Source organism: Babylonia areolata, chromosome 22 (genome assembly GCF_041734735.1).
Source record: "Babylonia areolata isolate BAREFJ2019XMU chromosome 22, ASM4173473v1, whole genome shotgun sequence".
NCBI classification, from domain to species: domain Eukaryota; kingdom Metazoa; phylum Mollusca; class Gastropoda; order Neogastropoda; family Buccinidae; genus Babylonia; species Babylonia areolata.
Window position 1 is genome coordinate 7,044,987 of NC_134897.1, and position 72,089 is coordinate 7,117,075.

Sequence of the window (72,089 nt, forward strand, 5' to 3'; positions counted from 1 at the left end):
ATTTAATTCATCTGTATGTAAACACATTTCAGACAGTGGGTTATACGAAATGTTTAATGGAATATTATCAGAACGTCGGCAAAAGAAATGTTTAAGTAAACAAGATACAACAAAGAAAACCAAAATAAAATGTTTAAATGCAGTGAAAAGGAAGGCGATGTCTCAAGTTTGCACAAAAGTTAGAACCTGTACTAAAAAAAGAATAAAGAAAATCTCACTCCAAGTGAACCGTCAAACCAAAACATCCAAAGGAATCTTCATCCTTGTTGTTTAAAACAATTTTTCCCAGAAGTTTTGGCAGGAAGTGTGAGTATGACGAAGTTGTAACATCTTTGTGACTTCTGATGGTGAAGGCATGTCTCCTTTTGGGGAAGGCAGATACCTAGTCCTCCGCTTCTCGGAACTATCATCACTTTATGTCCAGTGTTATAATGGCCCTGTTTAGTGGACTGGGCCAAAGCAACAAGGATAGCATTTTCAGTTGTTCATTTTTCGCTTGGGATCACGTAGGTCTTCATTGATGTATTGGACTTTTTGACAAGTTGTTATTGGCATCAGAAAGTCTGTACATTACAACTGTTATTTTTTTATCAGTAAATGTCTGAATGTAAAGTTTGTTCGCTGATGCATGTAACTCGCATGCATTATGTGCCTGGTATCACATGAAATTTGGTCATGTTTGATCACATCAGGCTGAAACATGCTGTGAACTGTTCATGCAGGACAATCTGTGTTTTGAGGTGTGTTGATGTCAGACAGTGTACAGCACAGGTAGGGGTGTAGTGCAGTATGGATCAGACCATGTGGTATAAGGTACCTCGGATTACAAAGCAATCTGTCCAGAATTTCTTGAATGTAATACTTTGTAGCCTGAAAGTTGATTGTAATTTTAATGCACATTGGCTGCCAGAAAGAGCCCAAGATGCAACTTACAACCCAACAGTTTATTTTTGTCTGAAATCATTTGGTTTATTTCGCTCTTGTTTCTGCCCCAACAGTGTCCCAGGCCAGTTTCTGATCCCATGCGCAGAAAGACGAGTGGTGCATGCAGAAAGATATAAATTGTGGAAGAAGTAAATTGAAATTTGTATGAAGTTTATGAAGATGAATGTCAGATTATGTTTCACCTCTGCCTCTGTTAAAGATGGCTATTAATTATGAAGATGAATGTCAGATTATGTTTCAGAGAATTTCTCTTCTGCCTCTGGTAAAGATAGCTGCTGAGTGAAGATTTTTTTTTAATTCTCATGCAGTTCTCTGTACACTGGGCAGAAGGTGTTGATGTGAAGGGATATCAGTGATGCTGAGAATGTCTCAGATTGCAGTTCTCTGTACACTGGGCAGAAGGTGTTGATGTGAAGGGATATCAGTGATGCTGAGAATGTCTGAGATTGCAGTTCTCTGTACACTGGGCAGAAGGTGTTGATGTGAAGGGATAACAGTGATGCTGAGAATGTCTCAGATTGCAGTTCTCTGTACACTGGGCAGAAGGTGTTGATGTGAAGGGATATCAGTGATGCTGAGAATGTCTGAGATTGCAGTTCTCTGTACACTGGGCAGAAGGTGTTGATGTGAAGGGATATCAGTGATGCTGAGAATGTCTCAGATTGCAGTTCTCTGTACACTGGGCAGAAGGTGTTGATGTGAAGGGATATCAGTGATGCTGAGAATGTCTCAGATTGCAGTTCTCTGTACACTGGGCAGAAGGTGTTGATGTGAAGGGATATCAGTGATGCTGAGAATGTCTCGCATTCTGCTGTTTCCTCTTCATGGCTTTCATGGTGACTGGGCTTCAGACACTAAGTCACACACTCTGTTGTCCAGTGATTTGACCTTTGTGGTCACCAGGCTGGGAACAACTGCTAAATGTGTACTAATTTGTCCTTTTTTAATTTTTTTGGAGATAGCTTTCCAACAGATAAGTTATTTCTTTTCTGTAATGGATGAGCAGTTTTGTCTGAAGTGAGGTGGAGGTTTCTTTTGGTATTGTTCTTTCTTTATAAAAATTCAAATTAATAACATGACCGAAAGCACTCATTGAATTATTTTAATTTTGTTTAAATCACAAGAGTCCATTTCAAAAACTTAAATTGCAAAAATCTGGTAAAAAAACAAAAAACACACACACACACACACACATATACATACACACATGAAAGCATCCAAATGTGCATGCACACAAAGAGTTGTGTGTGGATTGTGATGGTTGGATACGGGAACACAAGCTACAGTTTGATACAGTATACAATGATAAGCAGGTGCAGAAACTTCAGTCATGGAAAGAATTGTGCAGTCATCAATCTGTGCATATTGAATCAGTCAGTCAGGTTCTCTTTCACGCCCCCCCCCCTCACACACACACACACACACACACACACACACAGAGTGACATACACAGTGACAATGCACATACACACCCACACTTAATGAGAAACTGAAGATTGACTTTCTTGCACATTGAATGATAATGTTTTTGATTCTCAAATTAATTCTCGAGTCCGCATTGCGCCTGGGTTTGGATGTGTGTTCCATTTACACACACTTTAACGTTGGGAAATCTTCTCATTGCAAAAAAACTTTTGGTTTTTTTTCAATCAACTTCAGCTTGTTCCGGTAAATGAATCCCATCCCCCAGACAACAGTAAAATGTAATTGTTCAGCTTGCTGTGGCTTGATCAACAGCAATCAAATATGCCATAATTTTCTGAAAAGTGCCTGTGGCATAGAAACAAAGAATCTGGCAGACTTGAAGAACAGGGCTGAGTGATCCTCTCCTTATTGGGAAATCAGTGTCATCTCCTATGTTCTCTGGTTAACTAAAAAAAAATCACATGTCTTGGAAATCTAAAACTGCTGTTCACTTGCGAATAGGTGTCCACTTCAGAGGGTGATTATGGTCTCTGGAAACTCGTTCTCTTCAAATCACTCGCCTGGTCAGTGGCAAACACACGTACATGTTTGCCATCTTTGTTCCACTGAATGGTTGGCAACTTGAGATTTACACCATTTCTGTAGCCAGCTTTAATCGGAACAACCAGATGTAAGGTTTCATGCAGTACCAACTTTTTGAGTTTTGGTTGCCAACTAGTTGGTTAGGATCATAGTGAGGTTTCATGTAAAAGGCCCCTGGTTTTGAATGGAGAAAAGGCATCTGAGTGTTGATGATCACATTGCACACACTGCTGCTGTGGATCCAGTGGACATTCTCTGTTCTATACCACACCTGTTCACAGTGGTTCAAGTTTTTATTCACCAGTATCATCTTCTTGTCCTGCATGGTAAAAATAAATAAACAAACAAAATCTTGCGTTTCAGGAATGCTTCTGATGTTCACTGAAGTGATGTCTTGAGCTGTCTTGATGTGATGATACAACAAAGTGACACTGTAATGTATTGATTTTTGTCAGTTGTCTCTGCGTGAAATTTGGGCTCCTCTCCCCAGGGAGAACACATCGCCACATTGACATGTGTTGCCATGAAAACTGGTTTTGACCAGTACATGACATGCTGAACAGCACCGATATTGTCAGTAACATGTGATACTTTTAGTAAATGACACAGATGCCTTACGAGTCAAGTAGTACTTTTGACAGTAAATGGACAAAACTTACTGCATGTGGACATCATTTGGTGTTTATGTATTACTACTACAGTGTTTACCTTTTCAGCCAGTTTAAGAGCCTCTGTTGCTGGTCTCCCCAGGACTCATGTTCCTGCAGGTCGGAAAAGAAACAGTCTTGGGTGATGTATGTTTGGGAACTTGTTCTGTTTTGAGGGGTGCAGGTTTCGTGTTGCAAAACCTACTGAATACCGACATGGATTGCAGGATCTGTAACATGTATTTAACCTTAGGATGTGTAGACTTGTGAAGCAGGTTAAGGCTTCAGCAAATCTGTTTTACCTGGCTTTAGCCAGGTAGGCAGCCTGTTCTGCAAAATTGCTCATTGGCATTGATCTTGGCCTTGGAGCTTTTTGCTGGCTTTCTGGATCATTGGGGAGTTCGCAAGAAATCATTCTTGGACAGTGTTAACATAACTCCCCATGTGCACTGCTTGTTAGATTGATGAGCTGTGTTGTCACGAGTCATCATCCTTCATGGAACTGATGTCTCCGTGTTGCATGGGCTTCAAGTACTGTCTTCTTCATGCCTTGTTTAGTGGGTAAGGGGAAGGTTGGATGGGCTTCAAGTACTGTCTTCTTGCCTTGTTTAGTGGGTAAGGGGAAGGTTGGATGGGCTTCAAGTACTGTCTTCTTCTTGCCTTGTTTAGTGGGTAAGGGGAAGGTTGGATGGGCTTCAAGTACTGTCTTCTTCATGCCTTGTTTAGTGGGTAAGGGGAAGGTTGGATGGGCTTCAAGTACTGTCTTCTTCATGCCTTGTTTAGTGGGTAAGGGGAAGGTTGGATGGGCTTCAAGTAATGTCTTCATCATGCCTTGTTTAGTGGGTAAGGGGAAGGTTGGATGGGCTTCAAGTACTGTCTTCATCATGCCTTGTTTTGTGGGTAAGGGGAAGGTTGGATGGGCTTCAAGTACTGTCTTCATGCCTTGTTTAGTGGGTAAGGGAAAGGTTGGATGGGCTTCAAGTAATGTCTTCATCATGCCTTGTTTAGTGGGTAAGGGGAAGGTTGGATGGGCTTCAAGTACTGTCTTCATGCCTTGTTTAGTGGGTAAGGGGAAGGTTGGATGGGCTTCAAGTAATGTCTTCATCATGCCTTGTTTAGTGGGTAAGGGGAAGGTTGGATGGGCTTCAAGTACTGTCTTCATCATGCCTTGTTTTGTGGGTAAGGGGAAGGTTGGATGGGCTTCAAGTACTGTCTTCATGCCTTGTTTTGTGGGTAAGGGAAAGGTTGGATGGGCTTCAAGTACTGTCTTCATGCCTTGTTTTGTGGGTAAGGGGAAGGTTGGATGGGCTTCAAGTACTGTCTTCATGCCTTGTTTTGTGGGTAAGGGGAAGGTTGGATGGGCTTCAAGTACTGTCTTCATCATGCCTTGTTCAGTGGGTAAGGGGAAGGTTGGATGGGCTTCAAGTGCTGTCTTCATGCCTTGTTTAGTGGGTAAGGGGAAGGTTGGATGGGCTTCAAGTACTGTCTTCATCATGCCTTGTTTAGTGGGTAAGGGGAAGGTTGGATGGGCTTCAAGTACTGTCTTCTTCATGCCTTGTTTAGTGGGTAAGGGGAAGGTTGGATGGGCTTCAAGTGCTGTCTTCTTGCCTTGTTTAGTGGGTAAGGGGAAGGTACTTTTCTGCCATGAATACCCAGTACCTTTTTTTTTCCTGGATGTGATGTGCAGTGACCACCCTCGTTCCTGTCACCATATAAGCTCTCACACTGGCCCTTTCTGCAGGTGAAACTTTTTTCCCTTAGAGGAACTTATGGATTTTTTTCTTGTAGAGCTGTCATTTTGCCACACAGACATTGTCTCTTTGCTTTTTTGTTCCGCAGTGCTTTGCGGGATGGTTGTAATAGGAGTAAGTGGTGGAAAGTCAGCCATGCAATAGGTATAATCTAAGCTGGTTTCTTCATTTATTAATGCCCTGCCTGCATGTACGTGGGCAGAACCTGTTGTTGGCTGGTCGGTTCCTTTGCTGCAGATTGTTTCCCCATCAGATTTGTTTTTCAGTATTGTCGGCAGCGTCACAATGAACCGCTGGCAAGTGACAAAAACTTGCGACGACAAATTTTAAACTTGAAAATCAAAAGAAACTGAAAACCCCACAAACACAAGACTGGATATGGGCATTCTTGAATATTACCAGGCTTTCTATGTGCATGTGTGTGTGTGTGTGTGTGAATTAAAGGATGTTGTCATCTTTGTAAATTATTGTATAAAATATTACAATAATGGGTGGATGCACAGGTCTATCAGCACGCATTTTCAGAAATAAATACTTAAGTGAAGCTTACTTTCATTCAACTATGATTAGAATGCATGAAATATCACATTACGTTCAGTGGTCAGAAAGTGCCACAGTTGTTCAGATCAGTGATTGAACATGGGAAAGCACTAGTAGTCACCTCATCTCTCCCCCCACACCCCCACCCCCCAAACCCTCTCTCCAACAACCCCCTCCAAAAATGTATGAATAAATAAAATAGAATACATGAAAAGTTTTATTTCAAACAGTTTTTAGTGGAACATGCCCATTTTAGTTAATTGAAATTGGCACAGCCTTGTAATTCACTGAAATCTTACTGCTGATGTCCAGCTGCTTTTGAAACGGGAAAGAAGAAACTATATACCTTACAGATTGGATACAAGCAGCAGATCCTGTGTTTTGTGTCATGTCTTTTGCAAGGGGAGGAGGTTGCATGATGATGATACACAGAATGTGATGGCTCCAGTGTGTTGGCATGCACAGTTCACATTTCCTGGACATCAGATCTCAGCAGTCTGCAGTCCTTTGGTGATCACTTGATTATCTGGAATGTTTTATCCGTGGGTAACCTTGGTATGGTTTTTGAAGGTTAGATATTTTAACTTGATTCTGGTTTAGAGTGACCCGTTTTGACAGCAGCAATAGATTTTCTTGTGTTTAAAGTTTACCAAAGCTCACTTGATTCTGATGTTGTGACTCATTTTGACAGCAGTGACAGATTTTCCTGTGTTTATAGAGTTACCGAAGCTTTCACAGCATTGCACTGGTGTGTCAGCCCAGATGTTAAACATGCTGCAGCCCTGAGATGGCCCTTGTAGTGCGCTGGGCTGAAAAACCCATCACTGCTCCAGCAGATGTCACTTGTGTGATTGGCCGTGCTGCAAGCAACATGGTTTAATTTCATCTGAGCCATGCACAGTGCATTAGAATGTGAGGATAATAAAACAATAAAAGCTGTAGATACAAGACCTTACGTGAATTAATAATACCTGAAAGCTGGGTTGGGTTGCATAAGCTAAGTTTGGAGTGCTTGGTTTGTTTAGCATTAAATTTTTCTATGTCTTTGCTGATTCAGTAGATATTAAGAAAATTTGTCAAGCCAAGCAAACTTCATGCTGTTGTGATCACTAGTTTCAAGCCATACCATAAACAGGACTTGAACTAAACATAGACAAAGTCAAGTGATGCTACAGTTTTGGCTACACTATGCATTCGCTGTGTCATTGTGGGCTGAGAGACTGGTGTGAGTGACGAGTCTTTGAATATACATTCCAGGAACATGTTGAAGAGTGTAGGAGATAGAAGACAGCCTTGATGGACCCCAGCTGACACATGAAACCATTTGCCGACAGTTCCTTGAACGAGCACTGCATTGTTGGCTTTTGCGTACAGCTGTTTAATGGTGTTGATCAGGTTTTAGACCATGCTGTACTTCATAGTTACCCACAGTGCATCAAGTCACACTTGGTCAAATACCTTCTTGAAGTCGATAAAGACTTAAGTGTTTTGTTGGTGTTGGCTATATTTCTTACACAGAACACAAAGGTTGAAAAACTGTTCTGTGGTTGTGCAGAACCCAGTTTGTTCTTCTGCAGTGACTGCAGAGTCTGTTCAGGATTACTTTGAGCATTGCTTTGCTTGCATGGCTGATCAGACTGATAGTTCTGTAATTCTGGCATTGTTGTAAGTTGCCTTCCTTGGGTAGGGTGATAGGTGGAGACTTTGTCCATGTTGTTGGCCAGTCTCCAGACCCTGTTCCATTTCTGGCAAGGACATGTCACTGTCTTTCAGTAGTTGTTGATGCATGCTTCAGTGATCTTATGACTTCCTCCACTTCTTCACACAGTATTGGAATGTCACCATTGTTTGTTGACTCCTGGCTTGAGAGTACATTGGGATGTCCATTTGCCTGATGGTTGTAAAGCCTTCTGCAATGTTTGATCTATCCCAGTGTCTGATGGCAGTCTGGGCGACAACCAAACTGGCATGATCATTGGTGTTTTGTTCTTCATGTGCATGTCTTGGGCAAGTCGAATCTGGCAGAGCCCATCCCTCTCCATATTGGATTTCTTGTTGGTTTTACTTCCCACATGTGGCAGGTAATACTTGGTTACATGGTTACCAGTACCAGAGTAGGACCTGTGATCTGACAAGATACTGCTTTATTTATTAGCAAGTCAAGAAGTAAACACTAACACCACACACATTCACAAACAGCCATTCATACACACAGCCTAAACACAGGTAAGGGAATGCTTGGAAACACATGTCTTGAGACTGATTTTAAATTCACCCAATAGTTTTAGTTAATAGATTTTTTTTTTCTTTGGTCCTACAAATTAAAGAAGCTGATCAAACAAAATTGTGTACTGCTGTCAAATATTCAGTTTTCTTTTTCTTTTTGGCATTTCCTGCTGTGTGTACAGTTTTGCTTGGAGTCAGGAGAGGACCAGAATACCTTATAATTTTTTAATTGTCTGTGGGCGACTTTTGTACATGTGTGTCAATTCCGTGTGTGCATGTTTAAACGAGAAAACTGTTTACATGCAAGATTTCATGTCTTAGAAAAGATACTGAAATTTTATATGATGACCAGGAATGAGTGACGAGTTTGGAGGTGTTTTGCCTGTGATAGTGTGGATGGAACTGGTCGGACAGTGTCATTATGTTTCACATTTAATGCTGTTTTCAACAACAGCAGCTGTCATCGCCAGCTTTTTGGTTTTGGTTTGTTTTTGGGTTGTTTTTTTTTTTTGGATGGCACTTTTGTGACATACCTGTTTAAGAAATGCTATACATGGGTTTATAGTTGACTTTCAAATATGCCTGTGTGGTCAGCTGGCTAGAAGTGAAATGATTTGATTTGCTCACTTTCAAATTGAAAAAAAAAAGGGGCGGGCGGGGGGTGGGGGGGGGCAGGGTGCTGCACTAGAATTCCCATCTTGTGATTGGCAAACGAGACTTCAAAAGGCTGACAAACCCCAGACTCTATAAGCAACATAGATGTCTTCGCAGCAAGTGTGTCGAGTGGATTAAGTGCTTTGGGAGTTACACTTTAAAAAAAAAACTTTTTTTTTAAAGAAAAAGTGGTGAGAGTGAGTGTGCTTTCATGGTCTGCCCATTGATGCCTGTTCTGTGCACTGTTAGATCGCACTTGCAGTGAAGATGAAATACTGATTCCTGCCTTTGTCAGGCTCAGTTTTACAACTTGCCACTTACATCAGAGAAACTGCAATGTTTTGATGATTTGCATATTAAAAGTTAGTATAACTTGCCACTTACATCAGAGAAACTGCAATGTTTGGCTGGTTTGCATATTAAAAGTTCAATTTCAAATTCATTCTGCTTTTCTTTCTGTGTATTTGTGTACATACGAGTGTGTGATGAGCGTTGGAGGAAATGGGGAAAACATGCATGCTCACAATAGATAAAAGATAATTATTCACTTGGAAAACAAGTTGTAAATTAATGACACAGTTAATTTGGAAGAATAATTATTGCCACATATGGGATAACTTTGTTTTAATATTTATTCACATAAAACTGTACCATGGTCGGGATGCTAGTCATCTGGATAAGATGATAAACCAAGGTCCCACGTGTAGTATGTACCAGTAATTAGTGCATGTAAAAAGAACCCACAGCAACAAAAAGGTTCCATGGCAAAATTCCAAAGAAAAATCCACTTTGACAGGGAAACAAATTTATACACTTGTAAGGGGGTGGGGGTGGGGGAGTGCAGGGGCACTGCTCTGTAATGAAACGTTCTCACTGGGAAGAGGCTGGGCAGCCTGAATTTCACAGTGACAAATAGTATAATGCAAATTTCACAAAGAAAAATCTATTGTGACAAAGTAATATAATACAAATTTCACATACAGAAATCTGTTGACAAAGAGTAATATAATACAATACCAAGTGTTTTTAACACACCATGCGTTTTCACCTGCACGCATGGGAAACGTTCAGTTATTTCATACCAATCTTCTTCTCCCTCAGTTTTAAAAAGCCAGGTTTGTGGTGTTGTTGTTAATGTTGTTTTAACACCACCCTCTACTGGTTACCAGTTTGGTGGTCAGTTGGTGTCACCAATCTGATTTGACTGCAAAATGTGATTCAAGTGTGTCTGTGGAGCTCGCGATTCAAATTATGCTTTAAAACGAATTCAAACACTGAACAAGCCAAGTTCCACACATGTATTTCATACATATTTATTCATACATACTTTACAGGAACCCACACACACGCAAACACAGGAACACATACTCTCGCTCACACTTGCACTGGGTCCATCCAAGATCAGTGCCTGACCATCTGTATCTGTTTAACAAAGGAAGGACTTGAGGGAAGAAAGAGAGAGAGAAAAAAAAAAGAAGCATCTTAATTGTAATGAAACACAGATCATTAACCACCATAAAAAAAAAGGGGGGGGTGGGGAAGGAAAGTGCATGTGGTTATCATGAACATTGATACCGTAGGACAATGCTGGCACAGGTGACCCAAAGAAATACTTTCACACTGATACACGTGTACATTTACACACAATACAAATGAACTAAAGACGCAACCTTCTTCCCCAGCTTCCCTCCCTCCTCTCTGGCAAGACCAAGCATTGTGTGGCACCGGCAACTCTGCATCACGGACACTCCACCACGCAACACCCACCACACCTACACCTTACATTGCATGCCACGAGTATATTTTGGAAATATAGTAAAATAGCAATGAACAATTCACATACATACAATAAATAAAATGTTTATAAGTTGGAGAACAACAACGTACTCACATATCATTTCAACTGTTACCATCAGTCCTCGACCATTTGGAATTACCAAGTGATCAAGAGAAGCGAGTCTTTGTGAGATTACGAGAGGATCCACCCACACCACCCACATAGGACAGCACCCACAGCGCCTTTCTCACTCACTCACACAGTGACCAACTCGCATAGGCACACCATCCAGAAAAATACTTCACAACTTGTAATCTGAACAATCAAGGCTTATTATCAAACATGTGTCTGGTATGGTCATCATTCATGTCAAAGTTCCGCAAAAATCCAACAAAACCATTCAAATGAGTTGCATGACATGATGGCAACACAAAATTCCCCAGCCTCCATGGCCAACAGTTAACAACACACAGCTGTCTAAGTCGGTGAGGTAACACTGTTTCAAAAGATCTGATTTACATTAACATGAATAAATAAACAGCAAATAAATTACACTGTTTAAAACTTTACATGATCTAACAATGACTTCCACGTTACAGCTCTTAAAAGATGAACCATTTGTAAAACATACGTGCCATCATTCTGGAATTCTTAGTCCCCCAGCCTTCCCAACACCTCAGCAAGTGTGCAATCCCAACATAATAACAGACTCATATAGTGTTAAAGAAGACTTATATTCACACATTAACAACAAGTGTAGCTAAAATCTGGTGCACTGTGATTTCTTCAACAGTAGAAAGTTTAGACACATGGCATCACTGCAAGAGAGCTGCCAGTCTGGATGGCCAAAACGTGTCACTTGAAACCAGCTGCTCTAAATTTTTGTGCTGAATCTACATGAAATCATTTTCCTTCGGTCTATCTACATTTTTATGCTGTGTACAGACCATGTATGAAGGTAGATCTACACAATTAGCTATGTATCGGTTGTTTGAGTTTGGTTTTTGCTTTTATTGTTTTTGTTCAATAACAGCATGGGTTTTTTTTTAAATATAAAGTTAAAATACTGTTCAATAACAGTATGTATAATTATAATTTGTTTAAGTACTCCATGTAATGCTATCCACTTCATATTCAGATGCTGAAACTTCAATGTTAAAACCATTTCCCTCTCCCCCACAACAGTTTTGTCACTGATGTCAATGGTGAAGACAACGTGCAAATGATACTAACACACACAACATGTATCCAGCAGACAGTAACGGGAACCTTTCCAAGTATCTTCCACACAAGAGACCCAATGCAAAGCGTACAGTGCTGAAGACGACAATAACACTGTGTAAATTTGGGAAAACTACCAGCCATGGGAACTATACACGAATACCATATAAAAAATATTTTTTTTAAAGACAACGGGGATGAAAACAGGAAATATATCAAATTCTCTCTTACTTCTTCCCTACGGACACTGAACTTCATGTTGTATCACTTTCCCTTAGTCTTTTATTAGATGGCAACACAGGCAACAGCAACTTCAATGTCCACTACAAACTCCCACAGCACAAACTACAGAACTTGAACATTTCTAAGATGTGTGTCGCAGTGATACGTTTTGGTCCAACTGACCAGTCCAGCAATGCATCTGTCACCCACAGGTTTGTTGGGTTTTTTTACGAGAACTAAATTACGAAAAATGGGAATTTAAAAAAATGCATGAATGCAATGGGTACAGTTCACAGGCACTTTATATGTCCACTTGTCCCCATCCCCGCCCTTCTTCAATGAAAACCTTAGCAATGTGCACTGGATCAAGGTGTCAATGAGAACAACAAAATGGATATAAATGCAGAAAGATTTACAAAATAAAATCTTCATTATGAAAAAGTTAACGCTAAGACAGAAATATGAATAAAAACCATTAACAGACAGATCTCTTATGATATATAAAAGAAACTTGGTGTGCAAAATGAAAAACTTTACACTGAATCACTGGCCTTGATAAGATAGCACAGTGACCAGTTTCATTTACATCCCCATCCCATTTCCAGAAAATTACTGTGGATTTGACATGAGTCTGTGTTTGTATGTGCATGCTTATCAGTGTGCATGCATGAATGTGGACGCACATGAGAGTAAGGATAAGCTGACCAGCATGGGATCATTAAAAGAAAAAAAAGAGAGAAAAAACAACACAAAAACAATATCTACAAACTCTCAAGTTGTGCCACAGTGTAAGACATAATTCATAACATTATTCAACCAGTCCATAATTTCATATTCTGCTTTCTGACAAGTCTCCGTCGCTCTCACTCTTGCTCTCTCACTCTCCCACTTGTCTCCCCCCTCTCACACGCACACGCACACACTGACATTACAGGTTATCTTTCTGCATTCCACAAGACAGAAGGCTTGTAGACTGCCACACGAGAGAACTCACTTCACCCCTGCACAATAATGAGGGTAGAGTTTTGAAGTTGTTTCTATGTACAATGAAGAGGGTGAACTGCCCAGAGATCTGGGGGCGAAGGGCTCACAACAGACCACAGGTTGGCACAAGGGCTATGACGGATCCATTATCGCCGTCCCCCCCACTGTCCCACTGCCACACCATCACTCCTTACGCACACACTTCTTGATTGTGCTCATCTTCTGTTTCACACAAACCCAATGCACAGAGTGTTGCACAGTGTTGCATTGACACAGCATATTCTACATTCCTCTGGTTGCTTATGCACACTCAACAATTTTTTTCTTCTTTTTTTTCTTTTTTTTTTTTGTATCCTTTGTTTTTTTGGATGTGTAGATAGATAATTCTTCACAGTGAGAATCACTGGAGAGCCAGTACACAGAATTCTCATTTGAATCTGGACATTCTTCATGACCTAAGATCCACCAGTGAAGACAGACTCCTGCTTCCCTTCACAGACAGAATCATCCTCACTTTAGCTGTGCACTCTATCCATGACAGAGAAGTCAAAGCGCGGCACACACAAATGTTTGCAGGGGGAGAGAGAGAAAGAGAGAGGAGGGAGTTGGGGGAAAAAAGGAACTGAGGCACGTCCAACGTGCTTGGCGAAGTTAGCAGGGTTTTGTCCGGTGTGAGTACGGGTTGTATATATGTCCGTTGGCCAAGCCGTTCATGTGGGAGAAGCTGCCTGAGCTCTTGCTGCTCCCCTTGCTGTCATCACTGGGCGCATTGGCCGAGGTGGGGGAGGAGCAGGCCGAGAAGCGATGGCCGTTGGGCAGTTCCTCCATCATCACACACTCCACAGGAGACCCAGACCCAGACCCCGCCCCTGCCCCTGCCACCAGCTCCGTGGGCCCCCGACTTGCCCCCGCTCCCCGCACCCAAGAGGAGGAGGAGGAGGCCCCGCGGTTACCGTGGGAAGGGGAATGGTGGGCAGAGGTCACGTGACCCACCGTCTGCGGGTCGTGGTGGTGGTGGTGGTGGTGGTGGCTTATGTCCTCGGCAGCCATGAACGGAATGCGTGACTCCTCGTGTGAGTCCATGCCCGCGAAGCCGACATCGTCTATCTCATCCTCGAGAAACTCGTTACCAATATCACCATCGTCCTCATCATAGTCATCGTCATCATCATCGTCCTGGTCCAGGCCAGCGTTGTGAGCAGAGAGGGCGGTGGATCTGGAGTTCTCCCCCTCCCCATCGGCGTGGCTTTCTTCACTGAAGAAATAGGACACGTTCTGAAAGTTGGGGTCCAGGTCTGGGACTAGCTCCTCTATGATGGACATGAAGGTGGGCCGGTGCTTGGGTTTGTACCGCCAGCACTTCTGCATGATGCTCCATCTGTGGGGAGGAACACACACACACACACACACACACACACACACACACACACACACACAGATGTATCACATAAATGTCAAAAATATAATTGAAAAGTGGGTAGGACCTAAGATTCACCATCATGTGAAGAGAATTCCTTCCTTCAGAGATACAAATCTTTCATAAAATGACACGATTTACAAAACATACAAGTATGGATTCAAGCAGATTTTAAATCTATTTATAATTTCATTCCCATGTGATATTAAAGAGCACACAACAATAAAGCTTTAAAATAAACTCATAAATTACATGAAATTCCATATAAAGGACAAAGAAATGATGCATTCAAACCACAGACATAATATTTTTTTTTTAATCTTAATCTTCCAACATAAGCAAAAGAACACTGAAAAACATGAAGAAAATTATAACATAAGAACATCTCATAGAAAACCACCAACACTGTGGTTTTTTTTCTTCACCCCCACCCCTCTTTTTTGACATCTCCCTGTGCCCTGAACCTCCAAGCCCCCTTTAAGAAGCACAGCAGAATTCACTTCTCTGGCCCATTCACATCTATCCAGCATCTCTTGTCCACTGTCTCCCTCCTGCAACCCCCAGGTTTTCTGACAGCACACAGATATGCGTCCCTGATGCTTTGAAAACAGTGGATGCTCTGCATGTTCACTGAACGGGTTGCTGAGACATTCCAAAGGATTCAAGAACAAATACATAAAAAAGTAAAAATCAGGTATCACAGCTTCAGTCTGATGACACTAGGGTTGACTGCTACAGAGAAGAGCTGAACCAGAAACCTGGATGACAGACTGGAAGGTATGCCTACCTTTGCATGTGTGTAGCACAGTGCGGATTTGACTTTTAGAATGTGTACCATTACAGTGACCCTGTTTAGGTAGTACGGGACCCCCTGAAATAGGGCCAAGAGTTTAATACTTTTCACTGATCAGGAACCCTGCATGCTAAGAGACCCCAGTGGTCCCCAGGACTTACACTTTGGGGGGACAGCCGGGTGGCTGCTCCATGGTTTTGCCCTCACTGACAAACTTCACCACCTGTTCATTGGCCAGGCCTTGGTATGGCTGTGCTGCCAGAGTGGCCATCTCCCACATCACTATACCATAGGACCTGCAACACACCTCCTGTGTCACACTGCTGTAAACACATCTCCTCTATCATAATTCTATAATCATAATTCTGTAAACACGTGTGTGTGTGTGTGTGTGTGTGTGTGCATTTGATTTATTTGATGGATGTTCTAATATGCTCATTGTTGTGCAATACGTTATTGTCTTAACGTGTGCATGTGTGTGTGTGTGTGTGTGTGTGTGTGTGTGTGTGTGTGTCTGTGTGCATTTTACTTATAAACACAATTTATTTGATAGATGTTCTAATATGATGGATGTTTTTATTTGTTTACATTGTTGTGCAATTCGTTATTGTCTTAACATGTGCGTGTGTGTGTGTATGCATTTTACATTTATATACAATCTTCTTTTTTTTTCTTTTTTTTTAAACATTGTTGTACACTTCCTTGTCTTTACATGTATGTATAGGGGGATGAGGGTGAGAGGTAAATATTTATATTTTATCTGCTGGATGTTTTCTGTTGGTATACATTGTCGTGCAATACTTTATCGTCTTAATGTGTGCGCATGTGTGGGGGTGTGGGGTTGTTTTAGTCAGCTACTGAGAATTTTTATACACTTGTTTTAGTGTGTTGTATGATACATATGTTCATTTTTATGTTGGTGTCTACAACGAGCCTGTGACTGCACACGTTAATTTCCATGTGGATTAATAAAGTGTTTTTGAATTGAATTTGAATTGAAAGTCTCCTACATCACAGTTCTGTATGACATAAAACATCCCCCACATCATAATCCTGCAAGACTTAAAACACATCTCTCACAACATAATCCTGAAGGATTTAAAACATATTTTCCACAACATAATCCTGTAGGATTTAAAACACATCTCCCACAACATAATCCTGATGGATTTAAAACACATCTCCCACAACATAGTCCTGATGGATTTAAAACACATCTCCCACAACATAGTCCTGTCGGATTTAAAACACATCTCCCACAACATAATTCTGTAGGACTTTTAACACATCTCTTACATTATCCTCTTGGACTTAAAACATGTCTCACAACATAATCCTGTAGGATTTTAAACACGTCCCACTTCATAATCCCAAAAACATATCGCCCACATCCCAATCCTGAAAACATATATCCCACATCACAATCTTACTTCTAAATCAGTCTCAGTGAACTGATACTTATTTCCTCAAGCTGTTGAATCTGTAGCATGCTTACTCACATTACTTCTAAATCAGTCTCAATGAACTGACACTTACTTCCTCAAGCTGTTGAATCTGTAGCATGCTTACCCACATTACTTCTAAATCAGTCTCAGTGAACTGATACTTATTTCCTCAAGCTGTTGAATCTGTCGCATACTTACCCACATTACTTCTAAATCAGTCTCAATGAACTGACACTTACTTCCTCAAGCTGCTGAACCTGCAGCATGCTTACCTACATGATAATGCTGAACCTGACACAACCACCATTTCAACGCACAAAGGCCCTGAAAGCACACTGCTTACCAGACATCAGACATTGTGGTGAAGACGCCATCTTTCAGAGACTCTGGTGCCATCCACCTCACAGGCAACAGACCTTTGTTGCCTTTCCTGTAGTAGTCCGTTTCATAAATATCACGTGTCATACCAAAATCTGAAACACACACACAGGAGGGCATCATGGCATGAAACTTCTCTTGAATCGTTCGTTCATTCAAAGGTGGGTAGGTTTTTGATGATGTTTGTTTTGTTTTTGTTTGTTTTTTTCCATCGGCAGAACTGGTGTAGTTCAAAGTTGCAAGCTTTCACCCTTAAGGCTCTCTTCAAACTTTTTTTTTTTTTTTTTTTTCCCCATCCTATCCCGTCATCTACACCAGTCAGATGGTGCAGCCGCCATGCTACTCATCCTGAGACTGTCATACACAGACACGCCCAAAGTTCATTTGCCGCAGAATGCGAACAATTCTTTCCCACAAGCAGAAAGTTTATATTGAGCAATGTGAATATTATTCCACAGGTACAGGGGAGAACACATCCAGCTTCTTGGTCATCAAGGCCCATCACAAGCATCAGCAAAAGGAACCATCAGTGAACCAACAAGATGAATACGCCTCCTCCCCCCCTCCCCATATCCACTGAGCGATTCTGCCACCTTTTAATACTGGACCTGCCTCTGGAGGACAGCAAAAACTGTCTCCATTATCTTATCCTCATGAAAACTGAAAGATGAAGCTGAAAGCTTGTGACTGCAAAATACAATGCTGAAACCTAGGGAGCATGATGATGTACTGGGCTAAATAAACACCTCATCAGTCTTAATTCTTTTCTTTTTTTTCAAACTACCACCATTAAATCTTTCATAATACTACTTTTTTTTTGACGCTATTTCTGATGATGAAAATACTACTCAGCCAGACACTGATCACACCCAGACACCAAGGACTCACACACACTGGCACCAACTGACCTCCAATTTTGACCACTTTGTTTTCAGAGACCATGCAGTTCCTGGCGGCCAGGTCCCTGTGGACATACTTATTGGCAGAGAGGTAGGCCATGCCGTCAGCGATCTCCCCGGCCATCTGCAGGATCTCCTTCACGCTGGGTGGGTCTCCAATACAGTCCTGAGCACCGCCAGTACAGCCATTGTCAGTCTTCTGCTTTTGTTGTCAAACTATACTAAACCTGGCTTCTATCATCAGATTCAGCACAGCTGAGTATAGCCACTGTCAGTTCTCTTGTTTCTGCTGTCACACTAAACCTGGCTTCTATCAGCAGATACATCACAGCTCTGTAGCTACAGGTATTGTCAGTACTCTTCGTTGTCAAGCTGTACTAAACCTGGCTTCTATCAGCAGATACATCACAGCTCTGTAGCTACAGGTATTGTCAGTACTCTTCATTGTCAAGCTGTACTAAACCTGGCTTCTATCAGCAGATACATCACAGCTCTGTAACTACAGGTATTGTCAGTACTCTTCATTGTCAAGCTGTACTAAACCTGGCTTCTATCAGCAGATACATCACAGCTCTGTAGCTACAGGTATTGTCAGTACTCTTCATTGTCAAGCTGTACTAAACCTGGCTTCTATCAGCAGATACATCACAGCTCTGTAGCTACAGGTATTGTCAGTACTCTTCATTGTCAAGCTGTACTAAACCTGGCTTCTATCAGCAGATACATCACAGCTCTGTAACTACAGGTATTGTCAGTACTCTTCATTGTCAAGCTGTACTAAACCTGGCTTCTATCAGCAGATACAACATCACAGCTCTGTAACTACAGGTATTGTCAGTACTCTTCATTGTCAAGCTGTACTAAACCTGGCTTCTATCAGCAGATACATCACAGCTCTGTAGCTACAGGTATTGTCAGTACTCTTCATTGTCAAGCTGTACTAAACCTGGCTTCTATCAGCAGATACAACACGTTCGTCCTCTGTTGCCTTTACCAAACAATGAAAAACTGAGCTTTACCATCAAATACAGTCCTGTGAACATGTTCACAGCTCTGAGTACTGCATTGTCAGATTTCTGATCCTACTACCAACTTGGCAAAACTCTTGCTTCTGAAGAAAGCCATGCAAAATTCTACCTTGATGTTTTCGTCATTCAAAACATCTTCTGGGATCAAACAGTTAAAATGGAGCATTTCTAAAATTACTTTCAATTTCAACATCCTTATCGTGACTCATCAATGCAGACTGTCTCTCTCTCTCTCTCTCACACACACACACACACACACACACACCATTTATGTCCCAAAACACCAACACAACACAGACAGTGGACAGGAACCCACATCCTCATCAGGTCGATGCATGCGCAGGAAGTTCTTGAGGTCTCCATTGGCCATCAGCTCCATGATGACGAGGGCAGGCTGTCCTTTGGACACTACACCGATCAGCTTCACCACATGGTAACAGTTGAACGTCCTGCAAGAGCAAATCAAATCATATTGCTAATAGCCTAGCTGACCACAAAGGGGCCATTTCAGGGCTGAATACCCCTCAGTTCTTAAAACCTGTCAGAAAGAACACAAAATAATGTGAACAGATTTAATGAAACAACATCCTCACTCATGTCAACTCAATTCATGTAAAACTGGAGTCAAGTAAAAAATCTTGACAAAATAAAAAGATTACCTCACCTTCCTATATGTTTCAGTCTTAGTAAAACTCAAATCAAGTTAAAAACCCCCGATTTCTTTCAGGAACTGGGAAAAAAGTGTTTGGTGGAGAGGGGGGAAGAGAGACATTCTGGCTGCAAGTGCGAGCCACAATTTCACCATCACGCAGACTGACAAAAAGAATCCCCAAAGAAACTTATAATTCATGGAAAACAACCACCACAGACAGACAAAACCAGGCAAAGAGACAGACTACAGACAAGGGAGCTTACGATTCATCAAAACAAATATTACAGACAGATAAAAAGTGATAATGAGACAAAAATTCACAACAACAACAACAAAAACAAACAAACAAAATTCATGATTAAATTCAACTTTGAATGGAAGAAATCAAAGAAGGTTCCTTTGTGGTTGAACTCAATTTGAGACAACTCCATACAGTAGGGTATTAAGTAGAAACAGGTAAAAAAAAATATATACTTTTTTTTTTTTTTTAAAGACAGAAATCACTTCTTACTTCATGGTAGTTGCTTCTTTCAAAAAATTCATCCTCTCTTGATAGCCAGCATTTTCGTTGACAGTCTGCAACACACAACATTGCCAGGATCAGCATCAGCCCCTAGTGACAGATCAATTAATATGGATACTTGTATAACACCAACAGGAGGAGCGGGTGGGCCCATCTTTTCACTGTTAGCCGCGCGAAATTTGGCCAAGCAGAGCAAACCAATAGGCCTAGTTTGCATCAGTTTGACATGGTACAGTATATGACACCAACCCAAGTTCTACACCATTTACAAACAAGGAGTCATTTACACAACAGACTGCCTGCCTGGGTACAGCTGACTGAGAACTGCCTTTCAGCGCTCATTATTCATTTCCTGTGTCATTCAGTCAGGCTACACACACACACACACACACACACACACACACACACACACACACACACACACACTGTACTGCAGTTTTTGATTCGCCTGTTTTACCTATGTTTTCATATGGAGCCGAGATCTGGTTCCCATGGGTTGAAACTAAAACTACCAGTTCATTTAATACAGGAATAACAGATTTCTTAAGTAACTGTATTTCTTTGAAACATCCCCATGAACAAATACATATAAAATTCTGCAAACTGCTTCTGGGGGTACATACTAAAACAATGAATCTGCCAACTCTAGAGGAACTGGGCAGATTTCCAATCAGAATTCATATTGCATGCAGTGTTCTTAGCCACTGGACTCATATTCTGGATGCACATGATCATAGCTATATCAAAAAGGTGAAAATATCCATGATCAACCAACCAGATACAACTGAAAACCCCTGGATACTATTTGTAAAAAATATTCTTCACAGTGTAGGGTTAGGTCACGTCTAGATTAATCAGTCTACATTTAGTAACAGCAGATTAAATTTACTTTACGTCAACAACTAAGAAATAGATACATACAATTTTGGAAACAAAGAAAAACTGAATACAACAGATTAGATTTCTACAACAAAATTAAAAGAGACAATTATCGAATTGAGAATTATTTAACTAATAAAATTGATCCTGCTCACAAACGAGCTCTCTGTAAAGTCAGAATAAGTGCACATGATTTAAAAATTGAACGAGACAGATATGAAAACATTCCAAGAAAAGAGAGATTATGTAATACACATAAAGTCGTAGAGGATGAATTCCATTTCTTAGATACCTGTATTTTATTTAATAATTTGCGAAACCATCTAATTACAACCGTAAAAGAATATAATCATCCATTGGATGTGATCAATAGAAAGATAAATATCCTGAACCCAAGTGATTTATTGAATTGTGATGACTGTCAGAAAACACTTGCCAATATGTTTATCACTGCATGCATCTAAGATGACCGTTTCTTTCTTTGTTGATTATGTTCTTCTGTTGTGTGTATCAATCCTTAAGGATTTTTTTTTTTTTTTACTATAAATCAAGTCAAGTCGAGTCACACACACACTCACACACACATGTTCACACAAGCAGGTCAGTGACACAAACACACTTCCACAGCCAGCCACAGAGAGAAAGGAGCTGTGCCTCTTTACCTTGACAGCCACTTTGTACTCCGGGTAGCCATCCACCAGGTCATAGGCCTTGCCTTGGTACACCATGCCAAACGACCCCTGACCCAGCTCGTTCAACAGCTTGATCTTGTCACGCGGCACTTCCCAGTCATCAGGGATATACACTGTAAATTCACAGCAGTTTGTTACTTACTGTGAGAAGGTAGGAATGTAGATGTATGAGGAAGTGGAAGAAGAAAAAAAGTCTTTCTGACACTCTTCACACTCCTCTATCAGTCATTGAAACGTGCACCACTCTTTAAAATACTCTTTTCACCGTCACTGAAGCAAACACCAGATGTACTGCAGCAACACACAGTCTTGAAGAATCACAATGCATCAAAGTGACATCAAAAGAAAAAAAAAAAAGAGATAAAACTATATGAAAATGTCTACACTTGCTGTATTAGTGAAGCAAAACCACACACACACACACACACACACACATTGCTGATGTGAGCATGAAAGTAATGTCATGGTTACATCTGTATAGGGTTAACCATTTTTTTTATGTGTGAATATAAGAAAAACCTTTCCAGCAAAGTCAAAATACAAGTATAGATATTCCCTTTAATAAAACACTAATAAATACATGCAGACACACATGCACAGGCACACACTCACACCCACACACCCCTCCCCTTTTTCATGCAGCATATTGCCATACTCACAATTGTCAGACGGCATGTATCCTGGGTTGGGTGATATGACAGTCATGTCCTGGTTTGTGAACCTGCAACACCACATACGATAACACCACATACACGCTATCAACCTTTCCTCACGCCCATCCACCTCCTGACCAATTTTGCCCATACCTAAACCAGTTCCAACATCAAGGCCACAGATTCAGAGCAAGTGAGTGAGTGTGTAAGTATATATGAATGTTGTGTGTACATGTGTGCATTATGCATGCATGTGTGTGTTGTATTTTAGAAGAGGGGTTCAGATATAATTTACATGGATTTTGTCTTTTTTCCCAAACTCCCTCTTTTCTCAGTTTTTCTCTCCACCACACTGTGCAGAGTCAGCAAGAGTGCCTGCCTGACTGCAAGGTGAATGACACAGGTGATGAGGCAGAGGGATGACATGAATACACAATGTGTGTGTGAAGCGGAGTAGGGGCAGGCTAACAAGTGGACCCAAGAATTCACAGACAGTAGTTGTTGAACTGTGGCATCCTCCAATGCTGCAGGACTAACCCTGTGCCTCTATCTGTTGGCAATACTGATCGTACTGACTGTGCAGGTTTGTGACCTGAATGGTGGTTTACTCTTTGCTGCACACTGGGCATCTCTATAAGCCAATGCTCGTCTTTCAGTTAAAATTTTGTTTTTTATTTTCATTTTTTAAGTTCTTCCTTCTGAAAGCTCAGCTGTTGTCTGCAGTTATCATTTTTTTTCCCACAACTGGTCTGTCATTTCTCACTTCAAGCAATCTTACTTACTCCAGCCTTTCACCCCTCCATGGGTATTGGCCATCAACAAGAGACTTCTGTCTCCCCCCATCCTGCACCTGTGCCACTAAGCTCCAGATGGGGCCCATCTTCTTGGTGTCTGCCTCGAGGTGTTTCTCGATCAGCCTCCTCTTCCCTTGGAGGTTCTTTATCAGATCCTGTCAGGTGATGCTTAACACCAGTCTTCACAGCACGTGCCTTAGCCATCCCAACATGGTATCTCTAACATTTACTGCTGTACCACTATGTCCTAATATCCATTCAGCAACTTTATAAATTTCATCAGGTGGAGTTCAAGTGTCACAGAAATCTCTCACTCACAATGGGGCTTTCTGCTGTCCATGATTCATTTTAAAAAGTGTTCATCCACAGAGTACAACCATACAGGAGAACAAGACTTCTGAGTCCAACTTACCTGCTCTTTGCAATAAACCAAACAACGATGACGATGATGATGATGACCAGAATGCTGCTGATGACGGTAACGGCTATGACAGCTTCATTGATGGTTTCTGGAGATTCTAAACCACAGAAAAGAAAATTAAATCAATGACAATTCACCTTACAAAGGAGAAACATTTTCACTTAAATAAGAAGAAAAATCACAATAATCAATTTGAAGACTTGCATATACAGGCATGAGATTTGGAAATTGTGATTGAGTCTGAAAGGTGGGGGTCTGGGGGCAAAGCCCCCTGAAGCTGAAGGTTTTTCTCAATTTCAAACCATAAAATCTGCACTTGAGGGACACCAATGCGTCTGAGGTATTCCAATCCATAGAAGACAAAAATCAGTTCAGTTCTTCCTAAACTGAAGTGTTTCTGCTTTCAAACCTGTAAAAGTCACTCTTCGGGACATGATTTTCAAAATTTTGTCTCGTGTGTGTGTGTGTGTGTGTGTGTGTGTGTGTGTGTGTGTGGTGTTTTCAAGGAAAATGTACTTTGCACACAAGTTTGCACTGTACCATTATAACTGACCATCTGGTCTCTTCAGCTGTGGTCTCTATTCCACTGACAGGCATGCATGTTGGCTGAGGAAAGAAAGGGGGAAGTGGAATGACTGGAGGGAGGAGGGAGTGGGTCTGTGACTGGTTACATCACTTTCAGCAGTCAAGGATTCTCAGCTAGAGCTAGTGGTCAGTGTCTTGGCTCAATGCCAATGTTGCCACAGTCACTGACAATGGTTTTATCCAACCCCCCCCTTCCCTCACCACTGGTGGAAGAGACTCAAGAGAGAGGGGAGGGCAACCTCAGCAAATCATGAAAGTGAAGTCTGCAGGAGGAGGGGAGGGGAGGGGCCTGGGGGGTGTTAGGGAGTGACCTTTTTGTCCCTCTGAAATCAACTGCTCTTCCGCTGACAATAGTGGATCCGCTGAGAGTTCCCAAGCCTGGACTCTGTGTGTGTGTGTGTGTGTGTCTGTGTGTGTGTGTTCAACTAAATGTGTGTGTGTGTGTGTGTTCAACTAAACTGTGTGTGTGAGGGAGAAAGAGAGAAAGAGAGACAGCAAGCGAGCGTGAGTGTGCACACACGTGTATGTGTGGTTTCAATTCAACTGTGTGTAAACGAGAGAGAGAGAGGGAGGGAGGCAGACAGAGAGAAAGAGAGGGGAGAAGGTGAGAGGAAAGAATGCAAGTTGTATTTGTGCATGTGTATGCATTGCTTTCAAATTCAATAGATCTTTCTCTCCGTGTGTGTGTGTGTGTGTGTGTGTGTGTGAGTGTTTTCAATACAACTCTGTGTGTATATGCGAAGAGAGAGAGAGACAGACACAGAGACAGAGAAAGACAGAAAGGGGAGAGAGGGACGGACAGACAGACAAACAGACAGACAGAGAGGGGAGAAGGTGGGAGTAAAAAGTGCATGTTTGTATGTGTGCATGTATGCGCATTCCTTTGAATACAACTGTGTGTGTGTGTGTGTGTGTGTGTGTGTGTGTGTGAGAGAGAGAGAGAGGAAGAGTGTGCGTGCGTGCGTGCGCACGCCCGCGTGTGCGCATGTGCATATTATCAGGCTCTGTGTGAGCGCTCATGTGTATACATGTGTAAGTGTGGAGAGAGAGAGCAAATAAAAAAAACAGAGTATGTGTATACGTGAGTGCATTTGTGTTTTTCTTTAAAAGAGAGTGTGTGTGTGTGTGTGCGCGCGCACACATTCAATTCAACTCTGTGTCTGTGCGTGCATTTGTAACTTTTGTAATCCGGCTATAGATCTCAGATCTAAATAAACTGACTTGCCATGAACTGTCTGTACCCCAGGGTTGGCTGTGTCAGAAAAAGCACTGACATCAATTGCTACAAAGTTTCTGTTTCAATCTCAACAGTGTTACTTTGTGGGTAAAGTGGCAAACATTTGCAGCTTTTGCTCAATGAACAGAGGGTCAAGCAGATGTACCCATGGCCTCTGGGGTTTGACAGGGATGGAAATCACAGGCACGGGCATTTACCTGTATATGTGCCTGCGCACACGTTTGTGTGTGTGTGTGTGTGTGCGCGCACTCGTATGTCTGTGCATGTGTGTGTGTGTGTGTGTGTTCGCCCGCATGTGTGTCATGTGTGCACGTGCGTGTTTTTCACAGTGATATCAATGCGTGCCATGTAGGGATCGCCATTTGTTATCGGCATTTTGACAACTTCAATCGACCGTTAGGAATCTTTTTGACTTCGATTTTGGTGCTCTGACAAGTCACTGGATCGCCTCTCAAGGGGTCAACAAACGACGCTTTCGAAAGAGCATTCCGTTCTCATTTTTGACAGATCACAGACAAATGATATAGAGCAGGCCCATCGGCTTTTCTTCTTTTTTCCCAGAAAACAGACGTTCCATTTTTTATGCAAATCTGAAAACAGATTTCCGTGGCCAGATGGAAAAGTTGCACCCGTACGATCTGACACCAACTGCACTTAGCCTTGCCCTGGGCGATGATTTTGTCGCCTACCCGCAAAGTTACTTTTTTGTTCTTCACTTCTGTTTTCATGGTCTCATCTTGCCAGGCCCAGTTTCACTTCTTTTTCACTCCTTTATCGATCTCTGCTGCAAAAATCTTACATCCTTCGTGAGTTTTCTCATTTTGTCGATGATTGAAGACGATCAATGAAATCAGGTATCTTTGCAAGCCGTGAAGCCCACAAGCGAAAGTCGTGAAATCGCGACTGAATACAGATAAGCTGAATGATGACAGAGGAGCAACGGAACACTTATTCTCAATTGGTTCGCTTATCCAAACATGGGACATTTTAGCAAACGCTGTGGGTCTGTCTTGTCAATCGGTCAGACAACATTCGTGCAACTATTGCCGGTCAAGCCCCCCACCCCCTTCCCCAATCTCACGCCCCCCCACTATTTACTCAACAGATTTGCGCAAATCTCAAAAATGGCTTCTGGAGCCAATTTTCGGTTGGAAATCCGACCATCTCATTCCTGATATATCGACTTCATCTCTGTTGAGCTCAGGGTATTTACAAGACAAAAATTTTTTTTTTAAAGTCTGTGCGCACACGTTTATTTTACAGTTATCTTGAGTTTAACAAGGATCACAGCATGTGTCAGAGAAATCAACCCATGCCTTCACACAAACCTGCTCTGGGAGGTATGACAAAGTACATGAGAGGGGTGTAGGATCCGTTGCCTGCCAGAGAGACAGCAGCGATGTGAAACGTGTAATTGCCAGGGTCAATGTTCACCAGACGATGGCCACCATGCTGTTTGTACTTCCGCTGGCTCACACAGATGGTCAGGAATTCATGCTGTAAGAGGTAGGAAACAATTCATATATATACATAGCCATCTGTGAGATATTTTCTTCAAATCTAAACAAGCTCATCAAATTTCAGAAATACAGGTGGATGATGCAAAATGAAATATTTTTTTCTCCAGAATTACATGTAACATACTTCATGACCATCTGGTGCAGACTCCACCAAGAGTCTGATTTGCATCTTGTGTAAACTGCTACTCCGCCCAAGCGGAGTAAAAAGGAAATTTTCTATCTAAAATTACGTTTAAATAACAAACTTACCGTGACACAACCAGTGCAGACTCCGGCAGGGGTCTGACATTCCTGTCCTGTGCAAACTACTATGTGAATTCTGATCAAATTATTCCAAGCTAAAGTCAAGAAACTAAAAGCAGGATTCTGACAACTCCTGTATAGGCTTTGCAGTTAACACGTCCACCCTGGGTGCAATCAATGGATCAACTAAAAACTGCCACCTACATCGTCCTGGTTGGCCCGGCGATAACGGATGAGGTACTTGATGATGAGGCCGTTGGGATGTTTGGGGGGTTCCCACTTGATCATCACCTCTCCCGTGCTGTTGGCAATCAGTTTGGCTTCCACTGTGGAGGCGTTGATGTTGTCCGCTTTTTCTGAAAATGTACACACACACATGTCAAGTTTCAGCTGGGCTAAGAGACAGAGGAAAATACAACTTCCAAAAATCAAAGACAGAACAAGCAAAGGGAAGAGAAACAAGCAACAAAACTTACAGGATATGAAGCCAAGGAGGAGGCAGAGTGATAGAAGAGAGGAAAATAGGTAGATCAGGAGGGAAAAGGAGAGACAGAGACCAAACAGAGGGGATGCCAAGACACAGAGAGAGGAAGAGCAACATGGTAAACTGCGTTGGAGGAAGGTAGACGGGGAAGAGATCATGGATCAGTTAGCAGTCTTCCCTCATTGTCACCCCTTTACCTGGTAAAGACCCCGCTTACCCAAGGGCACAGTCCTTAAAGACCCCACTACCCCAGGGGTAAAGTCCTGGTCACACCCTGGTAAAGACCCCACTTTCCCAAGGATAGAGTCCTTCAAGACCCCACTTACTCAGGGGTAAAGTCCTGGCTACCCCCTGGTAAAGACCCCACTTACCCAGGGACAAAGTCCTGACTACCCCCTGGTAAAGACCCCACTTACTCAGGGGCAAAGTCCTGGCTACCCCCAGGTAAAGACCCCACTTACCCAGGGGTAAGGTCCTGGCCACAGTGATGGCCCGGTTGCTGCAGTACTTCTTCCATGTCCTGGGGTCGGTCTCTTGGCAGGCCAGCACCTGCACAGCCCAACACCAGTCCTCTGACAGAACAAGTCACCACTGACTGCCTCTCTGACACAACCCTCAGGCAAGCTTCAGTTTCAAGGTGGTGTCAAGTGTGAAGACTGATCTATAAACACCATGCCATCAAGGTGGTGTCAAAGTGTGAAGACTGATCTGTAAACACCATGCCATCAAGGTGGTGTCAAAGTGTGAAGACTGATCCATAAACACCATGCCATCAAGGTGGTGTCAAAGTGTGAAGACTGATCTGTAAACACCATGCCATCAAGGTGGTGTCAAAGTGTGAAGACTGATCTGTAAACACCATGCCATCAATGTGGTGTCAAAGTGTGAAGACTGATCCATAAACACCATGCCATCAAGGTGGTGTCAAAGTGTGAAGACTGATCTGTAAACACCATGCCATCAATGTGGTGTCAAAGTGTGAAGACTGATCTATAAACACCATGCCATCAAGGTGGTGTCAAAGTGTGAAGACTGATCTGTAAACACCATGCCATCAAGGTGGTGTCAAAGTGTGAAGACTGATCTATAAACACCATGCCATCAATGTGGTGTCAAAGTGTGAAGACTGATCTATAAACACCATGCCATCAAGGTGGTGTCAAAGTGTGAAGACTGATCCGTAAACACCATGCCATCAAGGTGGTGTCAAAGTGTGAAGACTGATCTGTAAACACCATGCCATCAAGGTGGTGTCAAAGTGTGAAGACTGATCTGTAAACACCATGCCATCAAGGTGGTGTCAAAGTGTGAAGACTGATCTGTAAACACCATGCCATCAAGGTGGTGTCAAAGTGTGAAGACTGATCTATAAACACCATGCCATCAATGTGGTGTCAAAGTGTGAAGACTGATCTATAAACACCATGCCATCAAGGTGGTGTCAAAGTGTGAAGACTGATCTATAAACACCATGCCATCAAGGTGGTGTCAAAGTGTGAAGACTGATCCATAAACACCATGCCATCAAGGTGGTGTCAAAGTGTGAAGACTGATCTGTAAACACCATGCCATCAAGGTGGTGTCAAAGTGTGAAGACTGATCTATAAACACCATGCCATCAAGGTGGTGTCAAAGTGTGAAGACCGATCTATGTACACTATGCCACATCTGCTTTTTAGAAAAAAACAAAACAAACAGAAAAACTCAAAACTGTGTGATCATCTGTTAACCATAATCCACACAACTTACACAATACCGCAGTCTAGACAGGAGCAATACTGTGGTATAACTTGCACACACAAACCCAACAACACCATGTACCTGCAAAGAGAAGGCAGCCTTCATTGCTTACTTCTATGAGTAGGGTTTTCATCATATGATGTTCACAGTCCCCTTCATAAGGGGCCTTGGCCAATATATGAATAACCAATATATGAAGTCGCGAGTCTTTGAGTAGGAGTGACTGATTTTTGCAAAACTGAAGTTTGTGGCCGGGGTCCACAGGCCACTGAACCAAAGCGCAAGTCTTAATACCAAAACAAAATAAAACAAACGAGGAAATATGCCACCACGGAAATCCCAATGACATGGACACACTCCCATCACTGCCCCTGCACTGACCTCGATGCTGTACTCCTGGTAGTGTCCCAGGTTGGTCAGTGGGATCTTGGTGTCATAGATGATCAGGTGCAGGTAGGCGTTTTCCTGGGTGTGGTTGGTCTCCGCCGCTTCAGTGCTGTTGGGCGAGGCCGTGGTGGTGGTCACCCCTCTGTTTGCCTCAGCCGTGTATAGGCTGGACGGGGCTTCCGATGCCCGCTTCCTGCGATGCTTCATGGCTACCAGTTCTAGCAGGTTGTACTTCTTGTCGATTTCCACTGGAAGGGAGTTTGACCTGAGCAAGACAGTTTCACCAAGACTGACATTGTTGTTTACAGTTTGACCTGAGCAAGACAGTTTCACCAAGATTAATATTGTTGTTTACAGTTTGAACTGAGCATGACAGTTTCATCAAGACTGACATTGTTGTTTACAGTTTGACCTGAGCAAGACAGTTTCACCAAGACTGACATTGTTGTTTACAGTTTGACCTGAACAAGACAGTTTCACCAAGATTAATATTGTTGTTTACAGTTTGACCTGAGCAAGACAGTTTCACCAAGATAATATTGTTGTTTACAGTTTGACCTGAGCAAGACAGTTTCACCAAGATTAATATTGATGTTTACAGTTTGACCTGAGCAAGACAGTTTCACCAAGATTAATATTGTTGTTTACAGTTTGACCTGAGCAAGACAGTTTCACCAAGACTGACATTGTTGTTTACAGTTTGACCTGAGCAAGACAGTTTCACCAAGACTGACATTGTTGTTTACAGTTTGACCTGAGCAAGACAGTTTCACCAAGACTGACATTGCTGTTTACAGTTTGACCTGAGCAAGACAGTTTCACCAAAACTGACAATGTCGTTTACAGTTTCACTTGAGCGAGGCAATTTCACCAAGTTTAACACTGTTGCTTATTGTCCAACCCACCACACAGGGTCATATCAGGACCACCTAACATTTCAACGTGTTTGAAGGGCATGTATGCGTAAGAAAGAAAGAGAATGTGTGTGTTCATGCCTGTACAAATATGCACATGCATGCAAACATGTATGCAAGGCTCCAAGTAAAACTTTTTTTTAAAATATATTTACTGGCTTTGACAACCTTAGCCACAGCAGAATTTTTTTTTTTTTTTTTTAATGCTGAGGCAGAGCAAAGCAATCTAAGTTGGAACGAAACAAGTCAATATCCATTAATCCCAGGAAAAAAAAATTCATTTCCATACAGATACACAGAAGACAGAAAGATTTTTACATAATACTTTTCACTCAATTCATGAGCAACAATGTTTTCTTATCGATTCTATGGAAAATTCTCCATATCCCGATACTCATCAACACATCAAATAACAGCCTGGAGATGTGACAGTACCTCCTCTTGCAGTAGACGTTTTCATGCAGGTAGTTCTCAAACTCTATCTCTATCTGTCGCTCTCGCTCCTCTTGCTTCAGCTCTTCTTTGGACTTGGGACACGCACAGCAGTTCGCCCCCAGCTTGGTCTCATTCTTGTTCTGCCGAGTGTCCTTCACCTTGGTCTGATCTTTAGAGGAGACAATAGCTGCAAAAAACAAAAAAAACAACAACACTATACTTCCCCTGATAGCTGTTAAATAAAATGAAGTGGCATTGTCCACAGGGCTGTACACCAACTATCCACAGGACTTCATCCCCACTGTACACCAACTATCCACAGGACTTCATCCCCACTGTACACCAACTATCCACAGGACTTCATCCCCACTGTACACCAACTATCCACAGGACTTCATCCCCACTGTACACCAACTATCCACAGGACTTCATCCCCACTGTACACCAACTATCCACAGGACTTCATCAACTTTGCTTTGCCTTGTCGTGTCTGGTCATCTGGGCATTCGTCGCTGTGCTGAACTGCTTGGAATAATGTTACATTCATGAATTGATTCATTAGCGTAGTGTGTACTTATTAACCTTGGCATGCACTAATTAAGCATGAGGAAAAGGAATGTTTATTAACAGATGAGGTTTGATAGAATGTAGGGACGGCGTTAATAAAAAGATGATGTTGCCGTTAAAAAAATAAAAAAAAAAATAAAAAATGAAGTGGCATGAACTGTTCAGTGTGTTTCAAAATGGAGTATGTCAAACTTTGCATATTTTATTCTTTTGTTCTCATTGTCCAGCTGACCACACAGGGCCATATCAGGACTGAAAAAAACTAACCATTGGTTACATGAAAAATATAATAAAACACATAGAAAAGAAAATTAGGCACAAGTAGCCATATTCATTCATATAACCAAGGACAACCTTGTATACACAATACAAGAAAATTAAAATACAAGAGGAATTTGATTTTGTGTATAAAGGTAGCTGTACATATGAGAATTAAAACACAAGCAGCACTGGATTACCTGTATCATTTTATTTTCCTGAGACTGCTAAAATCATCAAAATTGTTCCTAGCTTGTTGTCATGGTAATATCCATCACAAACACAAAAGCATAAATGAGCAGATGATGATAAAAACACAGCCAGTATTTATGCAGGCAGCTGCGAGAATGTGTTAGAAACTAAGACATTACAAGAAGAAGAAAAAAATGTTCCCGTCACTTATTCCCCTTTCTGCACAGCTTCACTGCCTGTCTGTAACCAGCACCAGCTGCCGGCTGGAAGATGGCACCCAGGAATTAATAAACCATGCTATGCAGAAATATATTTTGCTTACACAAAAGGTTTAGTGTTGCTTACCCCCTTCCTTATCCACCAAAATGTAAGTCGATCTATTCAAATGATTTTAGAACACTTATCAGAAAGAAGATAAAAAGGCCAACACATCTACCATCAAAGAAAAAAAGCAAAAAAACAATTGTCAATAGTGAGAAATAAAAACTTTTGCTGACACAAATGTATACATCTTACACACACACACACACACATGCACGCGCACACAGACACAGATACAGACACACAAGCATGCATGCATACACACACACACACACACAATGACTGCCCATGAAAAGTGAAAAATCACTCACGGTTCTTGCAGTAGTCGCGCTGGTCAAAGGGCTCCGAGTCCAGCTCCTGCAACTGCCAGTAGACATAGTAGTGGGTGACGTTGCCATTGGGAACCTTGGGCGGCTTCCAGCTGACCAGCAGCTCCCCTGGCCTCTCCGCCACTGCCCGCAGGTCTGTGGGACTGGTGGGCACTGGGGGACATACAAAGATCACCTCAACAAATGGCCAGTTAACCAACACAGATCACCTCAACAAATGGCCAGCTGGGGAACAAACACAGACCACCTCAACAAATGGCCAGTTAACCAACACAGATCACCTCAACAAATGGCCAGCTGGGGAACAAACACAGATCACCTCACCTCAACAAATGGCCAGCTGGGGAACAAACACAGATCACCTCAACAAATGGCCAGCTGGGGAACAAACACAGACCACCTCAACAAATGGCCAGTTAACCAACACAGATCACCTCAACAAATGGCCAGCTGGGGAACAAACACAGATCACCTCAACAAATGGCCAGCTGGGGAACAAACACAGACCACCTCAACAAATGGCCAGACTTTTTTGTGCTGTTGCTGAAATCCAGAAACAGTATTACCATGTGAGAAGGCAGACTGGGGCTTTAGTGGACGGGGAGAAAAATACTGGCGAGCGCAATCTGAGCCGGTGTGCTCAGGTTATCTTGCTTCCTGAATGGATGCGTTACCACGATGCCACAACAGTGGTGACGTGACACTTCAATGTGACCCATTTCCAAACTACACTTTTTTCTTTTACTTTAAAAGAATCCAGTTACAACCAGTCAATGGCACCACCATGATTGTTAATAACTGAACAGATATCATATGTTGCGAACAACCCTTGAATTATGCCCCACTTTTCCCTACACATCAACAAATGCAAAAACACACAGCCAAAAAAAAAAAACATACACGCGCACACAAACACAAATCCATACACTTATACACACATACATGCACACACACATGCATGCACACACACATGCCTACACTCACACACACACAACTCATGCTCGCACATGCGCACACATCATGCACACACAAACACACTTGGATGCATGCACACATTTATACATACACACAAACACACATACACAGCCTTAACACACACACACACACACACACACACACACACACACCCTGACCCCCCTTCCACACAAACACCCCCCTCAAACCCACCCACACAACACACACAAACACCCAACCAACACCCAGCCACACACTCACAGTAGGGGCTGGTAGTGAAGATGAGGATGTCGGAGATGGCCTGGTTGCTGGCTGTGTTGAGCATGACAGCCTGCACGTAGACAGCGTACTTGGTCCACGGCTTCAGGCCAGAGACCAGTGTCATGATCTGATCTTCCTGCTGCTGCTCGTTTCGACTCGTCTCAATCGTCTTCCAGCTGTCAGGGGAAAATGAGCGAGTGAGTGCAAGAGTGAGACAAGAGTGTGAGAGAAAGTGTGAGTGAAGGAGTATAAGTGTGAGTGAAAGCAAGAGGGAGTGTGTGCGCGTGTGAGAGAGAGGAAGTGAGTGTTTAAGTGAATTAGAGAGAGTGATTAAGCGAGTGTGAGAGAGAAAGATTGTGTGCATGTGAGTGAAAGAGAGAGTGTGTGCTTGTCTGCATGCATGTGTATGTTACTTCAGAATAATTACTGATAACTTGTATGCATGTTGTCCTAATCCAGTTCTTGTCAGCATGGACCACAAAGAAATCCCTACATGGCAAATCTACCTATAAATCTGAATTCATAAACTTGAATTGTCTGTGTGTCTGTGTTCATTAATAAAAAAAAATTTAAAAAGTGAAAAAACAACAATTGCATCACATTTACAACAGAATACTGACTATAGTATTTACAATGAATAAATAATAGAACAGAATCTGCTGCTCAGTACTGCATGAAAGATATGTAAGGTTTATGATTACACACACACACGTACACACACACACAAACACCACTAACGATTATCATCAGTACCATCATCATTAAAATGAATGCAGATATATGAAACAGAGCCTGTAAAGGACTGTCACTGAATGACTCTCAAATGTCAAAATGCTCACAAAAATTTGGACATAGTTCATAGTTAAGAGGTTTTAAGTCTGCTCTATTTCAGGTATCTACTGTTCAATGTTGTACTTGCATAGTAAATATGTTCAGACTGTTCATTTACTTACATGGTTTCCGAACAAGCATCTCTGCCTTGATAGATATTCACCTGAGTCAGAGGTTCTGAAAAACAAAACAGTTCTTTGAAAAGCCAGCAGTTAAAAACAGTTTCCAGCCAGCTGACATAACCATACAAAACAATATGTATCAGAAGTATATACAAAAACACAGCAAAACATATACAGACCTGACAACTGCCTTTATCCTGCATGTAAATGTAACACATACTCTTGTAAATTAGAACCATAGAAATAAATGTCACTAACTCACTCACTCACACTCACACACACACACACACACACATGGATACACATGCACATAAAAACACATATCAGATATGTGGGGTTGCATGCATGTTTTCCCATGTCCACAAGCACTTTCAAGCTGATGAGACTATTTGGCAAACCAAAACAATATACAACTATTATTGGTACCATCTTTCTGCAGTACACTTACTGACTGATGATTATTGGTTTTGATAATAAGTAATAAATGAAAGAAACTTTACTGCATTTAATTATTTCTCATGACCACACTTCATGCTGAAAAGTGATCAAAACTGTGTCAATAAAAGAAATAGACATTCCCCTAGAAAAACAGTAATTGTTCAATGATAAAATCAACCCAAGTCAAAATCTCATATGAATTTTAAAGACTTTTCTGGGTTAAGTCTTGACTGTGAAAGGTGACATGAAAAAAAAAAATTTTGTTTTTGCTTTTTTTTTGTTGTTTTTTTTGCTGTTGTTGAAAAATTAAGAACCCCCTACTCCTTTTCAAAAAGAAAAAAAACCAAAAGTAATGAAAAAAACTGAACCAATAAGTCATATCTGGAGTAGAAATAAGTGCAGTCAACAACAATTGTACTCATTAACTTCATACCTAAAAAGGACTTAGCTGGTTATCAGAATGCGTGGTAAAAGTATGTGCTAGTGTGCGTGTATCAACGAATGAAAGTGCAAGAGTGTGCAGGCACGTGTGCATGTTAAGTTCTCAATGCCTGTCATTGTGTATGCTGATCAAAACTTCCTCAAGCTATTTCAAACAACTCTTCCCCACACACAGCCAACAGCACAAACTGCCCACTCACACTTCTCTGTAGTTGATGACATAAGCCAGAATCTGGCGTTCATCCGATGACTGAACTTTGGGCCACTGGAGAACCACCAAATCCTTCATGATTTTATCAATGGTCACGTTCAACTTGGTCACCGAACCTGCAACAAAGCAAAAACTTCCAGCTGAAATGTAGAGACTTGTGAGATCATCTTTATTACCTCAGTGCATACCATGTCTACTGACTTCTTCGCTATACAGTTTGTTTCAGCTTATATTTTCATTAATTCATTCACAATTGCTATTATTCACCCCTTCACTGAAACAAACTGAAGTATGGGAATTTCCTTCAAGATGGACACCTCCCACCCCCACTCTCTCTAAAACAAGTTGGAGGGTGGCATTCCACTCAAGAATACAATTGGGGAGAAATTTTGAAGCCATAGAGAAAAAGAAAAAAACAACAACAAAAAGCCACTTACATGGCATAAGATCTCCATTCGTGGTTCTGCTGACGTCCACTTCCGTGATGTTGTCGGTCAAGCCCAGGTTCTCCACCAGCGTGTCAATCTTGCTCAGGCACAGCTTGCGGTTGCCATGGATGTTGACCTTGCCCTTCAGGATCTTGAGGCGCTTGGTCACCTCGTCTGTGAACAGCTCCTGCAGGTTGCTGTTGTCTCGGATCACCAGGCTGGCACTGCACACACACAGCACACAGTCTTCAACTTCATTTGTCTTATCTACAGACTTCACCAAAAAGTTAAATACCACTACAGTCTTCATCTTCAACCATCTTATTTATAGACTTCACAAAAAAATATCGACAACTACAGTCTTAAACTTCACTATCTTATCCACAGTCTTCACAAAAAGTTAAGGACTGCTCCATTAAAGCAGGTTTGGCTTCATAACATGTTAACCCCTCTGCCTCTTCCTTGTCTTCAGTTTCTTCAGTTTTAGAATTATGCATGCATGTGAATGACTGATGTGAAAGTGCTTTTATTTGTCTTTGCACAAGATTCAGCGCTATATAAACACTATTATCATTATTATCATTATTAAAAATTAAAAAATCGAAAGATGATTGAAATTATGCACACTGCATGTCGTCTACCACTGACCTCTGAAGGAATGCATGGATGGCTGTTATAGACACATGTGCATCATGAACAGCTTTTCACTGAAAATTCATGTCATATCACCATGCCTCCAAAAAGAATACTGTGGAAGTTTCCTTGTTGTCTTTTACTTTTTAGTGAACCCTGTATTTATCTATACTGAACTTAACCCTTTCGCTGCCAGGAAAATAAGATTTAAGTGAAATCTATTTGCCAGGGTTTTTTCACAAAAAACGGGTATAAATTTTCAAAAAATTCTGTGCTCTTTGTTATTGGAGAAAGACCCATAAAAGTATATATTTTCTGAAAGGGAAATGAATAAAGAATACAAAACACATGATGTTTTCCCATTTTATGCATTTTAAGTGACATGCTGTTGTTTTGAAATCAGTGTTTTGTTTTTTGTCACATTTTCAACTTGTTCATTACAAACATTAGTCTGGTAATTTGCACAAAAATATCATTTTCTGGACAAATGGATATCTGCACACACAAAATCATACTAGAACAACCACAATATAAAAAAACTGAAAAAGAAATAGATGCATTGTGACTTCTGCAAGTGATAATATGGATGTGAGGCCACGCCCCCTCAGTCTCCACCCCTCTCCTCTTCACCCCTCTCACATGGTCACTTCATCAGACCGCGTTGGCTGAGTGCCAAGAAAATAGCTCATACGGTGCCCTGCTAAAACTTCGTCTACTAGAGTTGAACAGCCTGCATCACTCACTGATAGTTGTATCTTGGCCACTCTCTTGATTGCTCCCTTTATTTTCTATCAAATCGTCCTATAAATGTTCACCACTGTCTTCTCCTTCGAATTTATGCTCCAATTCTTTCTGAGCATTAGCTGAAGAAAGTAATCTTGGTTGATTTAGTTCGCCACGAGCGCATGTCTTGAGCACGGAGTCAGTCCGACATTTTGTTGAGCGAGCGAGGAGAGGAGCCAGGCAAAGACTGCGGCCAGTAACCCAACCAAAACGTTCAAATAAAGGACTGCCTTATGACGCATATGGTGTTTCTAGCTATGAATAGAATCCAGAAAGATTCCCCAAGCTAAAGCTACCAGCATTTTTGTCAACGAACTGAATGCAAAGCAGGGAAAAGTCAGAATATTTCGATGACGAGTTATCTCGTCATGCAGGCAGCGAAGCATACATGCTTGCCATGACGAGTTATCTCGTCATGCAGGCAGCCTAGGGGTTAAAGAAACTGGGCAACATCAAATTTCTTTGAGAAAACCTTTTTCCATCCAATTCCAATTTCATACTATCCTGATTAAGTATATATTTGCATCTACTTTGATGACAGTTACTTTTAAAATATTAATATTTATTCAATAGTAGGCAAAGCAGTAATAATTGGAAATGATGACTATTTCGGAAATACGTCTGCTGTACACAGAACTGTCAAAGACTCGAACTCACTAACCTGCCACTGTCAAACACACACACACACACACACACACACACACACACACAAACGCGCACACACACACACACACACACACACACAGACAACAGACCATGAGCAATGTGTCTTGTCAGCGCACACGCATAGAACATTTATGACAGAAAGATAAAACATTTATGACAGAAAGACTCAAAGAGACCCTGAAAAAAAAATCTACTGTCCCATTACTAACCTGTCTGTGTCACCCAAGCCACCAATGATCTCCAAGCTTTTGAAGAAATGGAGAGACAGAAGAGCGTAGGAGCGCGCAACTTTGATGTACTGGGTCACTTCGGTGATGTCTCCAAGGCTCTCCTCAAGCTCTATTCCAATGTTACCTGTCACAGTATAAATGCATGCATTTCATTTTCAACAATTTCAGCCTTTTTTCATCAGACGGGGGGATGGGAAACATACGTTCAAAGTGGACTCTGCACTGAGCACTGCAATTCACACATTCACTTGTTATTAGCTATATGCTGGTTTTATGTGTATGACTGTTTCACACTGTACTGTCATTTACTCAAATTACTGATTTAGCAATAGCAGTCAGTATTGGTGGATAAAATCAGACAACACTACCAACAGTTTGCTGACATAAAAAATATATCCCCCACCCTTCTAATGGTTTTAAACATTAATTTCCACAATTTTCACCCATTAAATCAAATAGAAAATACTAACAACAATGACAGTGAAACATTTTTGCATCATCCAGCCTCCAAACTGACACGACATACACTGAAAATTCTTTGTAAACCACACAAACAGCTGAGAAAATGTGCTCTCACACATCTTCAGACAGAGAAGACCAGGAAAAACAGACAAGAGTGTTGTAGGGCTGTGAGTAAAACAGAAGCGATACGTACTGCCACCCATGATCTTGATCTCCAATGGTCCCTGAATCTTGTTACAGCCCTTCAGGTGCTGCGCAGAGTCAATGCTGTCCACCACTTTTCCCCCACACACTGAAAACGTTAATCAATACATCAATCAATCTTTCAACTAACCAATCTAGTCTGATCTTTTTTTCTTTTTCTTTTTTGTGTGTGTGTGTGTGTGTGTGTGTGTGTGTGTGTGTGTGTGTGTGTGTGTCACTATTTCCAAACTGACCACACATGGCCAAATCTGGGCTATAAAGCTGTAAATATTGGGTCCATGGAACCAGAAAAAAAGGAGGATAAAAATAGGCATAGGTACAGTCATGGGCACATTAACATAAAACAAGCCTCTAACACTTGACTATTCTGTTAATTTTTAATCTCAGGATTAAAAATAAAACTAACCTGAACATACATAAACACAATTAATGAATTTACATGGTAACATACACAACACCAAAATTACCAATAAACACCTCATACAATGATATATCCTAGGTGAAAAAAAGAACACAACACAGAAAGAGTACCTAATTATCAATCCCCCCAAAAGACTAAAAAAAATATTCAAGGCTTTTTATGGAAATCTTTTTTTCTTTTCTTTTTCTTTTTTTTTTTTTATAAAACTAACGAAGGAACTGAGTCAATAATCCAAACTACCAGTTCAAGCAACAAAGCAATAGGTAACTTAACTGAGTGAACATAACAATTTCTTAGTTATCATTCATCACAAACTCCCTGTCCCACTCACTCTCTTTTTACTCAATCGTGTTCACAAATTCCCTCTCACTCTCTACCCTCCCTCCATCCTCATCTCACTCTCTTTCTAAAATGTCCTCCTAGCAAACCCTCCCCCACCACCCAGCCACACTCACACCAAAGTATTTTCAACAAGAACAATCACAAATGACAACAAAGCACAAATGAACACACACACACACACACACACACACACACACACACACACACACACACACACACAGGCACTCTCCCGCTCTCCCACCCACCCACAAATAAACCAGAGTAAAACTCAAAACGCATCACAATCACAACCAGAAAATACCTCCTTCCTTCAGGACATGACTTACTGCACTTCACAATCCATGACAACTCCTACACCTACACAAGCACAAACACACACACACACACACACACACACACACACACACACACACACACACACAAACCCAAAAAAACCGCACCCAAAACCAACATGCATCCCAACAACAAGACAACAGCTCCCTACCTTTAGGACAGGACTTATTGCACTTGACACACTCTTTCAGCTCCTCGTTGGCCAGGTATCCCGTGGGACACTCGGACACACACTCTGCGGGCAGCTCCTTGTTGTCGGGCTTGAACAGCAGCCAGTGGCTGTTGGGAGAGCTCCCTTTGCGGGTCAGGTTGGAGCACTCCTGGGCACTCAGGCAGCGCCGCTTCATGAACTGTCATCATCATCATCATCATCATCATCATCATCAATCGGGTAAAGGGTGGAGATTTTTCCGATCCCGCAGGTCAACATATGTGCAGACCAGCTAGTGCCTGAAGTAAAACCTGAAGTGCTAGTCAGGCCTTGAGTGCATGCATAATATAGTTATTTGTGTACAGGTCTATTCAGAGGTGATTTTTCTTTGCAGAATTTTGCCAGAGGAAAACATTTATGTTGCCATGGAATGATATTTATAAAAAATATTTAAAAAAAGAACATTTATCACCTTACAATCTTTCCCTTCTTTAGAATTTTCCTGCTTTGAAACACACTCCATTCCCTGATTTGAATAATTTAGAAAAATTTAAAAAAAATACTTTGGCTTCATACACTTTTTGATCTAAGAATAACCTGCTTTCTATGATCATAACATTTTGGACATTCCACTACAAAATGAAACTCATCTCCAATTACATCCATATCACATTTAAGGTAAGTGCACATTTCTCTTGGAATGTTATCACACCTCAATAGACAGACAGACAGACACAGATATGTATGCATGTATGCACACACACACACTCAATAGACAGACAGACACAGATATGTATTCATGTATGCACAACACATACACACACACACACACACACACACACACGATTACACAGACTTGTGATGCTAACACCCAAGTTAAACAAATGTACTTTGTGACCTTATATTTCTCTGTGAGAGTGCATAAAGTGTACTGAGTAACCCACACTACATTCAACAACAGAACAACCTGTCCAGCCTCATGAACTTTAATAACAACAATCATTTTAAGGGAGTGTAGGGGGCACTGTCCTACATATGACTAAATCATCACAAGCACTGCTGCACATTGTTGGGAAGACTCAGTACTGACTCACTTCTACTCGGGGACTCTTCTGAATTAAGCAGGATTCCCACACATGTGATCAATCAAAATTTCAAACTGTTCCCAGACTTTCCTAAGATCAGATTGAAGTGAAAGTGTGTTTTTTTTATACCAAACAACCCAAACTGAATCATTAACATGTCTATTATACCTGCTAACAAACGAGACTGGTGAATATCCTGGTATCTATGTTCAATTTTCACCACTTTTTGTTTGCAAGTTTCTTTTTTTTTATGCATTAAGCTTTCTTGAATGGTACTATTAGTCAAGGGTTTATTCGAAATTATATCACTTTTCCAGACCCTGAACTACAAAACATGTTCTTTTAATTTTTCAAGATTTTACTTGCCCTGGAAATGGTTCTCTCATTTTTCCCTGACTTCCATGACTGAAGGAACCATGATGGAGGCTTCCTGTGACCTAACACTGATAGCTTCGTGCAGACTGCTGGCACTCTTACAGAACAAGTTTGGGTGTGGTGCCCTACAGCCTTTTGGCAAGTCTTCAAACTGATAAGAGAAAGACACCACAGAGAGCATGAAAGAAGGGGCAGCAAAACAAGATACTTCAAGGTTGTTTTTTTAACACCAATTTCATATCACTGGACCTTTTAACCCATTTCATCTCAAGTAAAACTATGTAATCTCATTACTACGGACTAAGTAATTATCTGGCAGTGAAGGGTGAAAGACGGTCAAGTCAGAAAAATAATATGTAAAATGTTGTTTCTGCATCAGTGAATTGACTGTTGTAAAATTTATTGTCTGTCTTGTAAAGTGATTACTTAGGCTAGTGTAAATTGAATAAAACTGGTTAGGGGGTTGTTTGTGATTTCCAAAGTTACAAAAGTTATTAGTTTCTTTTGAATATCAAAAACTAGCAGTAAGCGGTGGCCAAGACCTAAACCTGACCAGGAAGCAAAGTTCACACAGATAAATCTGTTGGGACAAAAAGTAATATAATAGACAATACCACAAGAAAGAAAACCAACCCGCAAACAACAACATAACAGTTCCATTCTGCAAACAACACACTGGTTAGTTTGTACAATGATAAACAATCAAAGCAGAACAACTAAAAAAAAATTTTTTTTAAATCAAAAAAATCAGAACAAACAAAACAGAACTGAAAGTACAGTTTGAAACAACAAGTTCCTTGTTCCATGGTTTCTGTGACTAGTGTGAGCATGTATACACTCACATCACCAGGGATGAAATGTGAAAACAGCTAAATGACTGCGCATCAGAAATAAGATGGGCATGTTTGAGGAATCAAGAACAAACTCACAAGCAGTGATCAAAAATAGCTTTACTGAATCAGGAATAAGCACAGAAGCACTGATCAGAAATAGCTTCACAGAATCGGGGAATAAAACGGGAAGCAGTGACAAGAAACAGCTTTAAGGAATCAGGCATAAACACGGAAACAGTGTTCATAAATAGATTTATGACATCAGGTAATAAAAGTCTGACCAGGACACAACATGTTTCACACGCACCATGAAGGTGGTGGGAGGACATCGCTTGATGCACAGGTCCTTGTATATGACGTTGCGGCAGGCGATGCACTTCTGTTCCTTCTTGCCGTCCTTCACCGTCTCTGTGCAGCCTCCCAGGCAGTTCTTGTCATTGCAGCACTTGTTGCCACCGTCCACACACGCACTGCTGTTCGAACCACAGTGACAGTCTGGAACAGAAACAACAAAATAAAAATAAAATCCACACAATGAAGAATCAAAATCACAAACAAACGTGACAAACAGATTAACCCACACTGACAAAAACGATGAGAGTCTGAGAAACACAAAACTGAAATGTACTCTGGAAGAGAAACTCAAAAATAAAATCCACACCATGAAGAAAGAAAACCTGCAACAAACAAATCAACAATAAGTTGAATAACATGTTGTTGAAACCACAGTGACAGTCTTGTACAACTATGTATAGGATAATATAGTGTAGTATAGTATAGTGTATAGTATCATATTGTATATTGAATAGTATCGCATTGTATTGTATTGTACTGTATTGTATTGTATTGTACTGTACTGTACTGTATTGTATTGTACTGTACTGTACTGTATTATATTTATTTACATTGTATCGTATCGTACTGTATTGCAGTATTACTTTCGTTACAACAGATTTCTGTGTGAAAATAAAGCTGCTCTACCCAAGGAGAGTGCTGCTGGAGCAGGTGAGTAAATCTGTTTTGCTAAATTACTATCAAAGTGGATTTTTCTCCAGATTTTTGCCAGGAACAACCCTTTTGTTACCGTAGGTTACTTTTCATGCACGAAGTGCAAGCTGCACATGGGACCTCAGTTGATCATCTCATCCAAACGACTGACACCCAGCCCACCACTCTAGGTCTAGTGAAGGGTGAAGTAGGAAGTAAAAATCCTGGTCCATACATAGGACTCAAACCGGTGGACACTCACTTCCTAGTCAGTTGCACTACCACTAGGCCATCGCTCCACACCTGATAAGTCTGTAAGAAAAACAAAATTAATATCCACACACTGAAGACCCCCCAAAAGAGGTCATGACAAACAAAACAAAACATGCGGTGGTGGCTTGGCTGCTTCCTAATCAGCCTGTGCTTGAAAAGAGCATGGAATATGTGAAATAGCTCTGGTAGTGGCATGGTCTTCACTGTTGACTTGTTTTTTTTACATACAAGGTATTCGGTAAAGAGGTTAGGTATGTGCCTTCTGTCAATGAATACACATATGTGCTCAGTATGTTCAGCATACACAGTCCCTGTGTCAAATTACATAACATGGTAAGCCTACATCAATCATGACCAATGCCATGGGGTGAGGGGGAGTACATGTGTGTATAGGGGTGAGGGGGAGTGCATGTGTGTTATGTGTGTGTGTACATCACTACATGTATGCAAATGTGCAGTGTGTGTGTGTGTGTGTGTGTTTGTTCTTCAGTTTAACGTCTTTTCACTGTAAGTGATATTTGACGAGGGAAGGAAAAAAATCGAGTGGGAGGAGGGGGGGGGGGGATTACTGTGTATGCATATGAGTAAGTGAAAGTGTGTGTGTGTGTGTGTGTGTGTGTGTGTGTGTGTGTGTGTACCAAAACCTGTATCATATGTGTTGATCAAATAACAGTGTGTCCATAAATCTATGAGTGTATCCTGTATGTGTGAACGTGTATGAAATATAACAGAACAAACACAAAAGAAGAAAAGAGAGGGCCATGCATTTTGTGTGTATCTATGCATGTGTGTGTCTATACATGAGTCTGTATTTTTCTGTAATTAAATAAAATTTATCTGGATTATATGTGAATGTATGCATAAATACATGTGCATACACAACAATCCAAACACAAAAGAGGAAAAGAGTGAGCCATGCGTACTGTTCACAAAGCTTGAATGTTAACATCCATGCCCATGATTCATAACCTGCCTGGAGACAGGCAGCAGTATTTCAACACCCCAGAAGTGTGCCACATGAGGTCAATGAACTCATGGTGGTTGGGAGGGGGTGTGGAGGGGAGAGTGATGAAAAACAGTCAAAACAAAGCAGTGGTAAAAACCCCATCAGAACACTGTAATAATGGGCCCTGATAGGTACAGTGATGAAAGATGTCAAAACACACCAGAGGTAACACACAAAGGCAAATTTCAGCTTCAATTTCATGGTGTCAAAGCTTGTGGATTGATCCATTTTGGCTACACCACATCTGCACAAAAAAAGCACGAAAAAACAGATGCCTGACTAAGCATAAACCCTACTTGCTGATCAGACCTAGAGAGTGGCCATTTAATTAGTGTGGATCTTTCAATCTTTGGGACCAATGCAACCAGATTAAATTTATATAATTTGAAAGACCTCATATATGTTATTTAAAATACCATGATACATTAATCTTTGGGGTCCTTGCTATTACTGTTTTAGGTCATATTTAAAATCAAATTAAACAGACTTCAATTTTTATTTTTATCATGGTTGGTACTTAAACAAAGGAACAAAAGAAAATATATATATATAATACTCATCCAAACTCAAATTAGCATACATACCTGTATATCTAATGTAAAAACTATACAATTAGGGGGTGGATGAATAGTTTTCAGTGATGTTTGGTATCTTCTGTTCAATTTTTCCTTTTTGATATTTACATATATATGTGTGTTCTATTTCAGTATTTCTAAACGCCTAGGGCTTATTTTCAAAATTAGGCGTAAATGCTCATAATAATAATAACCCTCATCTTTGACCACCAGTATTTAGTATTTTATAAACAGATGCCTGAAGAAGGATTGCCTCCTTGTCATGGTGGGGGCGGGGGGAGCTGTTGGAAGAGGGGGCAGGAGGGGGGGCTTGCATGCCTTAGGGACCTCTAGCGCTCCTAACCAGCCACTCAAACTGGACAGGTGGAATAGCAGAGGCTGGACAAAGTGTGATCCGTCCACCAGGTTGGGAACTGGGCACAGGACTAACAACCCTGTCCCATAAAAAAAAAAAAATCGTTGTTATGGAAACAGCAACAGAAGAAACCGTTCACTGCTCTCTCTACATAATACCAGAGAGAACAATGAGCAGACCTTACATACTGCCCACCAAAGCCCATCTGCAGGAGACTGGGCTGCACTGCTGCTGAGCCAACACCCTGGTTTCAGCAAAGCCTGTTCTGAACCACAACATGACAGACACTAACCACAAGTCCTGTGGTCTAGCAATACATTTATACAGATAACAATAACCACTTGGTTACCAGCCTACTACAAAACCCTGCAGTCTGAATAGATTGTAACAATAACTGAATAAGCACCTAGTACTTAGCTGCTAGACTTGGACTAGTAAGAGAGCATCTCCCCTGTACTATTTTGAAATGATTTAACTATGCTCGTTAATGTCGACATTACAGGCGAAGCCATGGTGTACCTACTCTCTTAAAAAATAAAATAAAAATACATGATTTATATCAGTCTGTTTACTACAGGGTTGTTCCCCAGTTTTGCCTGTGGTGATTCTCCTTGAAATGTTGTACTGGCCACCAGACCTGATCAGGCCTGATGATTATCAGCATCAATGCTCAGGGCTGGAGCCACTGGGTGCGACTATGGCTTGCTTTTCTTGCACTTTCCTCTCACAAGAAAATCCATGCATTTTTACTATATGTTTTTTTAACATAAATTGGCATAAAATGTTTTCCTTTAAAATTGGCTTGACCTAAAATATAAAAACAAAATGTATGGCTTTTGTCCCAGTTTTGGCAGCATATATATTGAACTCACTGCACAAACCACAGAAACAGACCACAGTATAGATTCTTCTTCATAACTGCATAAGAACATGTGCTCAGCTCTCCAATTTTTTACCTTTTCTGATTTGTACTTTTGCTTTTTGTGGTTCCACAAAATCAAAGAAGTCACATACTCACAGAGGCATGCACATATGTGCGCATGTGCACAAAATGAATGGGGAAACGCTACTGAAGAAATGAAACTTGCATTACTTAAGAATTTTTTACCAGATACTGAAAGACTGGTACTTTTTTTTAAAACTAAATTAAAGAAAAGATCTATCTATATATCTATATCTATATATATCATATTAAAATCAAAATGGAACTGCAGAAAAGATACAAAGTGAGACTGAGAGTAACTTGAAACTAATAATAAAAAAAAATATATATATATATATATATGTATTATATATATATATATCTAAAGTGTGGCAAACAGTCTTAATAATATTAGTAATAATCGAATTTTGAGCTAATAACACACTAAATAAGTCCATGTCCAAGAGTTAATTCAATGAAATCTGCTTGTGAAATACAACACACAGTATACATGTATAGTATGCACAGAGGACGCACACACACACAAAGACTCACACACAAACTGACAAAGTGCATGCGCATGTACCAATTCAAAATCCCCCCACCCCACCCCCACCCCCCAATTTTTTTTTTAATGATGGGACATTGTACAAATTTATACATAACATACATGAACATGCATGCACGCACACACACATGCACGCAAACACAACCACACATACACACACGAAGTGCATTAGTCTGCAGTGATGTGGTGACTCAAAATTCTCCTGGATCAAAGCCAATGGAATTTCACATTTCCAATGAAAATCATGATAAGGCAAACGGAAAAGGTTAACAAGTAAAACTTACACTGACACTGGCTCCAGTGTGCATGTGTCTGTCAATTTCTGTGGCGTACAAAAATATGTGCACACACACTGCCCACACGGGTGCAATAGCCAAATGGTTAAAGCGCTGGACTCTAAATCTGAGGGTCCTGGGTTCGAATCTCGGTGCACCTAGTGGGTAAAGGGTGGAGATTTTTCCGATCTCCCAGGTCAACATATGTGCAGACCTGCTAGTGCCTGAACCCCCTTCATGTGTATGCGCACGCAGAAGATCAAATACGCACGTTAAAGATCCTGTAATCCATGTCAGCGTTCGGTGGGTTATGGAAACAAGAATATACCCAGCATGCACACCCCCGAAAACGGAGTATGGCTGCCTACATGGCGGGGTAAATAAATTTTTTTTAAAAACAGTCATACATGTAAAATGTTACATGTCTGTCTGAGTGTGTATGCGTGTACGTCTGAAATCTGATTGAATGACAAAGGAAACGAATGATGAGCGCCCAGTGGCAGCCGTCAGTCGGCTCTACCCAGGTAGGCAGCCTGTGGTGTAAATGTCCCCGTGTATGTAAAGCGCTTAGAGCTTGGTCTCTGACCGAGGATAGGCGCTATATAAGTATCCACATCAATCAATCAATCAATCAATCTCTCACAGACCTGGGCTGGGCTGCACATGAGTGATCTCAAAGCGGCGCAAAGTTTGCTTAGCAATAAGACTTTTCCAAAGTCAACTCTAATTCTGTAAACTTGAGTTTTTCCTGCAAAATAAACTTAGCAATGCTAAGATAGCTAGTGCATCTCTGCCCCTTAAATGAAATGTATAACATGGCATACACTGCCCTCTACTTCTAAAATTGTATATGAAAATGACCTGAGCCATGACAGGTTCCTGGTTGCTGCCCAACTTGCAAAAGGGCATAGCAGGCAGTAAAGGATGAGCCAAGAAAGAAAAGAAAAGAGAGAATGCTTAAAAATCACAAGAGTACTGACCCAGGTTCTTCTGGCAATGCTGTGAGGTCCAACAGCGCCTGGCTTCCTTGCCGTCCAACTTTGTGACGGAGCAGTCCTCGGGGCAGTGGTTCACACACTCCGTTTCATCCTTGTTCTCCTGGATGTGGTGGTCACTCTCCTTCAGACCCACTGCTATCCGCGACCAGTCAATGGTGTCCACATAGCACAGCTTGTTGTTCTTTGTCAGCCGCACCGCACCACGCATTATTGTGTTCAGCGACACCAGCCCAATCTCCTCCAGGTCTGGCATCTCGTAGGCCACCAGGGCATAGTTGTAGAACAAATCCTGGCCTCTGATCACAGCCAGGTTGGGGAAAATGTGGCGCAGAGTTTTCAGGCCATACACACGATACAGCAGGAGGTGGCCAGTGATTTCCTTCAGAAGGGGGAACTGGAACTTCTCATAGTCCTTCTGCTCTGTGTGGTCAATGAGGAGAATGTGAAGGTTCCCTTCAATGACCGTGCAGTTCTCCAGCTTCTTGAACCCCTCCACATTGTTCCGAATGTCGATACTGCCACAAGCTGCAAACCGCACAGATTCTTTAATCAGTAACATGGCAAATCATTGGCTGAGCATGATTTAACAATGTGTAACTTAACAAATCATTGTACAAGCAAGAAATGAAGAATCAAGTATTACTATCATACACCATGACAATTCATTGACAGAGTAAGAATCAAGTTTTTGTAGCATGACAAATCAGTGACTGAGCAAGATTCAAGTTTTTTGTAGTCGGGCAAATCAATGGTTGAGCAAAGAAGTGTTTTCTGGTGTGTGTGTCTGTGTGTGTGTGTGTGTGTGTGTGTGTGTGTGTGTGTATCGCTGAATGTTTTGTTTTGTTTTTGTTTTTTTTAATCAGCATACCTTCAGTCTCAGCACATTACTCTGTAACAGGAAAGTACATCCTTTGCAAAACCAGATCTATCAAAATGAGGTTAAGACAATGACCATGAGTCATTGAACATTAAATCATCAGACATGTGAGAGCTATAACAAGGGCAAACAACTCCAAGTTCTAGCTAGGATGCTTAGTGCTTCCTTCCAATTGGTCATGCAGTAATTCCTAAGTAACAGTGAAGATAGTACATTAATCAGTCACAATTCAAATGTGTAAACTGTTAAGTCAGATAACTACTTTTGTAGTTTTCATCAAACTACTTTTGTACTTTTCATCAGTTGTTAATATTATTCACACATCTCGCTAAGAATTTCACCAATGCCGATTACGGATTGGTCCTGATTAGTCAACTTTCAAAAACAAATTCATCAAAGGAGAGGACATATGCTACAGCTGCTAAACTTAACATGCAATGGGGGAAAAGATGAAGAATATGGCAATAACATTTCTTTACTTTTCTTCTTCTCTGGTGTTTTATTACAGTTTAGTTTCAACTTGTTTGGTTTACTCCTTTCAAAATGCCTACTATAAAACCAACAAGGCTGAAATGAAGAAAATAATGCCATAGCAAAGGGTTCACAGATGTAACATTATATAACCACTGAGAAGACTGTGAAAAGATGCAGTATTGATCAGAAAAAGAGACCCAGATTTCCAAGTATCCTGCTTCTGAAGATGCAGTATTTCTAGACCACCACAGCAACTCCAGCCAAGTAATATTGACAGCTGTCTCATTTATCAAAAACAAAAATACACAACCCAAGAAGACATGCTGTGGCTGCTTTCACACTTTTAGGGTGTTTTTTTGTTTTTGTTTTTTTTTGTTTTAATACTTCCTTTTGCATCACAACTTTCTTGAATAAAAAGTTATGAATTGAAATAATACCTTCAACAAAAGTAAAACGCAATAAAACCCCAATTCAAACTGATCATTTTAAACACCTTTATTTTCCCAACATCCTCCGACTCTTTTATGTGGCTTTAGTTTGAAAATTAGATCCTCTGAAACTGGTTCCACACTCCTGCTTAAGTTTTCTTTATGAATTTACATTATGTCACAGTGCACCTGTTTCTGGCACTGGATGGGCTGTCTTCTTGGGTAAAAACAGCATATGTGTCTTTCTCTGAAATTGAAAACAATGTCTGCAATGCAGTGAATTGCATCACTATGACTATGACTATCTAATGTTCAAAGGTTGCTTGACAGATTTTTCTTTACATGTTATTTATTTAAAACATAACAAATGTAGCATTATATAATACTGACTGTACAATTAGCAGTGAAAAAAAATTCATATAGACACCCACAGAAGTAACTACAGCTATCCAACACAAAGAATGGAGTGAATAATAACAACCAACCATGGTAGACTTCACTTTTTCTAATGATTATTATCACTTGACCAATGTACTAATTTACTAATTAGTCTTAATTCGGCAAATTATGTCCATCTTAAACAGAAGCTTTCCAAACAATCTCTGAAGCTTTCCCTATCCCTGAAATTTGTCAGTCAAATTTGTTTAAATCGTGTCAAGTGAGTTTTTATTTTTAATATGATCCTTTACTTTGTCGACTGGTCATGATACACAAGACCTTAGCAACTGTATTGTCAGTAACTGTATCAGTATATGTAGTCTTTTCTTCTTCTCCCCCCCCCCCTCCCCAAGAGAATACACAGTATTTTCTTCTTCTCTCCCTGAAGTCTGCACAAAATCATAAAGGCACCACACAAAAGAACTGTTCTCTGATTCCACCAGCTCTGTCGGCTGGTGTCAAAACCTGGGTCTCTGCAAATGGTTTTCCCCATCCATTCTGCAATGTTGTCAGTCCATCATAAATTTGTACTCTTTCAATCTTCCTCTCACTGGTCTGTCTCCAAGTACTGCATCAGTGCATCACCATACCCTGCTCTCTCTTCTGCAGGTTGATGGGCAGGCAATAACAGTTAACAGCAACAACAAAATGTTTCAAGTCAGCAGGACTTTACATTGCAGACTGCATCATCCATGACTGATTTCAGTTAACTGCTTAACCAAGTTCAGATGATGTTTGCAAGTAAACAAATGTATACTAAATAGCAGCTCAACAACCCTTTTATTTTTTCCTTTTTATATCTTGAGAGGTAAACATCATGTGAGCACACCTCACACATTGCATGCGCACATGTTAGCGTGCGTGTGTGTGTGTGTGTGCATGTGTGTATGTGATGTCTGTCTGTCTTTCTGTGTCCATATCTATAGATCTATCTGTTTGTGTATACTACATGTCTGTCTGTCTGTCTTTCTGTGTCCGTATAGATGATCTCTGTATGCACGCTTACTTACGTGTGTGTGTGTCTGTGTCTGTGTGTGTGTGTATGTGTGTGTGTGTGTGTGCACATGTGTGTGTGACAGACAGAGAGAACAGGTGCATGTGTCATATTTGGATTTCTGACTTGTCTAAACACTGGGTATGGGTGAGGTGGAAAGTAATGGAGCAAGGGCAAGAGACTGGCTAGAAGTAAGGGATTAACTCTTTCCATACGAATGGCGAAAGAGACGACGTTAACAGCGTTTCACCCCAATTACCATCATCAAAATATTGCAAACGGAAGGCTCTTATACTGAAGACGTGAATGTTGACCGTCAAAGAATACCACAATTCTGACGACGGAAGCTAAAGGTTGGGTCATTCAGACACCCACTGGACATCCGAGGGGTCTGTATAGAGGAGAAGAGAGGACTGGCCATACGGAGTGAGTTAAACAAAACTTACAGAAGCTTTAAAAATACATAGGTCCCTGATTGACAATCTTGCCATTATCCCAGTGTGTGTGTGTGTGTGTGTGTGTGTGGTGTGTGGTGTGTGTGTGTGTGTGTGTGTGTGTGTGTACATGACTGTAATGCATGCGCATCATGTGGCATACATGTGTTTACATGTGTGCAAGCATATTAACTGATACTATAGTGATATAAAGTAAGAAAGCCACCCGTATGTGGTAATTTTTAGTAGGAAATGTTAGCCTGGAGTCATCTTGTCAGACTCTTACTAGATTAAATTTTAAAAGCATCCAAAACCTAATGAGTGGATCAAATCATAAAAATACTTGTTTAAAAAAAACATGACAACAAAGCAGCATGACAATGACTTAAAATGTTATCATAAAGCCCTGAAAATGTACTAGATTGTAACAGATTGTTTCTTATTTATCATCCAAATCAGTGGAAACATGTAACTTTTTAGAAACAATGTACAGTTTGTCGGCACACAACAAAAGCTACACAAAATCACCAGTTATAAAAGAAATGTCAAATTTACAGTTTTGTTCTTTAGTTTAACGTCTCTTCACTGTAAGTGATATTAGACGAGGGAAGGAAAAAAATCGAGTGGGAGGAGGGGCCGGGGGCGGGTGGGTGGGGGGGGAATTACTGTGTACGCATACGAGTAAGTGAAAGTGTGTGTGCATGTGTGTGTGTGTGTGTGTTCTTTAGTTTACCGTCTTTTCACTATCAGTGATATTAGTGTGTGTGTGTGTGTGTGTGTGTGTGTGTGTGTGTGTGTGTGTGTGTGTGTGAAAATTATTGATTTAAGTTTTGTTTAAAAAATAAACAAAAAATCATAACAATATAACATATTTCTAATGAAAAACTAACAACTATAACTAAGAACCAACTGGACTATTTAACAAGGAGTTGAAAAAGTCATACATTAGGAATGGACTGCTGAAGATCGTCAACACTGAAGATGATTTCAGTTAGGGATTTGAGACTTTAACATATCGCAAGTTGGTATATGATGGGCTGTTATGTGAGCACCACAGATGCAAGAAACATTACTGACATATTTTGTCCTAAAACAATTCATTTTCCATCTGCAGATTAATGATTTGCCTCTTATGAAAATCTACAGTATGGAGGTAAAGATGTACCATTATGAACCAATCAAGGCTTTTTACATGGTATGCCTACACATGAATGCATCAATGTCATCATTAATGTGCCTTCAGTGCTGGCTACTGCATTATGAGGTAAACCATTAAGCCAATTTATAGGCACTATTTGATTGAACTAATTTTGTTATGTCAATTCAACATTCTTATCATAACTAGTATGAGACTAATACTAATATTATATTTGAATTAAACTGTACTTTAATAGAAATTCTACTCTATTTCATTTCTAACTTTTTCCCCCTTTTAATTTCATTAGGGGGATGGTGGGGGAGTGCAGGGGGAGGAGGGAAGAGGGAAGGGGTGTTGGTGTACATGTGAAGCAGGAAGGGTGAAGGCTGGACAGGCTTTATTTAAGTTTAATTTAAAGAAAAATTCAATTTAATAAGTGTTGTAAACAACAACAGATTATTTCAAAAGCCTACTGATTGCAGACCCTAGGATAATGAGTAGATATTTTTTTTGCTGATAACAAATATCAGTAGATATTAGGCCAATATCAATGCCAGTTTCTTTGTGCAAAAAATACTATTCACCACATGTCTTATTGAACTTGTGATTTTTTTTTTTCATTTTTAGAATATCTGGTCTTCAGTAAGTTTAAACACTGCTTGTCAATCAAGCTTAAGCACAGCACTTCATCTTGATGTTTACAGTATGCATGAATTAAAAAAAAATTAAACTGTTGTGTACTGTTTATACTTTTTACAATTTTAGTCACATGAAATCAAACTTTTAAAAGTAAGAGTCTAAGACATGAAATGAGAATTGGTCCAGCTTCATTCCCACGGATGGAATGCAGTTTTTGTCTCCGTTACTGTAACAGTGTAAGGTTATGTAATACCCTAAAATATAAAGTATATATATAAGTCAAGTTAAATCAAATTTACAAATATTCATCAATACAATGGCCAACAACTGAACAAGAAGTTAATATAAAATTCTCTTCACCATATTAACGATTCACAGTTGCTGAAGCAGTGTTTCAGCACAGAGGATTTCAATATTTTATACATTTTTATTTTTCTATAGACCCCATTCCAAATTAAATTCACACACACACACACACACACACACACACACACACACACACACACACACCTCCACACACACGCACACACACCTCCACACACACACACACACACATACACACACACACACACCTCCCCACCCTGTCTATATATATATATATCTCTCTCTTCCACTGTTCCAGGGCTAAATCAACTCCCACATGAATGTGATGCCCAGTTCAAATCACCACCCCCTCAACCCACTTAAGCTTAAATAACATTTGCCCTGACCCATCCTTTGCATTCTCTCTATGAGTCTCTCTCTCTCTCTCTCTCTCTCTCTCTTCACACACACACACACACACACACACACACACACACACACACTTTCCCTCTCTCCCTCTATGATACAGACAGTGACTTTGATTTTTAAATTATGCATGCCTCAGTGAGGTGCTCTTGCAGGACTTAAATGCTTGCTGACCTAAAATCTTTTTGTTTTGTTTTTTTAAAAAGACTAAATCAAATGATTTTATTGACAAGGAGTTTTCACAGTCATCAATCATCAAGGTTATTACCAACAAGTTTCAAAATTCTGTTTTTTAGTTTTCTGTGAAATGAAATCTATGTAACATTATATATATATATATATATATATATATATATATATATATATATATATATATATAATACTTTTAACACAGTCTGAATGCAAACCAGTTTCCATTAAATGAAGGCAGTTTGATGTGTACAATCCCTCTTCCAACTGTAATTCTGCTCCAAGAAATTCACTTTTTTAACTTAAACTAGTTAAAGTGCTTCCCATAACTACTCCAAATTCAACCTAACGTAAGCAACTGGTTGTGGAGTGTGATTTCAGGAACGTCCAAATATTTCAGCAAAGGTTGCTCAACATGAAGGCCGATGAACAAGTTTGTAAGTACTGTAACTGTGTAAGTAATCACACATCTACTCAACTGTCTCTAGTTGATAACATTTTTTTTCCAGAGATCTCAGCTGAGGGCTGAAGCATTTTCTCAAACTAAACAAGGACCCAAAACTTTCTCTACTCCATAAGATGAGTGCAAAAGTTTAACAGTTCAAACCAGTGGTGCTCAGTAATTCTGTCACTATCACTTAGATCAGCTTTCACAAGTTTCGGGACAATAAAACATATATTAATCTGAATTGATTGAAATGCACCTTTGTTCCAACATGCTGAGTTGGTCTCATGGAGTAACTTGCACCTTTAGTCGAGAAACAAGAAAAATGTTTGCAGTTTACAAAAAACCGAAATTAAATTCAATCATGATACTAACAATCTTAACCAACTTACTAAGACTAAGAGTAAGAATGTTCCAGTCCTATTCCACAACCAACATCACTATAGCATGTATCATGATTATGATTATTACAAAGTGCTGATGATTCTATCATGGTTGGAGCATGCTGGTTATCTTGTGTTGTCATGATCCATCTAACTGCACCATGTCAAGCACACATGAATAAAATATGTTTGCAGTTTTTAAAATACATCTGTGTCCAGAATAACACTAGTTATGTCACACTGTAAGGTTCAACACAAATAGTGTGTGTGTGTGTGTGTGTGTGTGTGTGTGTGTGTGTGTGTGTGTGTGTGTGTGTGTGTGTGTGTGTGTGTGTGTGTGTGTGTGTGTGTGTGTGTGTGTGTGTGTGTGTGTGTGTGTGTGTGTGTGTGTGTGTGTGTGTGTGTGTTTGTGTGTGTGTTCCTATTGGTATCATGTATAACAAAAGGCTGATACAGTGATAGACATGCACCATACACTGATGTCCAAATAATAAAATCACATGCACAAAATATGCATGACATGATGTGAAGGATAGACTGATTTTGTGAGTGTGTGTGTTTGTCACATTGACTAACTTTCTGAAAATTAAAAAACAACAACAGTATAATGAACATGGACACTTTACATGAATTCTTTCAAGTTTACTAAAAGCAAACTTTAATAAAAGTTTCAATACATTTAAAAGTTTGATTAGTATTACAGTAATTTAACACAATATAACTAAAAACATTGTGTATGCCTGTTAGACATTGGTTATAGAATGACAGACTGCTGCATGATCATGTTAAAGCACTCCCATTTGAGAGGTCACCCCATTCCAGTTCCAAGTGAGAATACATACTGGCATGGGTCACAAGGCCAGTACTTTGCAAAACACCGTTTGTCTCTGATTCTATCACTTGTTTCTATTCTTACATGCATACAATGTATGTTATTGAACTTAATCACCTCTAACTTGTTTAGTTTTAAGAATTTTTCATGTGCACTTTGTATGTTATTCAAAGATTGGCTTAGTTTTAAGAATGTTTCATATGCATCTTAAGACTACCATTAATACCTTCAAGTATAATACTTCTGATTTATCATAAAAAGACTCAAAAGCCGAAGGCTTGGCTTCTTCATTTATAAATATCATAGTGCTAGACTTGGATTATTCAATTACTGTCCTCAGCTTAGCTGATTGAGTTATTCAGTTTCTGTACTATCAGATTCATAATATCCAAAGCTGTGATAAGGACAAACATACAGTATATTTAATTGTCAATGTAATCACTGTCAAGTGATTTTGGTCATCCTGGACATCAGGACATGTAAAGTGATACATGTATTGTATGCCATCAAAAAGCCTGTCTAGAAACGACAATTTAAGTTTCAACAGACACAAATTGGACACATTTTTGCCAAAAGCAGACACTCACTCATTAATAGTTCTGGGTGAAAATAAACTTAGAGATATATATCTGTTTCATGGACATACCATAGTTTGAAATTTGATGGGTTTGGGAGACAAAATAAATTTACATAAATATTCAACATACTGCTGAATATGAACAAGACAAACTATGTTCATCATCAGACAGTCACCTCCAAATTCCCTCTGTTATATCATAACAAAGTCATTCTGTCAAAGATCCTTCGCATTCAATGCCCCCATCCAGTGGAACTCCTTGCAATATGAATTATGACACTCCCAGTCCATTTCCACCTTAAAATCAACCTCATGACTCATCTCTTTAGAAGTACTTTTAATTGATCTGATGCCTGTGACAAATATCACTTAATGTGTATTATATAATTTGCTTGTTTCTGTTTTCAATGTGTCTTGTTGGGTTTCAAGGTCTTGTGTGGAGGGAAGGAAAGGAGAGTGGGGCTGATTTCGGGGGTGCTGTTGTTGGGGTTTGCATTGTTTGGGCGTTGTGAAATACATGATTGGTTTTCAATGTTCGAATTGGTTTTTGGGTGCTTACTATGGACACTGAGTTTAGTATACTTACTTTTGATGCAATATCTTGTCATAATTCATCATATTTGCTTCCTCAGTTGGACCAACCTGCATGTTTTGAAGGATGATATATTTTTGAATAATTTATATCATAATCGTGAAGTGCTTAAAGCAAAATAATTTGTTTAGGCACTATATTAACAAACTTCTTATTATTATTCTGACAGTCATTCAACACAGAGACTGTCCTCCTCAAGAAACAGTTACAGAACTTTGCAAGATATGATGACCTGTTTCTTAACTGTCTTCACAGGATAAAAACACATTTATTTGACATCTCAGGAGACACATTATATATAAATTAATAATGCACCTGGAATGTATGACCTGAAGTTACTACCCATTGGGTGATAAAATCATCTGGTGCACCTCCTATTGTTATCTTGGGACTGCATGGTGTAAACACATAATATACATTTGTAAGATTCTTTTGAATGATGTATTGATCAGATGTAGGTGTACTGTGATGTTGATTTTCCAATCCTGGGTCACCAGGGGGACAAAGCCCTTCTTTTTAATACAAATACCTAACCAAAAATTAAAATATCACAAAACAAAAATAAGACACTGGGGGTGGGTGGGGGTGTAAATGGGGTGGTCCTATTGAGAAAATGTCTCTTGTCTAGCACCAATGATGAAGAACACAGTCTTGTCTGAGTTCAGTGTCTACTTCTGCTTATGACCTAGCCCAATCAATCTGTTAATTTTGAGGTTCAGATTCGGTACCTGTGAACATGTTATTACATATGCTGTGGGTTCTTTGTGATTGTCCGCACAAAATATTACTCCGAGATAAAAATAGTTTACACGACTTGACTGTTTACATACAACAGTGGATCTCTTTACTCACCTCCATCACGAGGATTCTCGACTTTCCCAACTGACGGAGGCCCGAAGTTACCACACAAACCACCCACGAAAACCACGTTTAAGAGGCCACATAAGAAAAATGCTATTATGTGCATTGTGCACATTATGGCAACACTTTGTTTTGATAACTATTTTGCGGGATTTTTAAGAAAATGAAAATATGCCATTTGCACTGGCAACACATAACGGTTCATAAAAACTTTCAGTCGACCATAGCGTTCCAAACAAAATCAATGCCGTCCTGCCACTCCTGATCATCACAAACACATCCACTTCCATTCAGCTTCACATGACACGATCTGACAAACAGATGGCGATGGAAAAATTTGTTCTGATTTCTGACTGATTCCTCTGTTATGATGTAACCACATTCACCTATTCAGTTTTTTCGGAGGAAGCACTGAGAACAAAATGATCTCGTGTCTTCATAGCCTTGAACTTCTACCGTGCCCGATGGATTGATTTTTTTAAAGCAAATCAAGCACACACACAGTGGTCACAAAACTCCAATGACTCTTCGTAGAGGTAGGAAACGTCCAACATGCCACTTATTTAACTATGGCCTCGAGCACAGATAAAAAAACAGAGTCGGAATCGTCGAAATCCACTGGGTGTCTTCTTCGCCTACAAGTCGCCTCAGCGGAAAAACAAGACGTAAACAACCCCGAGCAACGATTGGTCGCATCGAATACGGAGCTACTCATACATTCGGAACCGCTAGTTGCGAAACAGTTATCAAGGACATGCACATGCTGAAAATGGGCTTGGCAAATGAAATAATCATTTTTAATGTGCTGATTGTGGGATAAACAAAATAAAAATGGGTCCTCGTGCTCTGTCTAACCTATAACCATCCGTGGGTCACTTCATTTACAACAATGCCTTTCTGGCCATCACATAGGTTATTATTTTTTTCTTTCTTTCTTGTAGTGACAGCAAAACCATGAAAATGGAATATGAACAGGACAGGCGGCAGAACTGATCGTTAGATCTAGACGTGTGTGGCACAAGACGGTCGATCATTTCGTCGAGCCGGTATCGAGCCCCCCCCCCCCCCCCTCTCTATCTCTCTCTCTGTCTCTGTCAGGCTCTCAGTCTGTGTGTGTGTGTGTCTCTCTCTCATAGGTTTACACTCAGATGCGATGTAACGTACATGGATCAGTCCCCATGCATTGACACCTTGAAACTGAAACAGCTCCACACACCCATGTACACATAAAATTCACACACACACACACACACACACACACACACACACACACACACACACACACACACACACACACACGTCACACACACACACACACACACACACACACACACACACACACACACACACACACACACTCACTACTCACTACTACTACTACTACTACAACTACTACTACTACACACACCGTGACACACACAACACACACACACACACACACACACACACACACACACACACCTCACACACACACACACACACACACACACACACACACACACAAACTGACACACACAGAGTACACCGTGACACACACACACACACACACTTCACACACACACACACACTTCACACACACACACACACACACACACACACACACACACACGCACACACACACACACACACTGACACACACAGAGTACACCGTGACACACACACACACACACACACACACACTTCACACACACACACACACACACACACACACACACACACACACACACACACACGCACACACTGGGAACACACACACACACACACACACACACACACACACACACACACACACACATCCGATGCCGTGGCACACACACACACTCAGACGGAAGCACCGCTGACACACACACACACACGCACAACAGTGCGCGCACGCACGCACGCACACACACACACACACACACACACACACACACTGACATCATGGCACGGCACACACACCGTGGCACACGCGCGCGCGCGCGCATACGCACGCACGCACGGCGCACGCACACACACACGTGCGCACACACTAACACACACACACACACACAGACATTGGCACACCCCTCCCCCCTCCACCCACCTACCCACACACCCACACATCCGATGGCACACACACACACTCAGACTGAGGCACACTGACACACATACACTGGCACGCACACTGCCGCACGCACTGCACGCACACACACACACACACACACACACACACGCGCGCGCGCGCGCATGCACACACGCACACAACTGAACACACACACACACATGGCACACACACCGTGACACACACACACACACACACACACACACACACACTGTATGCATGTAGGTATATAAACTGTGAAGGTAAACAAAAGGTATGATCATAAGACTGACAAAAGCCTCAGTGGAAAGCCACGGTCACTCACCCCACGATCGACTGTCTCTCTCTAACCTCTGTCTCAGTGTCTCTCAGTCTATCTGTCTCAGTGTCCGTCTGTCTGTCTGTGTGCCTGTCTCTTGGCTTTCTCTCACTCTCCGATCTCTTAAATTGTCTCTGTCAGTCTCGGCTCTCTCTCTCTGTCTCTTTGTCTGCCTGTCTATCTCCCCCCCCCCTCGCTCCCCTCCCTGCCCCCCCCCCCCCCCCGCATCAGTAGTCCCCTCAATCCATCCCGCCCCACCCCCACCCCCCGTCCCCCCGCGCGGCCCCGGCCGTCCCACCGACACCCCTTTCTCTCCGTCTCGGCACCACCCCCTCCACAGAGATAGGGTATAATGAACTAACATCAAATGCCGGCCGGTTATCACTATATATAAAACTACGTTCACATTAAGCCCAGTCAGTTGCTGACAGCAGCTCATGATGTCCGAGTGCGCACGTCATTTTGTGCTTTCCCGTCACTCAGTAACGTATAGTGCCGGTGGGTGCAGTGTTCACATTGGCCACCACTGGCAGCCGCACTGTCTCCAGACATCTGTTTTTCATTTGATTTGTAGCGTGGACACAAAATTAATTAGACTGATGGATGGTCAAAGGGCTGGGACTAGTCTTCAATGGTACTGGCATCTGGCTGTATCTGACTCAATGCAGTGTTGCCGCTATGTCAAGTTACGTTCACACGACACCGTTGAGTCAGTTGCAGCATGTTCCCGTCACCCTGACACAGCAACACTCTTCAGTCACTGAGACACAGCCAGATGCTGTCATGCAGCTCCGGGCACTCTCAAGACGGAAGAAACCGCGACTTGGAATAATTACGTGTATGAGTCAAACTGGGATTCATACTTGTATTATTACTGAAAGAGTGCCGTCCCTTGCCGGACCAGCTGTCTGTCTCATCGTGCAGTGTGCACGACGTCACAAATCAAACACTGAACTGGCTTGAGACGGATGGTGGCCAGTGTGAAAACTCAGTTACCATCGGCACACACGGTGGAAAATCGCAAAATAACATGCGCACGAAAGTTTCGGCCAGCCGCTGTCAGAAGCAGCTGTCAGCAATTGACTGTGCTGTGAACATAGCCTACTGAAGACTGATACCATGAAAAGTCTACCAGTATGCCCCCGGCCCACCCCCACCCCGCATCTCGGTCTGTGCTTAATGTGAACATGGTCTAAGACTGACCGGCGAAAGCCTTGGTGTAGAACCCGAAGCCCCCCCCTTCCCCCATCCCGACCCTCCGACCCCCGGCACCCGGCTGCATCTCTGTCTGTCTGTGCTTAACGTGAACCAGTAGCCTGAGACTGACAAAAGTCTCAGCCGGTGTGGACACCCACCCACCCCGCATCTCTCTCTCTCTCTCTCTCTCTCTCTCTCTCTCTCTCTCTCTCTTCATACAGTTGCAGTTTATGTATACTATGTCTGCAACGCTGCAAGAGTAACTCTAATGTCTGCTCAGGTGACGCAATCAGTACTGAAAAAAAATTGATAAGCACTGAGCAATTGCAAGACCTATCATGTGTACTACACAGAGCGAGAATTCCACCCTCAAATTTCCTACTTATAAAAAAAGGTGATCCGGCAGTATTCTGTCTGTTATTATCAATGTGCACGACGCAAGAATCAAAGAACTAGTCTGCCTGTAACAAAAAAATAGATAAATAAATAAATGACGAGCTCCAGGGCACCACTGACTGAACTGAAGCCTCGGAGAGCGAACATGCAATTCACCGTACTTAGTACGTGCCACTGAGCGGGCTAGCGATCAACCACGTCCACATAGTCGGTCAGAATAGAGACTCCAGTTGTAGAGGATGCTTAAAACCTCAGCTTTTAAAGGACACCTCCCGAAAAAAGAAAAGGGGGGTGGGGGAGATCAGCCTGGGTGGTGACTCTAATGATATCGCGGTGAAAGAAAGTTTTAAACTTAATGAGTAATGCTTATAATTGCAGAATAACCTATGAATGCACTGGTAGTTAGTGAGCAAGAACTCACCCGGCCTGTTAAAAGACTGCATGAATGAACCAGCATCAACAAATATCAGCGACAAGAAAAGGCCAAGTTGACAGGCAGCCACAGCACCCCCATTACTGCTGACATTACTGTCTAGGGACAGAACTGAGCTAGCCCGGGAACCGTGTTTAGCTCAGTCATGTCCTTAGACAATGATACATGAGTCCGTCCACCCACATGGGATCCATCATCATCTATGAAGGATCCAAACAAGAAATCCTCTCAAGGGTAGCAAAGACAACATCACTGAGCATTCAGTTGTCCATATGAAAGGGCAGTATTACTAATCTCTATGAAACAAGATCAGAATCCTGCATGCACTCAGTACTTGTTCCATCTTGCTGTATGCATGCGAAACATGGACCGTCACGGCAGATTTGGAAAAAAAAAAGAATTCAAGCCATGTTAATGACTGAGGTGATCAGTATTACAAGATACTAAATATCAGATACACTGATCACTTCACCAACGAACAAAATGAACTAAACCATCAAGCAGTACATCAGTTAGACCCCATGACTAAGATCTGCTGATATCAATAAGAAAAGGGAAGCTACGCTGGTATTGCCTGGCTTGAATACTTATCAGGGATGACTGAAGACCAGGGATGGGGTGGGCGTGAGGGCGGAGACAAAAAAAAAAAGAAGAAAAAAAGCAAACGGCAATACACTGACAAGCCGTCACAGAAGTGGACAGGAAAAAACATTCACAGAGACCCAAGCTTTGACCGACGTGAAGGAATCAGGTTAACTGAGTCCTTCTATGCGGTGCCTTAAATTAATTACTTCACAGAGTTGGCTCGAAGAGGAAGAAGACTGAAAAAGAAGAAGAAGAAGAGAAGAGGACGATGATGAAGAAAAAGAGACTGCAGTGATGCGAGGCACCTGCTTTGGAGAAAGTTTCGTAAACTCAGTGAATTCGTAGAGAAGAGAATGTCAATATCACGATGATCATGATCACCATCACCATTACCCCACTCACCATTATCATCACCACAACCACCATTACCATCATCTTCTTCTGCATCACCACCATCATCGTCGTCATCATCATCGTCATACTACCATCTCGGACGTCATGACTCCTGCCCATCATCATCATCATGACCGTCACCATTCGGCATTATCATTGTCGTCGCCAGTGTGCCCAGCCGGTGTGTGTGTGCGTGCGTGTGCCGCCCGGGTGTGTCAGTCAGTGTGTGTGTGTGTGTGTGTGTGCCACAGTGTGTGTGTGTGTGTGTCAGTGTGTGTGTGTGTGTGTGTGTGTGTGTGTGTGTCACAGTGTGTGGTGTGTGTGTGTGTGTGTGTGTGTGTGTGTGTGTGTGCCAGCCGTGACGGTGTGTGTGTGTGTGTGTGTGTGTGTGTGTGAGCCATGAGTTTGACCAGATAATATGTCTAGTCAGTATGACTCGAGTGTGTCTGAGTGTGAATCGATGTATTCTCTTATTTGACTAAGTCGTCATCAGTTTTTCGTCGATGAATTTTTCTACGTGTAAGTGCTTTGCCGGAGCGCTTGGTAAGAGTTCAATATAGCCACAAGTTATTGTTATTGTCATTGTTGTTGTCGGTTGCTGTTGTTGTCGTTGTCAGTTTAGTTTTTTTTACATAATCTTTTGACGAATTTTCACTGGGAATGTTGATGAAGGCCGCTGACCTCAATGACCGGATCAGTGTAGCCGGGACGGACGTTCAGAGTATGATCGAGTTAGAGTCCATCGGCCGTAAACTAAAAACTCCAGTGGCCACGGACACGCCAGGAAGTGCCCCGTACCACCTTCCCATCTGCAGATCTGCTGGCTCGGCCGGACGGACCAGGTGGTGGTTACACTTAACATATTATTTTTCACACTGAAGCGAACGGCTTCAAGTTACCCGTAACTTCTGCCCTCACCTTCTCAGTTGCCCACTAGTTGCCCACGGGGGCTGCCATTAACACTGGTATGTAACAGGATATGTTTTTACAATGTCTCTATACTTTCGTTTTGGAAAGTATAACTATATGATCTTTCGTTTTGGAGAGTATAACGATATGATAAAGGCACTTGTGCTTGAATTCACTCTTCAGCCTCCCGGCCTCCCTCCCATTCTCTTTCGTGTCATCTTTCTCATCGTCGTTCTCTCAGCTCCGACCACTGCCTCCCTCTCAGTCGCTCTGGCTGTAGGTAAATGAAAGAGAGAGAGAGAGGAGACAAGACAAGACTAATTCTTTATTTTTGAGGACAAACACTGTTGTTTTTGTTTTGTTGTTTTTTTGCTGGCCAGTCCTCGCCCTTCTACACTACACATTACTAAAGAGTGCAAGGCATAACTTGACTACTTCTATAACATATGGGGAAAAGAAGCGCACGTCAAGATGTAAGAATGTTGTTGCACTGCGAGTGCAGCCGCAACGAGAGAGAGAGAGAGAGAGAGAGAGAGTTAAAACGACAACAAAACAAAACAACAAAACTGATGACGACAGAATCAGTTCTGGTACACGTTCGGACAGTGTGTCCCGGCAAACAAAGCAGGGATTCAGAAAGTGGCAGTCTGTTGAACGAAAGAGCAATGAACCCTCCAATGGTACGTGACGATGATCAGAAACCAGTTGAATCTGAACCACACACACACACACACAAAGGCTTGTAAGGAAGTAAGGAAAGAAACAGTAAATATGATATATCATTGTGAAGTGTATATGGGAGGGGGGGGGAGGGGGGGGGGGGGGAACAACAACAACATAAAACAGTGTGCGCAGCATTCTTTTGCGACGTCAAATGTAATACAAGGGAAGTAACTGCAATGCTTTGAAGTGCTATTGCCAGCGAAATTGCCTTCCGTAAGCATTCCGCCGCCATTTTTGAAGTGAAACAAGGTTCGAACGAGGTTTCTGTGCTGAGTTGTTGTACAGTGTGTGATGCGTCATGGATATCAGCACGAAATTTCGAAAGGTACGATATTTAGCAACAAGGCTTCCCGCGGGGAAATCGAATATACTACTCTGAATGGCAACGATAGACCCTTTTATTGCACTGAACTCCAGTGATTGAGGTCAAATAATCATGTTTCCAGGACGCTTTACACTGGAAAAAATCAGAACGGGGAAAAAGGGTAATAGTTTTAGTAATGCTTATGCATTATGAGCAGTTATTTATTATTTGTACACTACGCCCATGTCAGGATTCGATGGGAGCAGTATTACATTAGATTTAAGATTAATTTGCGACATAATGGAATCTGTATTTTAATGTGGACAAATGTAAAGTGATAAATTTTGGTAGAAGAAATCCAAACAAAACATTTTCTGTGCAGCTGAATAACACAACAAACATAGTAAAACCATGTGACAGTGAAAAAGACCTTGGAGTCACTTTTGATAGTAATCTTTCATTTGACCTACATATTCATCACAACTGCATAAATATAGCAAATCAAATGATTGGAATAATCAAAAGAACTTTTGATTATCTTGACCATGATATTTTTTTGTGTGTAAAACTATATAAAGCTCTGGTGCAACTTCAGTTGGAGTATGGAAATAAAATATAGTGTCCTTTTCTGAAGGGACAATCAGTTGCAATTGACAGGGTACACAGAAGAGCCACAAGTTCTGTCAGTGCTTGCAGTTTCTGGGCTGACTTTGAAAAAACGTTAAAGGAAAAATGTCAACACTGTGCTGAAATGAAGTTAAATCCAGAACTTGTGCTGTTCACCACAGACAAGAAAACAAAAACAGACGACATATTTGATCTCGTATTGCTCTTTGCTAAGTTTTATATCTATAAATGTAGATTCTGTAAATCCAAACCTACTATTAAAGCATACCAGGAGGAACTTAAGAAACAATATCAACTAGAAAAGTATGCACATTGTTTAGAATTAAGACTAAATGACTTTGAAAGGAAGTGGATTAATTATTTGTCATTGGTCAAATGACCTAAACAAAAACAAATGTGTGCGTGTGAGTATGTGTACATGCATGTGCATGCACATGTATGTGTGTATGTGTGTATATATACATGCAAAAAAATATAAGTGTACATGTGCGTATGTATATGTATGTTTATGATTGTTGATGTTTATTCATGAGTCATGGACTCATAACATTGTGCATGTATCGAAGGTATTTTGAAATGCCTTTTTCATTTTGTATCATCCTCCAACCAAAAATGTGCTCTCCTCTTCCTCTCTGTGTCAGTATGTGGTGTCACGTCTTTTTTTTTCCCCCTTCTTTCTTCATCTTCTTCAGTTCTCATTAATATTATAAGTTCAATAGTTCTCTCTTCTTTTTGTTTGTGTGTAGTTTGTGTTGTTTTTGTTTTTGTTTTTTTTTCTATAGAAATTGTTATGATTTGAATATGTATTTGTCTGTTTATGATATTAAAAAAAAATTAGTATATATATATATATATATATTTTATTTTTTAAGAAAAAAAAAGAGAAGAACCACAAAGCTTGTACATGAATGTAGGCTCATGTCTTATAATGATTGATTAACTTATTTAAATTTATTTTCCCATAAGGGTAGAAGGATACCGGAGATCTCATTGAGACATATAAGCTTTTCAGTAGTCATGTTGATTTATCTTGGGATCAGTTCTTCTCTGCACCTCAGTACAGTTCCACGAGAAATACTGATAAAAAATGATATATATATATTTTTTTTTGTACAACGTTCAAATACTAACACAAAGTTTTGCTTCATTAACTGAGTTACAAATGTATGGAATCAACTGCCACTGAATTTAAAACAAACACCATCAACTAACTCATTCATGAATCAACAGGTCAATTCTACAAAATTCTTAACTATTTTTAGAGTTTGATGAATAAATAAAATGTAAATGAAGCGTCGAACCTTGACAGTAACAGAATGTGTTATGAGATCAAAGAAGGGACTGTTTATAAGCTTGAAAGCTTGTTTTTGTCCCTGACCTACTACTATGACTAAATGATACATATCATGTGATTACATGATATATAAAGTTGTTAGAACCTTTACATAAATTTGTACACAGTCCATGCCTATCATTTATTGCTTATCTTTAACAACTAAGTATAACTGTCAGTGTCATACTTACTCATGATTTTAACTGTTTCTGAGTGTTTAACTTTAATAAATGACAAAGCCGTGATCATTGCCATTTGGATTCCGCTATTTTCTTAGTTTTTGTTTTTTCAACAACACAACCATTATCAGTTTGTTGATGACTCAGCCGTGGTTCAGGTTGTAGTGTGCTGTATATTTTGATTTTTCTGTGAATGCAGAACAATAACATTATGGGTTACAGGTTCTGTAACATGCATACTTGACCTGCTTGCATAATGATATAATGCATACAAAGGGGTTTGTCTAGCATTCAGGCACCAGCTGGTCAGCAGATCTGTTGACCCGTGAGATGTGCAAAATCTCCACTCTTCACCCAGCAGGTGTGCAGAAGCCAGGGATTGAACCCAGGACACTTAACTATTCAACCACCTACCCATCAATATTTTTTCTCTTCATGCAGATCTGTATATATCCACAGTTTGCTGACCATTGCCAGTGTATTTGGTTGTGCAAAGATTGTATAGCTACTGTGAACAAAAAAAAAATTTTAAAGAAGAAAGAAAATGAAGAGAATCTTGAATAAACCACCTAAGCTTCAAAACAGATGTCACTGCTTGATAATCAAAAATCAAGTCTGGAGCAGATTGACAATGGCCAGAACACAAATCATTTCAAAGGTCAGGGTTAAAGGTCAAGGTCACAACAGTTCAGTTGACATTGTTCTGTTGTGAATTGATTGGCTTTCTTTTTTTTTATGTATTTTTTTTCTTCCTCATTATTCCTGTGTTGGATTGAAGTGGGTATCAGACTGTATGTGAGTCACATTGGAACATCTAGTTTTTATTTTTACTAATCCAATTAACCCCAGGGACAGTTGTTTTAGATTTTGAACTTTATTCCTAGCATATGAATATAAATGTTTGTTAAATCCAACAGACTTACACTTTCTGATTTAGTTTATCATCATTTTAGAATTTGTTTCTGAATCAGAGACATGTTTTTCTGATCTCTATATTTTGATTTTGCTTCATTTTGCCTGTTCTGTCACACTAACTGCATGATCTACACAAATGTAGGCTTTGACAACCAGTCACAGTGTAAATAAATGTTTCATCCATTCTATTTGCCTTGCATTTTGTTTCTGTGTCAAGGTCCAGACATGGCTGGATAGTCTTTATGCAGGGAAACCAGTTCCTTCATTTGAGCGGAATGAATGCACAATTGAACTACTTTACCAGTTGATGTTGAAGAACATTGACAGAGATCATGATACTCAGCTTATAATTCAAGATCTACGTCTGAAAGCCACAGAATACACCGTAGAAAGTAAGTATTTGTCGTTTACTTTGATTTGTTGAAAGGCAACCTAGAATATTTTGTGGAAGGATAGTGAGTATATTGTAAGAAAAATCTCAAATTGCCTCAGTGATCATCCAATAATTGTCCATGGATCTGAGAAACCATTTATGATTGTGAGTCTGTTTCATGATAATTGCCAGCATGAACTCACACTGAATCTGGAATCAGTGAAACATAAGACCTTGGTGATAGTATTGAAAACTTTTGAGGCAGGTTAAAATGTTGGAAGAAGAACATTGGGCCCCGCCTTACTGTGCTGAACCCTAGACGCAGTGGACATTGAATTTACTACTTTGATGGCTGTAAGAGTCTATGGGACCTTGAATACCATTTTAACCTTTTTGACTTTAAGTTACTCATGTATTAGAAAACATAGAAAAAAGACACACTTGTAAATTTTAAGCATTGTTCATGGATCCGTTTGTCTTTGTGTTACAGGTCAGCGTATAGGCGGCATCTTGATGAAACTGAACTTGAATCCTGGCATCTTGTCCCAGTCTGGTGTGATGAGCTTGCGAACCCTGGCCAATGTGGCTTGGCTACTAGAGATACGGGACCCCAGTGATACCAGGTTTGCATTGTCTGTTTGGTTTAATATTGTTTTGACTTTTCACAGACTTGATGTTGGCAAAATGATAATAATTATAATGATAATAATATGATAATAATGATGTTGTTGATGATAATGATAACACTGCTACTAGTAATAACTAAACAAAAGATAGATCACTGACTGAATCAGTAATCACAGGAAATCCCTAAGTCTTAAGGATTTCATAAAATCACTAGTTACACACTTTCATTGTAACATGTATATTATACTGTAATAACTGTAATAATAATAATAGATAGTATTTACTTGGCGCAAACTCCCCATATAATGGGCTCGAAGCGCCTCACATGAAATAGTACATGTACAATAGTGGATAGTAACATGCCTCTGCACATGAAAAAACAATGTACATGTGTATTTATACACCAAGACAGTACTAATACTACTATTAATTGCAGATATGAACAATCACCCACACACAAACACACACAAACACACACACACACACACATGCAGCACCAAAATGCCCGACACATGCGCACACATACGCTTTTGCACGCATGTTTGCGCACACATAAACACCCACCCACAGACACACACTATATGATGATTTCAGTAGAGGGTAAAGTGGTGGGTAGGAGGAGGAAGAATGCAGACAGTTAGCTATGCTTCATCACACCCAAAGGCCTGTTTGAACAGGTGGGTTTTCAAATTTGTTTTGAAAGAGGGCAGCATTGGTAAGTGATGGAGATCCAGAAGAAGAGAATTCCAGATAAGGAGGGCCTTTGGACAAATGTCTGTGGATATAGATCACACTTCCGAATTGAACTTGTTTTCAAGCCAGTTTTTAGGTCAGCAGTTGGCACATCTGTATTGAAAAAAAATGTGTGTGCGCTTGTGTTTGTAGGACTTTGTGTGCATGTCTGTTTGAGAGTGTCTGTATATGCCTGTGTGTATACTATACATGTGTGTGTACATGCATGCATGTGTTTTGATACATGTGCTTGTTCGTCTGTTTCCAGCTACCTACTAGCGCTGAAGTGTCTTCAAGATGAAGGAGACAGGATTCACGAGGAATACCTAGCAGAGGAGCGTTTGCTGGCTCAGCTTACACACAAGACGAAGGATGCTCTCATTAAACACAGTGCACTTAACAAGTAAGACAGGCTTACTGTTGTCATGTTGTGGGTCAGTTTGTTTAAATTTCTATTTTGTCTCTGCATTCTGACACTGTATATTATACATGTGTCTTTGTGTTGTGAATGTAATGCGGATTATAGAAAAGCTGTACTTTTTTTTTTTTTTTTTAAAGCAAAATGTTGTAAAACAGAACATATAGCTTGATTAATGGCTGTAAGGTATATATTTTTACTCCAATATTTATTTCTCTGTGATAGGAATGTTGTTGACCCCATACTGATATGTTTTTATTCACTTCTTGTAAAATTATTTTTTTAAAAACCCAAAAAAACTCGAGAATGCAAATCTTTCTGACAAGTATATGTGACACAGCATGTGAAAACCCGGCTAAAGTCATGGCCAGTTATTATTAGTTTTGCACAAAAACACCTCATTAGTGTCAAAATAATGAAAATCGAGATGTTTACAAAATTTACAAATTTCGTATCTTTGAAGTGTTATCTTTGTTGTCAGTAAGTATGTTAGCACAAAACTGCCTGAAATTGTAGTATTTTTAATGTTGTCAGGTGCATGCACTGTTGGTACTGCTGCACATGTTCGTCACAAGTTGCAATATTCAGTGCATTCAGCTTATGATGTGGCA

At 40.8% G+C, this 72,089-nt stretch overlaps 3 protein-coding genes across 3 annotated transcripts in view; 2 read left to right on the forward strand and 1 right to left on the reverse strand.

Moving 5' to 3' along the window:
* The window catches only part of LOC143296893 (uncharacterized), a 5,189-nt gene extending 2,858 nt beyond the window's left edge, over positions 1-2,331 (forward strand). Inside the window, exon 3 of the mRNA XM_076608884.1 lies at positions 1-2,331. This exon is cut by the window's left edge and continues 2,181 nt beyond it. The gene's annotated coding sequence lies outside the window, so the exon portion shown is untranslated.
* A 7,736-nt stretch (positions 2,332-10,067) lies between these two features.
* LOC143297352 (putative molluscan insulin-related peptide(s) receptor) lies at positions 10,068-59,616 on the reverse strand. The gene is given in 26 exon segments (XM_076609657.1): positions 10,068-14,352; positions 15,346-15,480; positions 16,973-17,102; positions 17,916-18,072; positions 19,251-19,383; positions 20,098-20,162; positions 21,651-21,793; positions 22,340-22,401; positions 23,540-23,645; positions 26,699-26,867; positions 27,338-27,489; positions 28,079-28,166; positions 29,739-30,009; positions 31,094-31,280; positions 32,743-32,913; positions 33,976-34,151; positions 34,929-34,969; positions 34,971-34,983; positions 36,008-36,134; positions 36,456-36,670; positions 38,738-38,882; positions 39,414-39,512; positions 40,672-40,870; positions 43,272-43,459; positions 48,906-49,448; positions 58,945-59,616. Coding segments are annotated over 26 exon segments (4,557 nt in total). The 5' UTR covers positions 59,060-59,616; the 3' UTR covers positions 10,068-13,625.
* A 6,555-nt stretch (positions 59,617-66,171) lies between these two features.
* The window catches only part of LOC143297326 (HAUS augmin-like complex subunit 1), a 20,321-nt gene continuing 14,403 nt past the window's right edge, over positions 66,172-72,089 (forward strand). The window contains exons 1-4 of the mRNA XM_076609614.1: positions 66,172-66,295; positions 69,546-69,720; positions 70,192-70,324; positions 71,329-71,463. Coding sequence (XP_076465729.1) covers positions 66,269-66,295; positions 69,546-69,720; positions 70,192-70,324; positions 71,329-71,463 — 470 coding nt within the window. The 5' untranslated portion in view covers positions 66,172-66,268. The remainder of the gene's footprint in view (positions 66,296-69,545; positions 69,721-70,191; positions 70,325-71,328; positions 71,464-72,089) is intronic.